Here is a 72,089-nt window from a genome sequence, read left to right on the forward strand (position 1 = left end):
AATATATACCCCACAGCCACATCCCAAATGACCCACCTCCTCCACCACACCCCCTCTGCCTCCAGTGACCACTCAGTTCATCCCATCAGGGAGCAATTCACTGATTGGGTTAAGGCTCTCACAACCCAATCACTTCTCCTCTGAACCTTCTTGCATGGTCTCATACATGAGCTTTTGGGGGATACCTCACCTCCAAACCATAATAGCCTATCTCTCCTCCATCAGATCCCAAGACACAGCACTGTCCAGGCTGAGGGGATGAGGTCTGGTAGACCACTCAAGCCAGCTGGCCAGCGACCACCATGGCAGAGCCTAGAGACAGAACCTGGGACCGCCTTGTGCCTCTTCTTAAGGCCACAGCCTGCTGAGAGGAGTTGCTGGGTCCTGGTGACAGACAAATCTCCCTTTTAGTTCCAATTGAGTTGAGTGATATCTTTGCCTGGCCATCAGTGTCTAAGATGGGTGTCATTTCAGACACTGCCTGGGACACAGAACCCAGTTACAAAGGCTCCCATCTACACATGTGCACACACACCCCTTTCCCACTCCGCCTGCCAAGGCACCAAAAAACCCATATCACAGCACATACTCACGTTTTTGTACTTGTACATGTCGGTAGGTATCAATTCCTGCAGTCCTTGGAATAAACCTTCTATGGCGGGACATTTAGGATACCATGGTGCTGCTATTGCAAACAAATAATGTTGACTAAAAAAAGGCAAGTTACAAAAGGAAATGTACAGGACTTCCTTTGAAAAAGGTAAAAGCATCCAAAGGGATGGTGCACATGTTCAAGGACACACATATATGTAGCATAAGCAAAAACTGTACACAGGATGCTACACCTGCTCTGCATGACACTGATCTTGGAAGGGGAAGGAGAGATGAGTTTTAGCTACATTTGGAAATCTGTATTTTTTTTCGATATATGAAAGAAAGAAATGAAGAAATATGGCAAAATGTGATTTATCTGACTTCTGTGGCTCATGAGTATTTCCTACTACTTCCCATCATTTTCTGTATTTGGAATGTTTCTTTATCCTAAGTCATGTTTTAATGATTTTTCTAAAGTTCAACTAAAACTGAATCTCAGCACGCTGATGACCCAACTATTCTACTCCTAAGTATACATTCAATGGAATGTGTACAGATGTTTACCAAAAGACCATACAAAGAACTCTCACCCCCCTGCTATTTGTGATAGCCCCTGACTGACAAACAACCAACCCAGTGCCCATAAATGGTGCAATAAATAGAGGTGTGCTCATGCAAGGGAGCCTTATATGGTGATGAGAATAATCAAACACTATGGTGCTCAGAAGCAGCAATGGAGCTCACATATGCTGTGCTGAGCACTGGCATCAGACATACTCTCTGGCTCCTATTTTAGCCAGCTTTTTATTGCTGTGACCAAAATACCTACCACAAACAACTTGGAGGAGGAAAGTTTATTTGGGCTCACGGTTTCAGAGGTCTCAGTCCACAATCAGCTGATTCCATTGCTCTGGGCCTGAGGTAAGGCAGGGAACATCATGGTGGAAGGGAGTGGTAGAAGAAAGCTGCTCAGTTCATGGCAGCCCAGAAGAAGAGAGAGAAAGGAAGGGGTCAAGGGACAAGACATCGTCCCCAAGGGCACACTGCCAGTAACCTACTTCTTCCAACTATGTCCTACCTGCCTATAGTTTCCACCACCTCCCAGTAGTCCACTCCAATAATTAATCCACTGATGAGGTTAGAGCCCTCAGGATCCAATCATTTCCTAAAGTCCCACTTCTGAACATTGCTACGTTAGGGACCAAGCTTTCAACACACAAGACTTTGGAGGACATTCCAGATCCAAACCACAACATGTCCTTTTATAGAAAGTTCTAGAACAGGAAAAACTTGGAACACTCTGATGCTACAAGTTAGGATAGTGCTCAATCCAAGGCACGTAGGGCCCAAGGGGTCTCTGGGGTACTGATTATGATTTGTTTCTTGATACAGGTGTAGGCTCGTGGGTGTGCTGAATTTGTAACAATTCATCAAGTGGGCACTTAGGATATGTGCACTTTCACCAGCATGTTATATTTGAAGAAAATCTATACTTTTTCCAAAAGTAAAAATTGAGGCAATTCAACATTATATGGAGGCCATTGTCAGCCATGAATTCTCAGTTTGAATTAATCTATTGATCACCAGTGTTGTAACATAATCCATATTGGACATGAAATCCTGGACCTGGAATAACCTCTAAATTGCTGCAGTCATCAGGAATGGCAGATGGGGGGCTCTGTTAATGGTATTTCACAGGAAGTAGCATTCCCCTCAACGAAATGTCCATTTGTAGCCCAGATCCCATCAGAAAAGGAGTGATCATCCCATCCCAAAGGACTTTAGCTACACCCTTCTCTTGGGCAGTTGGGAAGACCACCATTAGGATCCAAGTGCCCAGGTTAGACAGGAGTTTCTAGGGGAAAAAAATCCACCTGCCAAGCCTTCAAAAGAGCAGACTTCCATAGACACCACCCACCTGCCAAAGCGAGGGTCTCACAGGGCTTCCAGCAGGTACTAAGTAAGGGAGAAACCAGGCAGACGCAGCCTTGAAAGATGATGATGGCCCATGCGCAGCTCACAAGTCCTCCATCTTTCGCCAAGCCCCTGGCAGGCATCACTGATCAATCAAGGCCCTTGGCTCTAAGAGACAGAATGAAGCCTCAGACTCTTCTCAATGCCTCTCTGGGTAACCTGGAAGAAGGAGGTCTAACTGAGAGACCTTACCCTGGGTTACATGGACTGAGCAGTGGATTTGGGGACACGGGATAAGGATTGATTGTGTTTTGAAGAAGAGTTGAAACCAAATATACAACACACTGTTGATCCTCTGGGTTTGATGCATACATTTCTTCTCCTATTAATTGAATAATAAACATAGATGCTTTTTATTTTAGAAGACAGACTGCCCTCTTTCCATGGTCCTGACATAAGTCTCCCCTTTGAACTATTGTCATACTAACGTAGGAGGTGATGGGACTAACGGCGGCAACCAGGTACATTTTTCCCTCCCTGTTGGGGAGAAGCCAGAGAGAAAGATGCTAGAAACTTCTATTTCAAAATTGTGTACTGACTACACCAGAGCAGAACCCTGAGGCTACAGACTCTTTAAAGGTAAAAGTGTTGCCATTTTTTAGGTAGAAACCATTCCAGAAAGAACAGGTTCCCGGTGGACGGGATTGTCACGTTGCATGTGCAGATGCTATTCACATTGTATGTTTTGAAATTGGCTTTCTCTGGACCCGTGTGCCATGGGACCCCGGCCATAAATGACTATGGCGATGGCTGCCCATGACCTGCTCCCTGGAAGGAGGCAGAGGAACCAGGGAAGGGCTATCAATCTTCAGGCTCACCTCAAACTGTTCAACCATGAATAAAAAAGAGCTGTGTCTCCTGGTCAACTATTGTCCCTGTGGGGGACAATTCCCCAGGCAGGAGAAGATACAGACCGCCCCCCCCCCAAGCCCTTTGTACAATTCCACCAGATTCCTCCTGGCTGTGGCAGAAAGGGGAGGTGCTGAGCAGACAGCCATCTATTATTACATCCCCACCCTGGGACAACTGACAGCCACATGCAGCCACTAGCTCACTGCTGTCTTACCCCGTGGCTCAGATCTGACCATTGAAATGTCTTTTTCCCCGTGGCTGAGATGGCAAGCAGAGCCCCTCTCCTAGGGAAAGGTGAAATGCTCACTCGATTGCTGTTAACCTGGCATTTAACCTAACTGGCTCCTGGCTCATGGAGCCCGCAGTTCCCTGTTGTCTCTGCATTATACCAGCTCTTCCGCCCCTGCCCAGCCCTCCATGCACCCTGGGCTCCTTAGAAACCTACCTCTCCTCATCCCCCCCCCCTCCGAGCCTTGCCCCTTGTCACAGCCCAGAACTGGACCTGAAAAAGAAGTCTCAAAGAATTTTGCAAATTCCCATTCCATTTCATTGTCTGATTTTATCCCCAGCTCCTGCAGACATTTGTCCTGGGATTATAAAATGAATTCCAAGTTTAGGACACTCTGTCTGGGCTGTGTCCCAAAAGTGAGCAGGTTGCTGACAGAAAAACAGATAGAGGGGTACTTCTCTCCCCAACCCAGCAAGGGGGCCAGGCATTTTCTGCCCTTGAAGCAGGATCAAACTTCTCAGAATTGAAAATCCTTCAGAATGTTCTGTTGGGGAGGAACATGAGGTTATAGGTGGGTCATGCCAGACCTGTGCAATGGGGCCACACCTGGAGCTGAATGGAGGGCCATTAGGGTCAGGCCAGTATGTTTGGTCTTTGATTATATTTCATTGGGAACCATGGAAAGTTCTTGAAGAAGGGAGTATATAACAGAGTGCTATTTGGGGAAGTAATATCTGAGGATAGGGGACTGGCTTGGGGTTCTGCAATGCCCAAGATAGAGGAAAGGAGGACCTGACCCACAGAAAAACTCTAGAAAGTTCAAAGATGTTAGGGCAAATGTAAACCTGGGCAAGTAAAGAAGCCAAAGCAATAATTTCTCATGAAGCCCACACAAATGAAATTGTCCCTGTGTTAAAAAGGACATAGTGTTAGGGGGGCATCTACCCCAGTCACTTCTTCTCATAGGTGAAAAAACTGAAATTACAAGTCCAGACAAGTAACTTTCCTGAGTTCCAGGTCAGGGGCAATAGTCTGCTAAGTACTTCCACCTTTTCCCTAATAACCCATTGAACCATTTTTTTCTGGGATAATGGAATGGCCTAGAGAGGTTTAGAGACTCCCCCAGGCCAGGGTTGGCAGCCCGTCTCCAAATTCAATCAGGGCCCTGAGCTCTTCTGTGCCCGCCATGCCACCTTTTCCAGAGAGAATGGCTTAATCCTTTAGAAAATGGCAACTACTGGAGAAAAGTGGCCTTGGATTGAGACCAAAGAGGCACAAGACAGAGACAAGCCACCCTAGCACTACCAAGGGCCATTGGGCAATGGCATGGGCCTCTGATGAGAAGAGCCATGTCACCATGAAAATCTATGCTAAGCCACCAGGACACGGAAGACTGGGTTTAGCTGTGAGCCCCTTTGGCAAAAAGAGGGCCCATGGCCTGCAGCCAGGCACCCCCATGAGAGCTGAACCACATTCAGAAAGGAGAGAAATCAGGAAGGGCTCACACCGGGTATCTTGGCAGGTTCCCTAGCAGCAGAACTGACACGGTTGCCTGCATGCCACAGCTTGGGCCATGTGTTAAAGACCTGGTTTCCAGTGGGTGGCAATACTGGGAGGTGGTGGAACTCTGGAAATTAGAGCTTAGTAGAATAAACTTAGATCATTGGGGAAAAGCCCTTGACGGGGATATTGGGACCCCAGACCCTCTTTTTCCTCTTTCTTTTTTTAAAAATATTTTTTAGTTGTAGTTGGACACAATACCTTTATGTTTATTTATTTTGATGTGGTGCTGAGGATCGAACCCAGAGCCTCACAAGTGCTAGGCGAGCACTCTACCGCTGAGCCACAACCCTAGCCCCCTCTTTTTCCTCCTTCTTTGCTTTCTGGCTACTATGAGCTGAGCAGATTTGGTCCACCACATGCTCCTACCATGATACTCTGCCTTACCACAGGCCCAAAAGTAACACAGCCATGTAGCCATCTGACCATGGACTAAAACCTCTCAAACTGTGAGCCAAAAGAAACCTTAGCCAAAATAAACCTCTCTCTCTCTCTCTCTCTCTCTCTCTCTCTCTCTCTCTCTCTCTCTCTCTGCCAGGGATTGAATTCAACCACTGAGTCATATCCCCAGCCTTATTTTAAAATATTTTATTTAGAAACAGGGTCTCTCACTGAGTTGCTTCAGGCCTCACTAAATGACTGAGGCTGGCTCTGAACTTGCGATCCTCCTGTCTCAGCCTCCAGAGCTGCTGGGATGACAGGAGTGTACCACTCTGCCCAGCACCTTTCCTCTTTTTAAGTTGATTTTCTCAGGTATTTTTTACAGCAATGGAAAACTGACCAAAGCACTGCATGAGGGATTTATGGAGGTAGAGGTCTCAGGAGAACCCATAGGAGAGTGGAGGACACCAGAGAGGGCAAGACAACCAGCTAAACAGTGACATAGAGTCCCCTGAAGTCAAGGATGACTGACCGACCAACTGTCCTGATTTTCCCTAAAATGGACAGTCCCCAGAAAACTGGGACAAGTTGGTCACTATATCCCAACCTGACCCCACAGAGAGCTCTGATGCCCACAGCATTGTCCCTACCCTGTGAAGCAAGGTGTCCACGTTTTTGTGCTCCTGGTAGAAAATCATCAGCCACTCCTCCCCTCCAGCCCCCCCCCCTAGGCAGGGTGTGCACTCCTCTCTGAGTAAAATGGCACCTCATGCAGTCCCCTGAGGAGATGGTAGCTGTGTGTGGATACAAGCCAACACCTGGCCCTGCAGACAGAGGGGCACATCGGCCAGATAAAGGGGATTTGGGTGAGGCACCAACAGGGCCTGCCACTTGAAGGGTTAAATGCTATTAACACCTGTGGGAAGCAACAGAATGAGCCAACTTGCCTGCAACCGCCCCAGCAGAAGCCTCCACGCATGCGCCACTCCTGTCAGTAAGGACTGGAGTCTCTCTGCTGCCCAGCAAGGGAGGGGAGGAGGGTGGCGTTCACGGGCTCCTATTGGGGGCAGTTTGCAGGTAAGTCAGCTGATTCCAGAGCCTCCCCGTGCTGAGGGCAGTGTTCAAGGCTTTCACTGAAGCCTCTTGGATGCTACTCAGCAAAAGGCTCTGGGTTAAATTTGGAGTTCTGCTAACTCTCAACAACGCAGAGCACACTAACTCGTATTTATGCACTCCGAGCGCATCCGACATTTAACTGAGCTTCAATGAAAATGAGAACATGCTCACCCACCCATCACCACCAATCATCTGTCACTTTTTCCAAAATGCAAAGGCTCCCTAGGACTCCTTAGTGAGACATCAAGTTTGATGAAAGTTATTAGTTAATACCTTCGAAAGTAAAGTTATTGTGGAATGCATCGAGGTGTGAAATGCAACACATTGCTAAGGTTCATATGAGGTCTCTCTGGGAATTTGTTCAGCAAGCATTTATTGAGCTCCTACTGTACACCAGCTGGCTCAGTGATGAATACTGTGGGTAGAAGATCAATAGCATGAGGTCCCTCTGCTAGGAGAGTTCACAGTCCAGCAGGGGAACTGGATAGGGAAACAAACTCCAATAAAAGTTCTGGGGAACTACTGGGTGCAGTGGTGCATGCCTGTAATCCCAGCAGCTGGGGAGGCTGAGGCAGTAAGATGTGAGTTCAAAGCAGCCTCAACAACTTAGTGAGGCACTAATCAACTCAGTGAGACCCTGTATCTAAATAAAATACAAAATAGGGCTGGGGATGTGGCTCAGTGGTCGAGTGCCCCTGAGTTCAATACCTGGTACCAAAAAAAAACAACAACAACAACAACAACAACAAAAAACCAGTTCCGGGGAACTACAGAATAAAGTGAATCAGCTATACCCCAAGCAGAGTGTTGGGGGAAGGGAGCATCCCTGAGCATCAGATCTTCACAGATGAATACCTTATCAGATTGAACAAAGACACTGCTAGTTGTTCCCCGGTATCTGTTCTTCTCTCCTTTCTCATTTTTGTTTCAATAAAAGGACATCTAAAATAAATCTACATTTCCCAGACTTCTTTGCAGTTAGATATGACAGTGTGACTAAGTTTGCTGACCAATGGGATTAAGGTGTACTCTGTGACTTTCAGAGAATGTCTCTAAATGGAAGAACTAAAAAGTCTTTTACTTCATCCCTGCTTCATTCTTGCCAGAGGCTGGACTGTGGAGGTAATGGCTGGTGCTTGAACAGCCATCCTGGACTCTGAGATAATTATACTGCTAAAGATACTGGAGCAACAAGATGGAAGAAGCCTGGCTCTCTGACAACTTTGTGAAACTGCTTGAACAGCTTTGGGCTGTGAGACTATAACTTCATATACTGAGAAAATAGACTTCTATTGCATTTAAGCCATTGTTATTTTGGATTTTCTGTCATTCGTTGCCAAACCTAATCCTAATGGGTGAAAAATTTACGGCAGAGCAATTTCATTCCAAACTCATAGGCTCTGGCTTTGGCTTGTGTGGGTAATTTTTCTTGTTGCTCTAATTTCCCATTGGGTCCTCAGCATTTTCTTGCTCAGAGCCCTCATGGAGAATGCTAGGGTATGCTGACCAGAACTATTGAATATCAGTCCCTAGGGTTGTCTCACCTAAGGTCATGCTTCTTCCTGCTGCCCCAACCATCAATGGCCAACTCATGTGAGAGCCTTAGGGAGAGGCCTGGCCATCTCAGCCCAACTAATGACCACTTACAGAGTCACTCCTTAGTTCCTCCCCACCCCAGAGCTCAGTCCCAAGGACTTACCCTCATTTTATTGTCCTGCTATTTAAACTCTCATACTCTGCTTCCTATACTTTCCTCCACCCGACCTGCAATGAGGCCTGATTCTTGGCTTGTGGACTCCATTCCTTCTTTCTTCATCTCTTAATAGCAACTTTAATCCAGAGGCTCCAACACCTAAAACATTTCCTGCAATTAGCACCCAATGCAATTAGTACTTAATGTGATCTTTCTGTAATGCTAAGCCTCTGGGCTGAATCCTGAGCTAGGGTTCCCCCTGGCCTCGTCTAAGTGGTCCACAGGGAAGTAACTGGGGTAAACTGAGCCCTGAGTGGACCCCAGGGACCCATCTTTGCTTCAGATATGCTACGTGACTCAGGTCAGCAACTCAACTTCTCTGTGCTTCAAACACTTGAACTAAGAAGTTGAAATCACAATTCTTACTTTAGAGGACATTTTTGTGACTAAACCAGAGGTTGGCAAACTCTTGGCTCATGGGCTAAATGTGGCTCATGGCCTGTTTTTGTAAATCACATTTTATGGGAATGGAACCACACCCAGTGGTTGACACATTGACTCCAGAGGCTTTCATAATGCAATGGCAGGGTTGAGTAGTTGTGACAGAAACCTATGGCCTGTAAAGCCTAAAGTGTTTACTTTGCAGCCTTCTACAGAAAAAGTTTGCTGACCCCAGTTTTTAACAAACTAAGGATTTGTCCTATCTCTTGTCTCAAATGTTAGGACTGGAGTCTGTCCGTTCATTCAATATTTATTGAGCACCTACTAGGTGCAAGGCCCTGTTGTCAACACAGGAGCTGCAGTAACAGAATGAAGCGAACCTGTCCTCTCTCAGAGCCTGTGTTCCAGTGGAGGAAGCAGACAGGAAAGAAGCAGATAAAGTAGGGATCAGGGGAAGAAGCTGGAAATGCTACAGAAAAAATAAAGGCCAACAGGCAAGTGTGGCCTTACGTTCCAGGAACAGGGAGAGGAGGAGACATTCACCTACTTTTGGCCTTTCCCCTGCTCTTCCTCAAATGGGGATAATGTGCCCTAATGTCACTTTCTGGATACCTGACACAGGAGGAATTAAGTGACCCTGGAAGCCCTCTCTGTCACAAATGATCAGCATGATCTCACTGATGGTGGTGGCGGGAAGGACTCCTCTCCTAAAAGGGAGTGACCAGAAGTCCCCCTGGGCCAGCTCTCTACTTACTCAACAGCTCCAGGGACTCCAGAGCCACTTCCAGAGCTCCTGAAATCTCCACCACACTCACATAATGCCTTGGATTGAGGTGGGATGCGCGTCCCTCCTTTTGCACCTGGGGTGACCTTACCTTAGTGACTCTTAAGTAACCCATAGGATGTAGAAGTGACACTCAGGGACATCTAAGGATAGGGCATGTGGCTTTCATCTGGGTCTCAGAACACTCACCCTGGGGAATGCCAGCATCAGGCAAGAAGCCCAGCCACCCCCAGACCACCATGCAGGAGGGTCTGCATGTGGGCATGCCCACCAACAGCCACCTGGGCTCCGGCTGCCCCATGCGTGAGCTCTGGTGGACCCCCAGCCCAGTGAAATTGGCCCTGTGTGCCATCTGACTGCAGCTCAAACAGGAGCTGCTCAACCCAGCCCTTCTCAAATTCCTGGTCCACAAAATGGTGAGCAAGGTAAAGCCTTGAAGTTTAAGGATAAGTTTTTGCATAGCAATATCCATCCAGCCACCATTGATTTCAGAGCACTGCTGCCAAGGCCCCGTAGGCACACAGAACGGGTGGCACCGTGCCCCCCTTCACCTACAAAGAGGCAATTGTCTCCAAAGCAGCCTGGTGCCACCGATCAACCACCCAAGTGTCCCAAGCCCTGAGGGATAGCAGACATGGCTGCATTTCTGATCTTTCTCTGAAGTCGGCTCCTCCATGGGGGAGATGGCATGGCAGGGTGGCTCCCGTACCCCATGGGCTGAGCAGCGTCTCATACAACACACAGAGTGGGGGCCACACAGTCCAACGAGGGAGAGATTTATGCTTCTTACTCTCCATCTGCAAAGCAAAACAAAAATAGCTGAAACGCCGGTTTTCTGCTTTATCGGCTCTGTGAATAAGCATATAAATTTCTGTGACATTTCTGGAGGCTTGCTGAAGGGGAAAAAGCCATCCCCCAGGACGCGGCCAGCAGCGGCGGCATATGGTTCGCTGAGAGCCGAAAAAGGTGACTTTGTGGGTAATTTCAGACTCCAGCCAACACAACCAATCAACCCTCCGCAGGAAAGCAGGACCACGGGCTCCGGAGGAGGCACAGATCCCGCAGCCTCTGCCTGGGGCGAGACCAGGCTCTGAGCCTCTGGCGCTGATCGAGAGCCCCCAGGGGACACGCTCCCCCAGGACAAAGCAGACTGTGTGACCTGTGGAAAGACCTGAGTAACCACAGAGCCCCAAAGGAGGCTGATTTCTTTTCCTCTCCTTCGGGCTAGTCCTTCCTCCAGTGAGAACTTGGACAGAAATCTGGAGAAGACATGTCCAGCCCTGCACGAGGGAGCAGCCCTACCATAGAATCTGCATCAGCCTGGAGGGAGACAGCTGCCGCCCCCCCTCCAGGACGCAGAAAAGATGCAACCTGTTTGCAGTTCAAGGAAGTAGAAAAGGACAGGAAAGTATCGTGCTTAATCCACTCCAAATTCCACAATTAGATGCATTCTTGTGCCTTTAAGCAAACAAGGACTTTGTCCCCTTTTAGCTTTGAATGATGCTTTTCCTTGGAGTACATTAATGTTTTGGTTTCCTATCAGTCACTCACACTTAAGTATAAATGAATGGATTAGAAACTACCCTGGAAGTTAATAGTAAAAGAGAGGGAAAGAAAGTGAGGGACCTGGGCTGAGGGGAGAGAGGAATGGGAAAGGATAGCAGAGGGGTTCGAGCAAGGAATCAAGAAGAGAAATGTGTCCCAAGACAGATTTAGCCTTCTCCAGTTTCATCCGGGATCCTACCCTGCTGTCACAAACCAGGCCACTGAGGACAGAACATGACTGAAAATACTCCAAGAAAGCCATGGTGCTCACAGAAGCATCACGTCAGGTGTGAAGAAGCAGGCTGTCCCCTTGCCCTCTCGCCAGAAGCACCAGCTGGCTGCAGGAGAGCGGGCTCCGTCCTGCTCCTGCCTGACACTCCACTGCAGGGTCTGCACTTGGGCCCCTGAGTATCCTCAGAACAAGGCTAACAAGTTTGCAGAATAAAGTGGAAACGTCTCACCCTGGCAGGGAAAGCCTGTCACAATTTGTCTTCCACCTGCTTTCCCAGCCTCTTCTCCACCGAGGTCCTATCCTCCCTCTGTGCTGTATTATGCACTTGCTTCCTGGTTCCCTCCCACCATCCCCAAGCCGGTCCTGCGTTCCCCCACCTCTCCCTCTGCTCACACACTCTGCTCTTCCTGGATCGCCCTTCCCACCTCCGCTGCCTATTCAACTCCTATCCGTCCTTCAAAACCCAGAGCAAATTGACCTCATCCAAGAGGCTTCCTGAGATCATTCCATAGACTTCCTGCACCCTGTTTGAAGGTGTATTGTCATGCTTTGTCTATTGCCATGCTTCATAGTTGGCATCATAGTTTTGATTTCCCCCCAAGAGCATAGCCTGAGACAAGGGTCTGGGTGCTGGTTGTTTGTGAAATCTCTGGAACCCCAGTGAGGGAATGGAGAGGACGAGACTGAACAGTGAGGGATGTCAATAAGAGGAGATTATCCTTGTAGGCAGCTGGAGCTCAGACCCCCTGAAGGACCCCTGAGAAATCACAAGGCACAGGCCTCGGAATCAGCCCCTGCGGGGAAGGAGGCTGGAACATTTAGCTGACAATCCCATCCTTCCTTGGCCAAGGGCATTCCTGAGGCACTAGCTCCCTGTACCTTCTGGTCGCTCCTGCTTTGGCCCAGGCAAGCTCCCCTGGTGCTCCAAAAAGCCCTCAGGCAGTGGAACTGAGAGACATAGTCCTTGAAATGGGAGGCAGTTAATGTGCTGGAAATCATCCACCCCAGCTGCCCAGGAACTGTGGTGGGCTGCAGGGAAATGGGGCAGGAAACAAACAGCACCTGCTCCTCGTATTAGTGACATACGGTAGTCTCTCCCCTTACCTGCTGTTTCGCTTTCTGCAGTTTCAGTTACCCGAGGTCAGTGGTGGTATGAAAATCTTAAACAGAAAATTACAAAAGTAAATAATTTTTCAGTTTGAAATCATGTGCCATTCTGAGAATTATTTGAACAAGAGAGCTGGGACAGTACAGTAGTCTAAGTAGCCAAGATGGCTACCAAGTGGTTAACGAGTGGGTAGTATATACAGCATGGATACACTGGAGAAAGGGATGATTCATATCTCAGGCAGAATGGAGCAGGATGGAAGGAAATTTCATCATGCTACTCAGGATGGCTTCCTGGGATCGGTAAAGAATGTCAATAATAGCCTAATGCTGTCACAATGTCTACATTGTTTGCCATCATCTCACACCATCCCCAGAAGAGTGAGTGCAGTACAATAAGATATTTCAGAGGGAGACCACATTCACATAACTTTATTACAATATATTGTTATTTTCTGTTTTCTTATGTTGTTAATCCCTTACTGTGCCTAATTGATAAAGTCATGTTTATCACAGGCATAGAAAGAAACTTAGTAAACATGGGGTTGTGTACTATCTGTGATTTCAGCCATCCACTATCTGTGATTTCAGCCATCCACTGGGAATATTGGAAGTTATCTCCCATATTTTTCTCCTCCCCACAATATTCTAAGAGGCTGTGGCCAAGGAATCTGTCTTTCCCTCTTTTTATCCTTACTTAGCACAGATTTGTACATGAGAAACACCTGATGTCAACAAATCAAATGGTGTCCTCACTGTCTTTAGCAAAGGCCTCTACCCAGCACCTTGTGCCCTGAATAGATTTAAACATCCACAGCCCCAGCCTGGCCGCAGCTCCTGTCCCCCAGAGGTAGGCCAGACACTTAGGACTGTATATGAATGACTGGAAAGTCCCACCAGACCTTAGGTGAGTAGAGATGAGGGTTTGATCTACAGCCAAGAAGGCTTTACCTCCTACCAACTCATCTTGGGTCAATGCAGAAAGGAACAAGGAAAAGCAGAATAAGTTACTAAAATGGTGGGAACCAGGCTGTTGGCAAATGGGGAGCAAGTAGTGTAGCAGGGACTTTATTTGGCCATCTGGTCAGGGCAGAGGCCTGCCTTGGGCAGAAGGCCTGCCTTCTTTAGGGCTCTGTCTGGCTCACTCCTCTCTAGCAGTTCTGATGTCCCCACAAAAGCAATGTCCACATCTTAACTCCTGGGACCTATAGATAAGAGCTGATTTTATAAAAGCGTCTTCACAAATGTAGTTAAATGATAGATCTCATTCTGCAATCTGTATACGGGGTAAAAATGGGAGTTCATAACCCACTTGAATCAAATGTATGAAATATGATATGTTAAGAGCTTTGTAATGTTTTGAACAACCAATAAAAAAATAAAAAATAAATAAATAAATAAAGAATTGAATGACAAAAAAATGATAGATCTCAAGACAAGATGGTGCTGGATTATCTGGGTGGGCTGTAAATCCAGCAGCAGGTGTCCCTGTAACAGACCCGCAGAGCAGAGCCACGTGGAGAGAAGAAAAGGCCATGCCCAGATGGAAGCAGAGACCGGGACAATACAGCCACAAGCCAGGGACACCTGGAGCCACCAGAAGCTGGAAGAAGCCCAGAAGGATCCTCCACTAGAACCACCACAGGGAGTGTGACCCTGAAGACACCTTGAATTCAGTCTGCTGGCCTCCAGGACTGAGTCTGTTGATTGTTAAGTCATCAGTTTCTGGTAAATTCTTAGAGGAGCCCCAAGAAATGAATATAAGTGGCTCCTTATTGTTCCTCTGACAAGGTATGCACATTCCCACCTGAGAGCGTCTTGCCTGCAGTCCCCTCCGCATGGAATGTTCTTCCTCTTTTCCTCCTTCCCTCAGGTCACTTTCTTAGCGAGGCCTCATTGACCTGCCCCATGGAAACACTGCAGTCTACACACTTTCTCTGCATTGTCCATATCCCTTCTTTCTTCTCGTGAATGTGTCACTTTCTAACAGACTATAAAATGGGCTTATTTATTTCATTTATTGTCTTCAATCTTTACTAGAAATTAAGCTCCATGAAGTGTCGTTTTGTTTTGTTTTGTTTGACTCTGGTTAGGGTTGTTTCCAAGTCACAGTAGACATCCAATAAATACTCAGTAAATAAAGGAATGATCTGAATGCAGGAAGAACCTTCAGGAAAATAAGACTTCTCATTCCACAGAACTATCTACATAGCTAACTGCTTGGACCAACAATACCTCTCTGGATCCTCAAAATACCTCAGGGAGGTGACGTTATGACTTCATTTCCCAGGGGAGGAAGTTCAAAGAGACAAAATAATTTGCCCAAGGTCATGAAAAGGTACAAGGAAAGATTCAAACCCAAGCCCTTCTGACTCCAAACCCCACCCTCTTTCCAATACACATACAAGTAAGGTGTTATTTCTAGAAAGTTGCCAAGAATAAACATTGTGTGCTGAGCAGAACAAATTAGAAATCATCTAATATGTGTTTAATGCATAATATTGCAAGATTGGCATCTGTATACGTATGTGTGTGAAATTAAAATTGAGAGGGCTTGTTCCTGCTGACTGTGATATTTGCCAAAATCATTATTATTCCCATGTTCTAAGGATCTGTAGTTTCGACATAGTGATTCAACAAACATTCATTCAACAAACATTGAATCACTTGTCATAGAACACACTGCCTTGTTCATTATCCCCTCAGCCCACTCCAAAGGTCACCTGCTCTTTGATGGAGAGTTCTGGAAACTTCGATGGCTTCTTGTGTCCGGCACTTATCTCTCTGTCTTCAGGCTTTCTCTGGCTGCAGAAGTGTGTTCAACCCACACTGCACACAGGCCAGAAGTGCAGGGAGACAGCAGGGAAGGGACCACCCTCAGGCAAGAGTCGGGGCATGAATTAGGCCAGGTACACCCACCCCAGCTTATGGACCTTCTAATGGAGGGCAACTCTGGGGTATGTTCTTCGTTGTTTTCCAGAAAGTTCTCAGCAGGATTGAGCCTCGCTTGCCCACCTGCTCCTTACCACACTGTTTACTGGCTTTCTTTCCTTCCCTGTCTCACTTCTGCCCCCTCTTACTGGGCTTCTGGGATCTCTTTCCAAATAAACGACTTGCACCCACATCCTTGAGAGAACGCAAACTAGGACACTTGCCATGTGTGCGTCGCTAGGCGTTGGAGATTCAGAGCAGGGTAAGCCGTGGCGAGGTTCCCAGAGTCCCAGAATGACGGCCCCAACAATCGAGGAATCTGGAAAGTTGGCTCCCTCAGAAATGCGTCACTCTCTCTGGCAGAACAGATCAGCTCTCCACGCTCTAGGGACGTGCCGGAGGGATGGCATGCCACTAAATGCTTTCTGAAACCACCTTTCAGAAATGTTGACAAGCCAAGCAGGAAAGTCTGGCTCGCCCTGTTGCTGTGATTCATCCTACCTCATTTCTGATCCTGAAAAGGGTTGGATCATTCTTATATCCCACAAATATCTCCGGAGCTGGGTGTTGGGCACTGGGTCAAGAGTCAGACCCGGATTCTACATGGGGGCCATCCTCTGACCTGGTTGCCGAAACATGGACCAAGGTCTGCTGCCACCTAAAAGCATATGGCACAGGCTCCAAAAAGCACATCCATGAGATGTGTCCCCAAAGCATTTTTGGAGTGACAGTAGCCACCTGGCAATTGATAAATCCCTCCCAAGGTGTCTCCCTCAGAGGACCACAGCCATGAACCAGAAGCAGCTGTAGAATACTGGATTTTAATATGAGGTTTCATTATCATAAAATCATATCTTTTTTTTAAAAAAAGTACTGATGTTAAACCAAACAGACAGAAGATGGAGAATAAATTGCCATGTTCCCCAGAAGGCCTCAGCAAAAGCCAAGCCAATAAGCAAGTTGGTAGACTCCCTTCACTCCATTCCCTAGGATGAAACCCTCAACAAGCTGATTATCCAGAAAACCAAAGTGAACCAGAGCCAGCCCTCAATCCAGTGACCTGACTCACCCCAGTCCCTACTAGGATCCTAGTGCTGCCAACATGGGAAACTGGGAGTTCTCTGGGCCCTTCAGTGTGGGTCCTTTGCTTTGGGGATTTCATCTAACCTATCCTGACCTAAAAGCAAGTACCACCAGATGAGTCCTATTACCCCTGAGGAAGACACAGGGCATTTTTGCTTCTCTGTAGGCACATCCTCCAAAGAGTCTTGTGAGACTACAGGACAATGTGACCTTCCTATGCCTATTAGCCTGACACGGTCCGCAGGAAGTGGCCTAGCAGGGTAGACCAGGAGTCTGGCCTGTGCCCAGCAGCCTATCAGGTGTCCTCCCCACCCAGTTGGGTACATTGGATTTCTTCTTTCCAATCCTGAGTTTTTTCCCCCTTTTGTTTAATTCATCAGGAGCCAGTGGCTGGTGAAACGCACTACGGAGATCAAAGGAAGACAGACAGGGCTCCCCAGAAAGCACATCAAACCTCTCTGGGAAGGAGACATTTTCTCAGCCAGGAAATAAAATCTTGTATTTTAGACAGTGATTATCAAGAGGGGCTACTTATTTGGGTCCATGCTACCCAGTGCTAAAAGGAGCCAATTGCACTTTGTGGTTCAGCAGCCTGGGTGGAGGAGCACAAGATTACACATCAAGGCTCTCAGAATGGGACAGCACGTGGCAAACGTGCTTTGATCACAGAAAGGCATTCTGTAGAAAACCAGGGTCATTTTCCAGCCCCTCTCCAGATATTTTCAGTGCTTAACCACTGAGTCCCATCCCCAGCCCTTTTTATATTTTATTTAGAGTCAGGGTCTCACTGAGTTGCTGAGGGCCTCACTAAACTGCTGAGGCTGGCTTCAAACTCATGATCCTCCTGCCTCAGCCTCCCAAGATGCTAGAATTACAGGCGTATGCCACTGTGCCCAGTTTCTGGGCATATCTTGTGACCCCTGATATCATAGATGTAGATGGTGGTCCTCAACACAAATGGTAAGCCAACAGGAAATGGGGAAAGCCATCCAGACACTGTCCCTCCTGATCAAGTTCACAGCACCATCAACGAAGTAACCTCCCCACCCCCGTGCACCTGAATCTGAAGGAGCCTTTAGATCTAAGGACCTGATTTACAGGAATCACAGGTGTCAGAGGACAGTGTTATGAAATGACAAGCATGTGATCAGAAAAAAAAAAAAACAGACTAAAAAGCTCTCTAAGACAAATATCCTGGCTTCCTTCCTCAAATAAATGACAAGAGAGTAAAAAGGAGACAGAGCTATTGAATATGTGCAGCACTTATTAGGATCCCAATGCAAATAATCTATTTTTTCCAAAAAGATTATGACTTTTATTATGCAATAAAAAAACTCAAAATCCACTGGATATTTGATACTATCAAGAAATTATTAAAGTTTTTAAACATTATAATGGTATCTCAGTTCTCTTTTTTTAAAGGCCCTATTAGAGATAGACATCAAAATATTTTCAGGTAAAATGATGTAATACTGAAGTTTGCTGAAAAATTGTCTGGTGAGGGAAAGGGGAGTGGATAAGGGTCTAGATGAAACAGATTGACAATGAGTTGATTATTGTTGCAGTTCGGTGTTGGCTACATAATGATTCATTATACTACTGTTTTCTTCCTTTAGGATATGCTCTGCTGTGGTTGGATAAGGTCTGAGGGTGTCCTTAAGGGTTGCACTTTTGAAAGCTTTTTTCCCAAGGTGGTGATGTGAGAGATGGAGGAACTCTGTCTTCAGAAGTGATTTATGTAGTTCTCATGAGATCCCCGTGAGCTCCCTTGAGAGTAAGTTGTGACTGAATTGGACATAACTCTCTCTCCTCTGTTCATACATGAATATGCGACCAGTGAAACTCCATATCATGTACGACCACAAGAAAGGGAAGTGATACTCCATGTATGTGTGATAGGTCAAAATACACTCTACTGTCATGTATATCTAAACAGAGCGAACAAAATTAAAAAATCATAGAGCCTGGCACGGTGATGTATGCCTATACAGGAAACTGAAACAGGAGGATTGCGAACTCAAAGCCAGCCTCAGCAATTTAGCGAGGCACTAAGCAACTCAGTGAGACCCTGTCTCTAAATAAAATATAAAAAGGGCTGGGGATGTGGCTCAGTGGTTAGGTGCCCCTGAGTTCAATCCCTGGTACAAAAAAAATTTTTTTTAAATAAATAATCTTAGAATTCAAAAAAAGAGTGAGTTAAAGGACAATTATTTAGGCATAAAAAATAATGAAATCACCTCAAATTCAGGAAAATGGATAGAACTGGAGATCATCGTATTCACAAGGTAAGTCAGGCAAGTATCACGTGTTTTCCCTTGTGCATGGAATCTGGGGCAGGGGACAACATGCAAGTAACAGGGAAACTATTAGGAGAAGAAGAAAGGGATCGGGAGGATGGGAGGAAGGGGAAGAAAGGACCATGGAGGTGAAGGATGACCAAAGTATGTTATTTGCATTACAAATATGCCACAATGAAGTCCATGAGTCTATGCAATTGAAATGTACTAATTGAAAATACATATATGCATGATAAAATAGAGGGTAATAAAATAGATGAAGTCAGCCTTCTGGTGTATGAATCCTACTTTCCCAGCCCACTATATGTGGGATCATGGACAAGGTGTTCAGTCTCTCTGTACTTCAGTGTCCTCATTTTCAAAAAGTGGAGACAAATAACTCTTGTTATTGTGATATTAAAAACAATAAAGCGGGCAAAGTGCTTAACCTAAAAAAGAGAAGGGCGGTTGTTACAAAAGAGTAAGGCTGGCCCACGCTCTGGCTTCCCGTCTTGTCATGTGATCTCTCCCTCCTGCACACTCTCCCAACACGGTGGTGCCATTGCCATGAGGTCCAAGCCAAAGATGGTGCCATGCTCTTGAACTTCCAACACTGTGTACTAAATAAATCTTCTCTTTATGCATTACCCATCTTTGGCTGTTTTGTTTTAGCAGCAGAATATGGAATAATACATGCTTGAAATTTCTATAATTAAAAGTTGTTTTAAAGGCATCTGGATCAAGAACTATGTAATGTTTTGTACAACCAACAATAAAAATTAATAAAAAAAAAAGGCATCTGGGAAGAGCTTGCAGCACACTCCAAAGCCCCCAGGCAGAAAGAAGGCTACATAGTCCAGATGCTGAAGGAGGGTGTGTGTAAGGGAATGAAGAGGAGGAGTGGGGCTAAATCATGGAGCCTAAACGTTATCCCATTGGAGGTCTTTGGCAAGGGGTTTCTTTGAGCCTCTGGGTGAACACTGTACAGGGAAACCAACTCTCCTTTTGCAAAGCAGAAAGGGTAAAAGGGAAACCATGATTGGCCAGTCACAGCCCATGTGACTTATACATTTCTGCCGCAGTCTGGCTGGGCACAAATCACGAGCCACTGAAGCAGGAACAAACTTTATTTTCGAACTCCACCAGCAACTCCTCCCAAATGCCACGCGGCTCGTCCAGGAACCAGCCACCGGAAATATCTCCTCCGGAAATCCCTCCTCCTGCACTTCCCCAACCAATGGAAACTCTCAGGGAATCCCCGGGAATCCCCACGAGAACTCCAAAGTAGCGGCCAAGGCAGATAGTAATGCCTCGCCTGTCAACCAATACTGTTGGCAAAATGCCAGGGGCCATACTGACTCGGCTGTGGCTCTCAGCACATTTCCTCTTGAATAGTTGATGAAGAGGATCCACTTGGAAGTTACCAGTCATAAAGCCAAATACATCCTTGGACCAAGAAAGCAGCCTATTGCAAACACTGACCACCAACTGGATAACTTGAAACAATGGAAATTGATTCTCTCGGTTTGGGAGACTAGAAGTCCAAAGTCAAGGTGTTATCAGGTGCATACTCCCTCTGAAGGTTCTTGGGGAGAATCCTTTTTTGCCTATTCCTGGTTTCTGGGGGCTTCTGAAAGTCATTGGCATTCCTTGGCTTGTTACTACATCACCTCAATCTCTGCTTCCATCTTCACATGGCCTTTGTCCCTCTGTGTTTTTCCAAATCTCTATTCATAATGACACCATCATTGCATTTATGTGTCACTTCTATTCCAGCGTGATCTCAACTTGATTCCACTTGCAAAAACCCTATTTCCAAATAAGGTCACATTCATGGGTACCAAGTATCAGGACTTTTCCTGGATAACTTTGGTGGGAGGGACACCTTTGACCTACAGCACCCTGCTCATCAGGTGGTCCCTGGAACTGAGCATCCATTGGTCCATCGGGATCTACCACTGACTCCTCAGGGTCTCCACTCAAAGTCTCAAGGAGTCCTGGGACCCTGATTGAGTCATGTGATCCTCTGGAAGAAATTATGCTGGAACAAGGGAGACTGTCTGGGGATTGGCCAGACCTGTGTCACATGATCATTTCCCCCAAACTAGAGGATGGTGGAGAAGGGGTTCTGCCATTGGAAGACTAGTGCAGGGCCCCCAGGAATAGAAGACAGCCACTACAATCATGAGTGCCATTATGAGAAAGTGCCCAGGAAAGCTTTGCTGTGCTACATTGGGATGGGATGTCGTGGGGATGTTGCCCATCGGGCACTCCCAAGAAATGTCTAGAACACTGAAGAAGAAATTCTTAGGAATTAGCATCAAAGTTGAGTTTAATTTTATTATCTCTGTTATGAGTTGAAGTGTGCACACTGTCCTTCCCACCAAACGATATGTTAAAATCTGAATCTGCCTTCATTTGGAAATGGTGTCTTTGCACATATAATCAAATAAAGATGAAGTCATGCTGGATTGAGAGTACACTCAAATTCAATGGTGTGTGTCCTTCAAAGAGGGAAATTTGGACACAGAGGCTCACGGAGAAAGGCCATTTGAAGACAGAGACAGAGACTAGATGGATGTAGCTACACCCCAAGGAACACCAAGGACTGCTGTAACCACAAGAACCTGTGAGAAAGAAAGGCCTGGACCAATCTCCCTCAGAATCTCCAGGAGGAACCAACTCAGCCAACACCCTGATTTCCAACTTCTGACCTCCAGAACCATGAAAGAATCCATTCCTATGGTTTTACGTTTGGAATGATTTGTTACAGCAGCCCAGGACACTAATACACTCTCCTGTGCCTTTCAAAATATTTCAACAGAAGATTTGCCTCAGCTCCCCTCCTCTTCTACAAGGTCACTGAAGCTTCATATGCATGCACACACATGTATGTTACCAAGGCGCATGTGTATGTGTGCGCGCACACACACACACACACACACACACACACACACACTTGCACATACACAGAACCACCATTTGGTAAATGGAATAACAAATTCGGGTAATAAGCACACATGTAAGCATGGTTTGGCCTTGTATCTGTGCCCCTCTCGCAGCCACATCATGGCTGTGGGCAAACACCAACCTAAGGGGGCTCAGAGTGGGATCTATTGCTTCTTTTTGCTGGGATAAAGGCTGCTTCTCTCTCCCCCAGTGTTGGAAGATGGGGAAGATAGAAGGGAAGGGTGAACTGAGTCCCATCTAAGTAGGACTACCCTCAGGTGACATCCTGAGCTTGCCCAATGCTCAAAGTCACTTGCTGTTTTATGGGAACTTTTGTAGGTTCTTTATGAACCCCTAGAGCATCCCTCATGACAGGATGTCCTGCCTCTCTTGGGCAAACTCTCCTACTGACCAAAGTGGGACCTACCCCTCATGAATATTGGGTAACAGGTCCTTCCACCATCTTGCAAAGCTCTTGCCTTAGTTTGGGATCCCCCTGCAGATGGCAGGACAAGGATTCCAGTGTCTGTTGTTTATTGGGAAGGGAACACTAATAGGAGAGGGGGAGGGAGGCAAGGGAAGTGGGGCCAATGAAGACAGGCTGTGCTCATGGGCAGGTCACTGCTGTGGGCAGTGGAGTTCATCCCACTGGGGACTCAGGAACTGTGGAGAACTCACGTCAGACATCCCACCCGAGGGGGAAGAAGATGGAGGGTTTCCACATCTACTCCCACCTGGTACTGAGTTAGGGCTCCTCCCAAGAGGAATTAGCTCCCTGTGACTTTGGGACTGCCTAGTCAGGACCCAAGCACATCTGTAAATCAAGTGAGTGTCCACACGAAGAAAGCTCCAAAGGTAAGTCCTAAGGGGTTCTGTGGGGGAACCAAGCGCTTAGGCCACAGCCCACTGGGAAAAATCTCTTATGGAGATAAATGTAGACCAGACCAATATTCCTACCATGGTTTAGAGACCAGTGCCTGGGATTCACACACCAATGACATAACAGCCAAAAGGAGGTTAGTCATATTCTCTACAGAAGAACTAAAACACTCTCTCTCTCTCTCTCTCTCTCTCTCTCTCTCTCTCTCTCTCTCTCTCTCTCTCTCCACCCCTCCCTCCTGCTTCTGCTTCAGACAAACAGCCCCAGCCTCTCAGAAACGAAAAGCATGTGTCAGCTCCCAGTTCATGTCCACAGGTAACTGCTGTTGAGAGCCACAGCCGAGTCAGAATGGCCCCTGGCATTTTGCCAGAAGTAATGGTTGAGAGGTGAGCCATTAAGATGATGATGGATTGATTCAATGGTATATTAGACCTTTACTGTCCAGTATAGGGCGGCTCTTGCTGCCTCGGTGCCTGCTACTTTGGAGTTCCCCTTGAGTTCTCACAGTTCCGAGAGTGAGTGAGGGGGCAGCCCGGGGGAGGGAGTTCCGGTTGGTGTGTGGTGTGTTCCTGGAGAAAGCCAAGTGGGTGGTGTTTGGGGGAGTTTGGAAATAAAGTTTGTTGCTGCTTGAATGGCTCGTGATTTGTGCCCAGCCAGACTGCGGCAAACTGCAAAGGGTCAAATGTCACGGGGCTTTCCAAGTGGAGTGTTGACATCATTTCTTCTAAGCCTTCCATGAGTGCCTTCCCCCATTCCCACATACACTTTCACCCACTTTTCTAGGTGGGACCCTGGGGGCTCCCAGCACGAGATCAGTTCTCTCCAAAGAAATCTGCTCACAGAAAAGCCAGTGTCTCCTCTCTTCAACCTTTTATATCCTGCTCCGGATTTAAAGTCCTTTAACTTATTCTTTGATATTTCTTTTGAAAAATGTGCATTTTGGTTTCATGTTAGAATCTCTGAGCTATTGTCATCAGCACCCCAGGTGAAATGTGCAATCTCAGGTCCCATCCTAGAGGCTCAGCTCTGGAGGCCAGAAAGCACTCTTACTGCCACACTAGCCTCTGTGACAGGGGAGGGGTTGTACCTGTCTCCTCACCCAAAACCCACTTCTGACCAGGCACCAAAGCAGCCCCTTGGTGTCCTGAATGGCAGAATGTACTCTTTCAAAGTAGCCAACAAAGCCTCAGACCATGTTCAAGGGATCTGGCCTGGGGCCAACATAAAATGCTAGAGTGGGTTGAATGGTGATCCCCCCCACACCAAAAGATATGTTCACCTGGAACATGAGATGTGGCCTTATTTGGAAAAAGGATCTTTGCAAATTTAGCTAAGGTAAGGATCTCAAGAGGAGATCACCCTGAATTACAATAAGCCCTAAATCCAATGACAAGTGTCCTTATAAGGGAGTAGGGGACCCAGAAAGGAGAAGATAATGTGGAAATGGAGGCAGAGACCGGGGAGATATAGCCACAAGACAAGAAGCCAAGGATCATTGGCAGCCACCAGAAGCTAGGAAAGAGGCATGGAAAAGAATCTCTTTCAGAGCCTCCAGGAGGAACTAACCCTGCCTACACCTTGAATGCAGACTTCCAGCCTCCAGAACTGTGAGACCATCAATTTCCATCGTTTTTAGTTACGCCATTGGTGATATGTGGGTGCAGCAGTCCTAGGAAACCAATAAAAGACCAAGCATGACTGGTCTTCCCTCTAACCCCAATTTTCCCTTTTCCCTTCCTCCTTCTGCTTTCCCCAACTCTGACCTTGACTCTCTTTTCCCCAGGCAGATCAACACAAGCAAACAGCTCCCACCTGTCAGTCACCCTGCCAGTTCCATGGCCAACTCCACTCCAACCAACCTGGTACAGACATAATTATACTCAATGAACATAGCCCCATGTGAACTTGATTCTTGAGTTTCTTCAGGGCACAGCCTCCCGCTCATCAATTTCCTTTTCTCACGCTCAGTCTCTTCTGACTCCAACCTCATAACCTCCCCATATACCCAAAGTTCGTGCAACTTTACTGAGTAGCCAGAGGTCCAGTGTCCATTCAAGCAATGGACAGTGTCATTGGGACCCTGCTGGATGCCAGGCACAGAGCCAGGCATGGGACATAATGGTGAACAATAAACGTTGTTATCTCTCCTCAGGCAGGTCTCAACAGACTGGCCTCCATTCTTCAGGCCCCAGGAGAACCCAGATTGAGGTTGGTAACCTGGTCTCCTTCCCTACCACAAGAAGCCATCAGCCCCAGATCTCCCCATACCCCCATCAGCTCCTCAGATACACATGCTTCAACATGATAAGACCCAACATTACAACCCCGCAAATAACATAAAGTTTTTAGAGCCCCAAGAAAAGAAAATTCTAGAGCCCCAAGAAAAGAAAATCAGAGTCCCAGAAAATGCACAGAACTCCCAGTCTGTTACAAAAGGCCATTCCTGGGTGCTGTTATGGTTGAATTGTGTCTTCCCAAAATTCATATGCTGAAATGGTGACCCTCTGGTACCTCCATATGTGACCATATTTGGAAACAGGGTTGTTGAACATGATCAAGATGAAGTAGGCCCTAATCCGACTGATGTCCTTTTAAAAGAAGGGGACTTTTGAACACAGAGACAGAGATACATAGAGGAAGATGATGTGAAGACTAAGGAAGAAGACAGACATCTACAAGTCAAGGAGAAAGGCCTAGAACAGATCCTTTCCTCACAGACTGGAAGGAACCAACCAGGCCAACACCTTGATTTTGGACAGTGAGACAATATGTTTAAGCCACCCAATGTATGGTGCTTTGTTACTAGCAGACTAACACAGTTGTGAATATGAGGTGTGACAGTTCTATGAGACAATGACATCAAGAGGACAGCATGGTTTTGAACCAGGTATGGTGGTGTACGCCTATGATCCCAGCAACTCAGGAGGCTAAGGCAGGTGAATTGCAAGTTTGAGACCAGCCTCAGCAACTTAGAGACACCCTGCCTCGAAATCAAAATCAAAAAGGTCTGGAGGTGTGGCTCAGTGGTGGAGCACCCCAGAGTTCAATCCCTAGTCCCCAGAAAACAAAAACAAAAAAACAAAGAGGGCAGCTGGCCCAAGGTGACCATCAAAAGGAAAAGTGGTCATGGCAGCAGACAGGGAGCCCTGATATGGAGCATCAGTCCCTCTTGTCACCTTTACCATAAGCAAGGCATGGCTTACGGGTCAAGCATAGCTCATTTCAAATGTGGGCTTCTTTGCTTTCCAGATATGGAACTCAATCCGGATTCTGGGCTTCCTCCTGTGAAAAATGGCAACTCAATCCACTTCATAGTACTGACAGGATGAAATGGAGTTGGCCTGGGGCCTAGTCCACCTGAGATCCTCCCTGTGGGCCAGCTCCAATTCTTTTCCCCCAGAAGCTGACACTGAATTTGAATCTAAATGCAAGTGGTTTATTGGGGAAGGGTTCCCAGGAATCTTCAGCAGGAAAGTACTCAAGTAACACAAAGCAGGAAAGAAGGCAAAAGGGGATACATTATTTAGTCAGCTATCACGGCAGTGACAAGAGTTGAATCCCATGGGAGACTCAGAAATGTTGTAAAACCATTGCCTCCAAGTTATCCTGTCTGAGGGATGAGGGAGCTAGGGTATTTACCCACCCACACCGGTCAAGCGTCAGTTGAGGGCTGCTCTTGTTGATTCCTGAATGTATGAGTTTCCTACTGCTGCTGTAACAAATTCCTACAAACACCATGGATTAAAGTCACACACTTTTATTATCTTTTAGAGGTCAGAAGTCCAAAATGGATTAGCAGGACTGCATTCCCTCTGGGGGCTCTAGGGAAGAATCTATTTCCCTGCCTTTTCTAGCTTCCAGAGTCTCCCACATTTCTTGGCTCATGGCCCACGTGTTAGTCAGCTTTCTATCACTATAACGAAATAGCTGAGATAATTAACTGAAAAAGAGAAAAAGTTTATTTTGGCTCACAGTTTTAGAGGTTCCTGCCCAAGAGCAGGCAAGTCCCTTACTTTGAGGCTCTAGTGGGTGTGCCAGATGGCAATGGCAGGGAGCATGTGGCAAAGCAAACCGTTCACCTCATGGCCAGAAAGCAGAAAGGAAAGAGGAAGAGGAAGAGACCTGGGTCCCATGACCCCCTTTGATGGGACACCTGTCATGACCTAAGGACCTTCCTCTAGGCCCCCCCTCCTAAAGGTTCCCCTGTACCTCCCAGTAGCACCACCCTGGTACCAAGCCTTTAATAATGGACCTTTGGACAACACTTATCCAAGCCTCAGTACCCCATATCACTCTGATCTATAATGTTGTTGTCACATCTCTTTCTTTGCTTCTATTATCATATGACATTCTCCAACTCTGGCCCTCCTTGTATAAACCTACCTTGACAATTGCCCCATCTCAAGATCCTTATTTTCACCCTATCTGCAAAGTCTATTTTACCTTCAAATACCATGATCACAGGTCCTGGGAACCAAGACATGAACAACCTTGGGGACTATTATACAACCAGTACACTGGACCATTCTGGCCTGCCCCACACAAGCAGAGCTACCCTCTGGAGTGGGGGAAGCTCTTAGGCATACAGACAGAAATTCAGAAAAGGGGCTGGACTGGATAGGGGCGGGGGTCTAAGGCTGAGCAGCAGAACAGTTGTCAGCAGAGCAGAAAAGCAAAGATGGACAGAGAAAGTCACTGAGTTGGCAGAGGCACAGCAGGTGGCCATAGTGGTCTCAGAATTCTCAGACCAAGGGCCTGGAAGAGGAATCCTGTCCTTAAAAAAATCAAAGGAGCCAAAGTAATACATTCACACATTGCATTCTCATGAGAACTATTTCATAATGGGGAAAGGCCATGCCATTGCTCCCATTTGATAGCTAAAGAAACTGAGGCTCGTGACTTGCTCCAGATTGCACAGTGGAGGAGCAAAGACCGGATCTTGCATCTCCTGACTTAATACCAAGTGCTGCTCTCACTGCCCCTCACCTAGCTGCAGCACAGCTTGGAACAATCTGGAATGAGCCAGGCCTGTGGCCATACCTGAGAGGATGCCAGCCCCTCCGTCATATAATCTTCTACCTCTGAGCCTCTGAGTGCCTGGCTGAGCTGCTGGAATTGAGAGAGACCCAGCAGGACTGTTGATAAATTCGATTGCTTTACCAGAAGTTTAAAAATGTAGCCGCTCTGGTTGAGCATTGTTTATAATCTGTCTCTGGTAATTCACCTCCTACGTGTGTACACGCAAGAGCAGTTGCCAAATCCTGTTGATGATCCCTCCCCAATCTCTCTCTCCCCCATCTGTCGCCTCTCCTTCCTTCTGACTTTCCTAGCTCAGAGCTCTATCGCCTCCCACCTGGACCATAGCAAAAGCCTCCTGGTGATGTCCCTGTGTCCCCTGCACTAAGTCATCTGACGTCTTGCCTCCTAATGAACTCCAGCTAAGATCAGTACAGAAGAGATGGGTGGCACGTCCCTATTCCACCAGACTTTTCTAGTTTGGTGTGCCCTGGCAGACTTTGATTGCCAGTGTCTGTATTTCTGTTCCTGAGGGTTTTTTCTCAAGACCACAAGTTGGAAGGGCCAAGGAAACAGTACCTCCAGAAAACAGCCCTCAAGCAATGATGGAAGGGGAGTTGGTAGATGAATGCCCCAGCTCCCTGCTGTTCCGTTGGGATAACTCTGAGCTGTGTGGCCTACATTGTCTCCCAGAGTTCCCCATGGGATTGAGCTCCAGGTGCCCACAGTGTGGCTGACTTGATAACACCCTTTATACCTACCCTCCCTGACCCGTCTCACTTCTCTGCTCCCCTGCCATTTCCCATCTTTCTCTCAGGGTCTGTTTCTGGGAAGCCCTAGCTCAGACTACGGGGTTACTCATCTATACAACAACTAGCCAGAGACTGTCTCTCGGTGCCCTCCTTGAACTGTTATCCAAGGCTCTCCAAGGCTGGCCCCAGTCTGTGCTTCCACTTGAACTTCCATCATGGAAGAGGTACAGAAGTCAAAGAGCATGGCTGAGCATGGCTGAGTTACTTCCTGGTTGTGCATTCCCGTGCCTTCCACACAGTAGTCTAAGGGAAACATTCCAGATCCAAACTAAAACATGTTTCCCATACCCTATAAAATCAATTCCAAGTTACCAATAAGGCAAGAAGAGAAGGTGTTGATGATTTTTGAAGCTGGGGATAGGTCCATGGAGGCTTATTTAGTTTATTTTGTATACACATGACAGTGTCCATAATAAAAAGCTGAGAAATAAAATCAATTCATGTGTGTGATAGACATTGTTGGTGTCCTGCCCATTTGCCCTCATTCTTATGGCATCCACATACCACTCTGTCTGGGGGCATTCCCTAGTGTCAGAGCAGGCTCAGTTCTTATGCAGAGCAGGTCAAGAGTGCCAGGGAACCAACACTCCCCACAGCAGCTTAGATGCATGGAGTATGTGGATGAACACTGTGGCTACCTCGCCCTGGAGTGCAATAACTCTGAGGATGTTCTTCACCATCTCCCAGCAGCGCCCAGTTGGACCAAACCCCAGATGCTCTTTAGCAGACTTGTACTGGCTTCCTCCTCTTCCCTCTCTGAGTCCCCCTCTCCCCTACTGGTATTGCAGTGATCCCCTCTCTAATAAAGTACTTATTACCAAATCCTGCTCGCCAAGTGTCTTTGTGGAGGAGCCAATGTAGGACAATACGTCACCACCACCACGAAAGTATTGCTTCTTCCCATGCTTGGAAATGAGGTCTTCCTCCTCTGTGTCTGTGGGGCACATTATGTGCACTCTGGAAGATTTAAGGGAGCTCCTTCTTAAAAATGTTTGGAAGGATGGCAAGATGGAGCATGGTAAAGAAGTTAACAGAGCAGAGTTTCAAGGCCTAGAGGCCAGGGTGAATGAAAATTAAGTGTGTCATTAATTCTGAATGACCCAAGCCTCCTATTTCCCTCCTAAGAGTCTTTTTACAGAAATAACCATGTTAGTACCTCATACTAATTGGATCAGGGTGGGCTCCTGCTTCTAGAAGCTTCCTTTTCACAGAGTCTGTAAGTGGAGAGCTTCAAAGGGTAGCAGGTGACATGGGAGACCAATTCCAAGCTCCCATATAGGCCCTAGTGAAGATGACACCTCTGTTGGGAGCATTTGGCTCCTAGGGCCTGAAACCTAAGCTCCATTACCTTGGGATCCTCATTAAAGATCCTGGGGGCCATGTGCATTTTGAAAGGGTGGGCAGTATGAGCAGGAATCTTTGACCATGAGCAGCTCAGTGGCTGTCATCATGGCCCTACCTCTAGTTTCTAGTCTACACAACTCCAAGGGACTCATAAGGCTCTTAAGAAAGACAGGAGTCTCCAAGAAACCATTGGCCCAGGCAAGAGGGACTTCCAAGCCAGCACAATAAAATCAGTGAAATTTCTTGCCTTCTGGAGTTATGGAAACAGACACTTTTGTGTCATTGGTGGGGTTGACTTCCAAACATAGGTTGAAAATGGCCATGCAGCTGTGTTATTCTCTCTTAGGACATTTGTTTTGGGAGCTGTGGGTCTCCATGTGGAACATGCTACTACCCAGTGAAGCTTCCATCTTTGATTTCATCAGGAAAACCCAAAAAGAAATACTTCGAGGAGTATAGGGAGTGTTGACCAAAGGATGTGAAACTTCAGTTAGACAGGAGGAATAAGTTCAAGAGATGTATCGCACACTGTGGTGACTACAGTTAATGACAATATATTATATATTTGGAATTACTAAGAGAGCAGAGTTTAAGTGTGCTCACCACACACAAAAAAATGATAAATATGTGAGGCAATGCACATGCTAAATAGCTTGACTTTGTCATTCTACAAATGCTGTGGTTTAAATGAGTGCCTTAAAGTTGACATATTGGAAACTTGGCCCTCAATGTCACAGTGTTGAGAGGCAAGACCTTTAAGAGGTTATTAGGTCAGGAGGGCCGAGCATTTGTGAATGGATTACTGTTGTTATCATGGGAGTGGATTCATTAGAATGAAAGTAGATTAGTTACGAAGGCAAGTTCAACTCCCTCTTGGTCTCTTACATTGTCTTGCCCTTCTGTCTCCCACCATGAGATGATGCAGCAAGAAGGTCTTTTCCAGATACTGGTCCCTCAAATTCAGACTGCCCAGCTTCCAGAACTGTAAGAAATAAATATCTTTTCTTTATAAATAACTCAGTCTCAGGTATTCTGTTATAGCAACACAAAATTGACTCAGACAATAATGTATACATGTATCAAAATATATGCCATAAATGTAAATAATTTTCACTTGTCAATAATAATATAAATGCTTTTTAAAAAACAAAAAAATGAAATATAGAGAGATGCTCAAGGATTCCCAGTTTTTCTAGCCCCCAGTTATCTGTGCCAATATCCAGCAAGATCCACCAAAAACATGAATGAGTAGGCCTTCAGATAATTAAGTCCTTAGCCTTTGAGCTAACCCTACTGACACTGAGTGGAACAAAAAAGATCTGTTTTCACCGAGCCATGCCCAAATTGCATATTTTTGAACAAAAAATAAATGTTGTCTTAGCTACTAGATTCTGTGGTGACTTATAACATAGTAATAAGTAACCAGAACAATCATGCCACCTCTGAAAATTGTATGGTTGTTAAATTCTCAAAGCCCTCTCCAACCATGGCACAGACAACATTATGTGCTCACCAATCTCTATTTTATTTACTCTTTGGGCACACAGGATGACTACATTTCCCAGCAGTCAGCTGGGGCCAATAACTAGGTTCTAAACAGTAAAAAGTGGCACACTGAGATCTGATCTCTAAAACTTTCTACCCAATCCTATATGCTCTCTCCTGTCCCTCAAATGTCCTAAGATGGAAAGGACCAGTGGAGAATTTCAAGATGGAAGAAGCAAAAGATGGAGTAGCGTAGGCTCCTGAGTCACTTCCTAGAAAACAGAATGCCAATATCTGCAGTCATTGTTCTAGCAACTAGCCTTCCCTGAGTAATGTATACTTATCTTATTTTCACCTCCAAAGAACCTTTCATGTTGTATCTTATGCCTATATTCATAATTATTAATGTTCCTGTCTTGGCTTCTATACTAGTCTATAAAACCCCTTGGGGCAAATTATATGCTTGAGTACCTGTGTATCCTCCACATACTTGACACGGTTCCCTGACTGTTCTGCAGGCTCAGTCATTATCAATACCACTTGCTGACATTTATTGAATAAATACTATAAATTCCACATTTTGATATCTTTACTCTATGCCATAACACCACAAGATAGTTATTATTAGTACTGTCAACTTAAGAAATTGAGGATCAGGAAGGTTAAGCAATTTTCTCAAGGCTGTTCAGCCGGTGCTGTCTAGTTCCAATGCCCATGCATTTCCTCACCATCTTCTCTGCCTGAGTATGGCACAGGTTGGCACACACCCTTTCCAACGTTCAGGACCCATGAAGACAAAACTCAACCACATGAAAGTGGTTACATGCCCCTTTTCAGAAGAGGGCTTTGTGCTCACCCAAATAGCAGCACCCCAGGCTTCATGGCTTTCACAGTGGCCAAGCTTGGGATACAGGTCTCTCTAGTCCCAGGGGCCCCAGTCATACTGAGGTACAACAGGAAGCCTTCCCAGCATGTCTCATGTGGCTGGGTGGCTCCAGCTGCTTCTTGCACCCTTCGACCAGCCACCCAGGCACGTTGGGGCTGGTGAGAACATCCACCAAGGCACACAGTGTGGTCATTCATCCTGCCCACTTTTCCCAAGGCCAGCTCTGCATTCTGCTGCAATGATAATATAAACCCACCAAGAGAGAAAGAAAACTTGAGATCGTGCATGCACGTGTGCATGCTCACGTGCACGTGTGCATGAAGGGACTTGCTTGGAAACGCCAACCCCTCACCAAAGATGTTCCCAGCCCTCATTTGTACACACAGTCTTCAAACATCAAAGTGTTTGTTAAGCGTAAATATTTTTATTCGCTCCCCTCCTTCGCCTCCCTCTCCTCTTCCATCCACGATCTGAGCTCAGTGGATGCCAGGAGACCCCTCTGACTCAGAGCCAGTAAGGATGGGTTTTGGAAAAGGGCACTTCCAGGTCCCAGCGGGCAGTCAGCAGCTGAGCCTGACAGCCGCCTGGGACTTGGCTCCCAGCAGCAGGCTCCTAGCTTGGCGCCTGTTTCCATAGAAACGGGCGGGCCAGGATTGGCAGCCGTGGGAGCGTTCCCCACGCTGGCTGCTATTGAAGTGTTCCTGGGTGTACCTCCCCTCCCCTGCCACGCCTTGCCCAGGCCTGTCCTGGAAAAGTGCCCAAATAGAGGGGAGCTGGAAGGCTTCCCCCAGCGCTCTAAATTCAGAGGTACCAAGAACCTGAGATGACACCTTGCTGAGAGCAGTTGTTAGCCTCCAGTCCCCTGCCATCCTTCATTGGGTACACGATGCTGTGCCCAGGGTAGATTTCCCACAGCACCCACCCTCCTGGCAGAGACCCAAGAGCCCATCCAGAGAGCCCAGGTGGGGTTATGCTCAGAAGAGGCACCAAGCCACAAGGGGCAGCCACTCGTTCTCATCCGGTAAAGCCCTGTTATTAAGTACCTCTCAGCTCCACGGTTTCCTGGACCCTGCAGGTCAAATTGTGCTCTGCCTCTTCATTTCCCGCCACCCCTGCGCTGCGCATCTCTCATTAAACACAAGCCTGCAAACAGAGCCGCTTTCCGGGTCTCCAAAGCGGGTGCGATGCGGGCTCTGGCAGAGAAAATTAAGAATGAGCACACAGGTTGCTGCCTTGGAGGGGACGCCTCTAGGGAGATGCGGGTCCAGGTTCTGGCTGTCACCACAGTCTGAACCCAGGTCTCCCACTGTTGTTCTTCTGGACAATGTCGGGCTTATTTGTAGCCTCTTTAGCCTTCCCTACATAGGGGGCTTCATCCAAGCTCTGCAAAGTTCAAAGGATGCTCTGGGAGAAGCCAGGGGTTTGCTGGCGGGGCTGAGGAGGCTGGAAACTCCTGCTCCTAGCTAGAGGTGACATGCCACCAGCAGGAACGAAACAGCTCTTAAAGCGGAGGACACTCAGAACTATTGATCAAGGATGCACAGACTACATCTATAATTAGACCCAGAAAGATGCTGGCACATCAGAAAGAGAGAGAGAAAGACATGACCGTGGCTTTGTCAAGCCAGAAATGCATCAGGGTTTCAAAAACAAACAAACAAAAACCCCCCACCCCTGCAAAGGCCCCGTGCTGTTAATTCCTCTCTCTAAAAAGTCCCCTGTGAGTCACATACTTCAACCCTACATGGAGCAGCCAAATGTTATAAAGACCCTGCTCAGAAGGCAACAACAGCTGACTATGGAGAGTGATCACAGCTAGACCTCCCAGCTCCGTGATGCCCATGACCTCCCAGAACCGAGCAGCTCAGCAACTGGTGCCCTGAAACCCAGGCAGCAGTTACCTTTGGAAAGTTGTTTGCCTTTTGCATTATTAAAAGTGGCAGGAGAGGCTTGATTTCTGGGCGTTTTGTGGCATTCATTCTTTCTTTGGTATAATGAATCTGATTGGGGAACTGCTGTTCAAATTTGGAGGGGGAGAGTCCATTAGAAAGAAATACCGTTGGTTGGGGCCATGGATTGCTTGTGGCGATCTGCCCTTCCTAAGTGCTGCTTTTTTTTGAAAACTCATTCCTGCGGTAGGAAAATAAAGCAGATTTCAGACACTTAAGAGATCATTTTCAGAATGGTCTAGATGCACGCTGGTGTGCTGGTACATTTGCCTCTCATTGTTTTTTAATCACTATTTTGTCAAGTTTAATTGCTGCCACGCTAACAACCCAAACGGGAGTGAAACAAAATAGGAGATATCTATCATTGGTGAGAGCGTTTTGATGGAATCCATATCCATTTACATCTTCCCCACCGAATAACAAAAACGGAAAATAGAAAAAGCTTTCTCCATTGCTGGTAGAAAGATCCCCTGCATTGCTCTGGGTGGGGACATTGCCAGGGTACCAGGCAAACAGAGTGGCCTGTCACACATCAGCTTAGTCGCTTAAAAACTGGGACCTGGAGTTTTCTTGCCTAGATTTTTCCATTCAGGAATATCGTGAATTCTTGCAAGTTCTACAAAAGTGAAAGTTTTGAATGCATAGACATCTTGCCTTCATTCTATACGTGATGCCAGGGTCTGCTCTCTATTCTCCTTTGGAGTCTGGTGACAGCCACAGAGAGACATCACTCAGAGCCCCTTCAGGAAAGAACTCGCTGCCAGCTGCTGTGGGCGTGGCTAGCTGACACCCTCCAGCTGTTGGCTTCAGCTGAGCTGGCCCCAGTTCTTGAGCTGAAGCCACTCATGTTCCTCTAGGGGTGGCCCACTGCCAAGAGCCGAGCAAGGGCCGGCCATTTATGCCCAACATGGGGTTCCTCTGATCTGCGCGTTGGCTTGGAGCTCCCACTGGGTTGGTAGTGACTTTTCAGGTGCAATTCCACCTGATGCCCCCACTTCTGTCCCACCCCCTCCCCTTCTCCTTTCACAGGTGTTACTCCTGGGTTATTATTTTGTGCCCAATTTCATTCAGTCCTTTCTAAAAGCCACTGAAAGCCTAAATCATCTCTCACAATCATTAACTCCATCTCAGCCTCTGCTTCCTGGAGAACCAACCTGAGATTGATCTTTTTCCCACAAAATGGCTTTTTAGATCTCAACTTCCGGCTGCCTCCCTGAGCTACTAGATGAAAATATACTGGTGATCTGCTGAATACCGGGAACACTTAGGGATTTTTGCAACCAAGAGAAAATGCCAGGCAGCTGTTAGGAATGATAGGGGTGTGACTCAGTGAGTTTTTGAAGACAGCTGGTTCAAAGTCGGGTTTCCAGAAAGGCCCGTATAGGACCCGCACCTGGCAACTTGAAGAAGTGTAAACAAAATATCTGCTGTCCTGTCACAGAAGTAAAAGCTCAGCTCTGGGACCAGGAACATGGAATTAGGACTTATGTTTCAACAGGACTGGGGCTTGTTGTCACTGAAAAGGTTACCGATCCCTTGGCTCTCCAAGTAGAATGGCCAACACCTCCTTAAAAGTAAAGACATGCAGCTGGGCACAGTGGTGCACACCTGTAATCCCAGTGGCTCAGGAGGCTGAGGTAGGAGGGTTGCTAATTCAAAGCCAGCCTCAGCAAAAGCGAGGCACTGAGCAACTCAGTGAGACCCTGTCTCTAAATAAAATACAAAATAGGGCTGAGGATGTGGCTCTGTGGTCGAGGGCCCCTGAGTTCAATCCCCAGTACCAAAATAAAAGGTCAAGATTGGGGCTGGGGTTGTGGCTTAGTGGTAGAGTGCTCACCTAGCACGTGCGAGGCCCTGGGTTCGATCCTCAGCACCACATAAAAAATAAATAAATAAATAAATAAAGGTATTGTGTCCAACTACAACTAAAAAATAAATATTAAAAAAAAAAAGTCAAGACATGCATGTCTTGCTTACCCTTCCAGGGTCTAGATCTGTGCCTGGTACATGGTTATCATTCAATAAATTCTTGATGGATGAATGAATGAATGAATTTCATATACATCATTTCATTACTCTCATATTAACGCTCCCACATGGCCTTGAGAATGAAGTACAAACACCTTCGTGCGGTGGACAAGAACTGTCGCCACCTGGCTTCCATGGACCCTGCCCTCCAGCTAAAACTCATAGAATTAGCAAAGTGGCCCAGCCCGCAGTCTGGCTAACTCAGCAGTGGCTGTGTCCCCAGTAATTTTTGGCAGGTCAATGCCTAGTCATGCTTAAAAGACTTCCTGTGTCTTTGCTTTCTGTCCCTTGCCCTGACTCCCAAAGGTAATGAGGGGCCTATAAATCCCAGGTCCCCCAGACAAAAGACAGTATATACGATTCTTTCCTATGTCCCCTTCCAGGAAGGCTTTGGCTTAGGGATCCTCATTAGCACTGTGTCTTGTGCCATGTAGTTATAATACCTCTCATTTGAACTCAGAATTCACTCTGTTCTGGACACCATCCTAAACCCTCAGTATATGTTAACTAATTGAGGCCTTATACCATTTCCATGAGGTAAGCATTATTTTTACTTTCACTTTGCAGGCAGAGAAGCTGAAGCACAGAGAGGTCAAGTAACTTGCCCAAGGTTACACAGCTAGTAAGTACTATACCTAAGCAGTCTGATGACAAAGTGTATGCTGCTCCCCAGTTTATCATTCCCCTGCCTGTGTGACTGGTGACTGCATTGAGGCCTGACTGGTGGAAGGGATCAGCCCAAGCCGAAGCAGGTGGAAGCTAGTGCTTGCCACTGTGGCCTCTGGCAAGCCCAGTCTTAACCCCCTTCACCCCGCTGGCCCCAGGCTGGTCATTTCCACCTGGCACCTATCTACCAAGAAACCTAAGCCACCTGGCTATTTATTAGGATGTTCTCTTACCTCTAAGAGGCCAAAGATGAAAACCATGGACAGAACTGAGGGAGATTGGTCAAAGAAATGATCTGCACGATCCTGGCCTCATGACCTTGTGTTTCTCCAATGCACAAGGAAGGACAGAGAGGCGCACACCCAGTGTCAGGCAGAGGGCCAGGCAAGGCCTCGCCTCATGATGCCCCCGTGATGGAGAGGTGAGCATCTTCTTCCTCCTGCAGATTGCACTGGGTAAGTGGCAGGGCCAGGGTATGAGCCCAGGCAGTGTGACTCCAGGGCACAGGTGTCTAACCACTGTGTGGACAGTAGCAGCACCGATGGCCTCCCTGCTATCCCCGGTCCGGCCAAAGCTGACCCCTCCTCCCTCATCAGCTCCTGTCTGCCTTCACTCGGCTCCCCGCTTCCTTTCCTTTGCCTGGTCTTCCCAGCCCTTTCCCAGCCACCTTCCCCAACTCGGCCTTCCATGCATTTGAGTGTCCTCTTCTGACTTTGGGGTCCCACTTGGAGGCTACGCTGAGCAGCCCACTGCCAAGCAGCTTCCCTTCCCCTAACTGACAGCCGACTAGTTCTGCAGCCGATGCTGAGTATTGATTTCGGTGACAACCCAGCGGGCAGACACACACACGCCGGCCCCTGCCTTGGGAAGTCTAACCTTTGCTCCCAGCAGGAAGAACAAATAACACGTATCAGCTCTTCTGCCTTTGCGGGGACAGGCGGGGGACACGTTCCTCTCAAGGTTTCACGGTGATCTTTTTGGTCGATGTTTCCGATTTCATTCATTCTTCCAGAACAGGTGACCAAGCCCCACTAGGTGTGGGCCAGGTGCCCTGGAGGCACTCAGAGAATTCAAGTCCTGATCAAATGTGCTGGTACAACCCAGCATCAGGGTGGCAGAGACCAACGCCTAGGAACGCAACAGGAAGACAACGCAAAGGTGTGTGAACAGCTACTTCAACAAGGGGAACAGCCCTACTGACACCCCACCCCATGTCCCCTGGGAGCACCCCTAGTTTACTTGCAGCCACACAGTAGACAATCTGTGCGCTACTGGTTTCCCACCTCCACTGCCTGCCTGCTGGGCTCTGCTGTCCCTAGGCTTCTTCTAGAATCAGGGGCAGGCCAGGCTTCATAATTTGTGGAGCTCAGTGTAAAACGCAAACTCAGGGCCTCTTGCTCCAAAAGCAGGGCACTTGCTCCCTCTGTCCCGCGCACTCTCTTGCCTACCTGTCCCAGGATTTGTATTCACTGGTTGTTATTCTCAGGACAAGTGCAGACCCTCCTTGGAGCCCTGCCCCACAGCTTGGCACCCACCCAAGTCTCTTGTGCCTCCGCCAGGTTCCTGCCAGGGGCGATCAGTGGTGGCGACAGGGTGGAGGCAATGGGGCAAGCGGCCAAGAGCCCCTCCCAGGGAGGCTGGGAGACTCCAAGCTCTGAGAGCCTGCTGCGACGTCCCGTTAGGGCTTCACTTACCAAACACAATTTCAAAGATAAAATCATTATGAATTGCAAGATGGCAACCTACGGGCATTAAACCCCAGGGGAGTTTTCTCACTCACACGTAAGCTTTACCCTCAAAGTATGAGGCAATTCATGGCTCTGGGGGCAATCCGCAACCCATGGGGGCAGGAGTTAGTGGATAAATGCCAATCTGCCCTTCTAGGGCATATTCTACACATGGGAGCCAGAGGGGGTTGAGCCCGGCTGCCCATATCAGCAACCTGTTCATGAATCCATGTTCTCTCCCTCCCTCTGCCCATTCACCATGGCCCTTGATACAAAGGCTTCTTTAAGAGGTAACTCAAACTAAGCCCCGCAACAGTTTGGAGGGTACATTGGTTTCCCAAGGTTGTCAGAACAATGGACACAAACGGGGTGGCTTCAAAGCAGAGAAATGGATTCTCTCACGGTTCTGGAGGTCAGAAGTGCCAAATCACGGTGTTGGCAGGGCCGTGCTGCCTCCAAGGACTGCAAAGGAGGGTCCTTCCTAGCTCTTCCAGCTTCAGGCAGCTCCCAGCATTTCTTGGTTTATGGCCTTATCTTTCAGCCTCTACTTCCTTCATATGGCTATCTTCTCCCTGTGTCTATTTTACCCTTTTTTTCTTCTTTTTGTACCGGGGATTGAACCCAGGGGCACTTAACCACTGAGCCACATCCCCAGCCTTTTTTATTTTTTATTTTGAGAAGGATCTCACTAAGTTGCTTAGGGCCTTGCTAAGTTTCTGAGGCTGACTTCAAACTTGTGATCCTCCTTTCTCAGCCTCCTGAGCCACTGGAATTACAGACATGTGCCACCACACCTATTCTACTTTTATAGGTCACCAGTCATATGGATTAAAGGCCCACGCTACTCCAGTATGACCTCCTCTTAACAACTTGCACTGACAACTTCCCTATTTCCAAATAATCTCACATTCTGAGGTAGAGAGGCTAGGGCTTCAACATATCTTATGGGAGAACACGACTCAATGTCATAAAAGGAAGTCAACAAAAAAAGTTATCATTGGAGAAGAGAATTTGACCTATGTCTCAACAATTCCCCTCAAACTATTTTGGAGGTAAATATTTTGGGAATCGTGTTCAAGTACAAATTCTGCTTTGGGGTGTCCAGGTGGACCTAGCCAGTCTTCTTTTTTAACTTGCTCTCTCATGATGTTTAATAGAAAGGTCTAAGATAGAAAATGGCTAGAGACACATGTATTCATCTTCCATGACTCAGTCTTAATGAACCATGTGGCACTTATGGCCCTGTTTGGTGGAGGTTTGGGGCAGGCCACCTCATAGGTACTAGCCAGTCTGTGACTTGGCTACCTTTGGGAAGCACCCAACCATCCTTGGTCCTATCAACACATGAATGGGTGGCAGATACCTGTTGCACTGGCCTGGCGATATCTCATTAGAATTTCTCAGGCCTCTATTTCAGCATGACAAGAATTCTAAGCTTTGGTCTTGAAAATAGTATAAACAATTTATATCAAAAGGATGTGAAAACTGAAATATGCTGTTTAAATATTGAGATGCAGACATCTCAGTGACTTAAAGGGCATTAGGTAGTGGATAGTAAATCAAATCAGCCCAGATCTATTCAAGGTTCAAACCACCAATTCAAGAAGGGTTTTGCTCCAACTCCCAGGACTTTGCAGGCTAAGTAACTCACCGGACACTAGCAGACCTAGTCCTGCTCTGTTGCAAAAAGATTTCAGATGTACTCGATGTATTTGCACTCAGTTTTAAGAATTCTAGTTTACTACGTATATTAGCCAGCTAATTCTATAGCAATGCCCAATAACAAACATCCCCAAACTCGATACAAATGGTCCCTGTTGTGACAACAGTTCAACCTAATGATATTTTGACATTACAATGGTGTGAAAGTGATACACATTCACTAGAAACAGTGCTTCAAATTTTAAGTTTTGATCCTTCCTGGGCTGTTGAGATGCTGAAACACACAAAGAACAATAACTGGCCCTCTATAGTATACAAGCATTTGGCAGGGGATGGGATGATACCAGGGATTGAACTCAGGGGCACTCAACCACTGAGCCACATCCCCAGCCCTATTTTGTATTTTATTTATAGACAAGGTCTCACTGAGTTGCTCAGGGCCTCACTAAGTTGCTGAGGCTGGCTTTGAACTCGTGATCCTCCTGCCTCAGCCTCCCAAGATGCCAGGATTACAGGCATGCGCCACTGCGCCCAACAGACCTCTGTTTCTTTATCTGTAAAGTGGGAATAATAACACTGTACACATACACAGGTTGTTGTTCATATTTGATGCAACATGCTTTGCAAAGAGGTCAACCTTGCTTCTGACACTTGACCTTCACTCAATACATGGAAATTAGTGTTCATCCACAGTCCCTTATCCAGACCACAGGGACGCCTAGGTTCCAGAGTTATGCGTTTTTCAGATTTGATGGCCATCATACAGTGCATTGACCACCCACTACAAGAAACCCTGACAGAGTCCAGGGCAGCACCTTACAATCAACCTCGTGACATGTGTGCAGCAAAAACACACCAACAGTCACCTTAACTGAGGTTACACACAGCCTCACTCAGCCCCCCCATCAGTTCAGACCAGAGGAGCATGGGGCCGAACCCTGGTTTGGGGGGACTGGGGAGTCTTCGTGCGGCAGGTGAGTGGCTTCATTAGCAGGTTTGATGCCTTCTGTGAGTGAGGGGCAGGATCAAGAGGGGAGGGGCAGGTGGTGGAGCAGAAGGCCTCAGAAGGGAGGTGAGCGGAAAACCAGCCAGCAGGCAGAGGCTGGTGGGAAAGCAGGCAGGCTGCTCCTGCATTTCTAGTAGTGTCATTTTGCTCCCCAGAGGCCTTGAAAATATTCCTTCCCAGACCCCCTCTATCAGTCACTGAATAGCTGAATAAATGGATGCAAGGCAATGAATAAATAAACAAACAGAGCGGGGCAGCGGAGCAGCTGCGTTCTGCACCCAAAGAGAGACAGCCGCCTTTTTCCACAGGGCATTCCAGAAGGTGCACAGGAGGACCCCTCGGGCGTGCAGGGGCAGGAGGCGTTGGTCAAGGTGAACATTCACCTGGTCTCCAGATGTGGGGCTGGAGGGGGGGACAGAGCTGGGGGGACCACTCACCCAAGGCAATTGACCTTGGTGGGGAGGGTGAGCGTTCTGGCCTTTCAGCCTGGAGTTTTATAAGCCCCAGGAACCAAATAATTCTATTATCCTGGGTTTGTTCCCAGGTCCCTGAGAGCAGCCTCTGGTGGATCATTAGTAGGGACACGTGCGCGCGTGCACGCGCATGTTGCCCCTCATGTACCAGCAGAGACATGCAGAGAAAAGAAAGCAATTGTTTTCTGGGAACCCAAAGGGAGCTGAGCTGGGGGAGAGGGAGGAGCGTGTCCTCCTCCCCCATGTCTTTTCTTATTTTGCATTTCTCATTACATCCTCATGTCACGGGGCTGCTGGCTGATTTATAATTTATTGGTTTAGTGTCTCGCGGCAGGGAAAGGATGCTACGCTATATTTTTCAGGGACACTCAATTCAACTTTGGTGAAGCAGCCAGGGCCACAGCTGTGCGGGGCACAGAAGAAAGATGTGCACGAGGAGGAGGCCAGAGAGCCCCACACTGATGAGTGTGTCCCCACTAAATGCCAGGCTCCCGTCACAGACGCCGGCCTGCACGGGGGTTTTGTTTAAGTGGAGGTTTCTAATTGGATTTTGGAAATCCAATCTCAATCAGCCATGTAAACATGCATCTCCAATTCCGGGCACTGGGCTCCGTGGACTTGGTAGAGTCGCGCTTTGGTGGTTTCCCATGGCAGACTCTGCGACTGGGAATCACACAAAAGTAATTTTATTAAGTTCTGCCAGGAAAAAGCGATAGAGCACTGTATTCATTTGCTGTGACAAAGTACCATGCACTGGAAGGCGGGGGAGGGGGGGCTGACACAGCAGAAATGGATTGTCTCATGGTCGTGGTGGTTGGAAGTCCAAGTTCAAAGGTGTCAGCAGGGTTGGTTCCATCTGAGGGCTGTGGCAGGAATCGGTCGCTGCCTCTCCCCCAGCTCTTGGTGGCTTACTGGCCATCTTCAGGGTGATCCAGCTCATAGAAGCATAACCCTGGTCTCTGCTTTCACACCCATGTCACCTTGTACCTGAATGCATGTCTGAATTCAAATTCCCCTTAGGGGCCACCCAAATGGCATCATTTTAACTTGATTACTTTTTCAGAGACCCTGTTAGCAAAGGACACATTCAGAGGTACTACGGGTTAGAACCTCATCACTGAATTTAGGGTGTACATGATTCTGCTAATAACAGGTACTAAGGAATTATACAAGGGATTCCTGAGATAGCAGACACAGGTCACCTTCAGAGATGTCCCAACTGGGGTAAAAGGAAGCTGAAGTATTGGTTAATGGAAGCCCCCAGACGGACATCAATTCTCAGACACTCCCAGCCATCCCCACCAGTAGGTAGCAGGGGTGCTGGCTCTTGGGAATGGAGAAGGTTCTCGTGTGGGAAACACTCCCAGCATGTGCCATAAACCCCGAGTTCCTGTTTCAACTCAGAGGTGACTATGCCTTTGATAACTTATCTACCTACTGCAAGTGAGGGACACAGGCCCATTTCAGAGCCTGGAGGGCAGAATAAAATAGGACAGTGAAAGCACAGGTTTCCAGAAAAATCTAGGTGATATTGACATTGAAAAGCCAATTGTTATTTTTGCTAGGTTTTTGTTGTTGGTGGATTTTAAGCAGGACAACGGGGGTGGGTGGGGACCATGTTGAGACACACGAGAGAACTGTCGTTCTTGTGTAAAGCAGGGAAAGGGAAATACACTTTGGGGGAAGTGGTAATGATCGACTCTTGGGGTTAGAATCACAGTCTTTGATTGAATAACATGGCAGGGTTCTGATTCAATAGTAATCCGATTTGGGTGACACACCAATAATAAATTCTCCAGCAAACTGAAAAATTCTGTAGGGTAATGGAAAGCATTCGAACCCCATGGTTTTCATTGAATTAAATATGAAAATGTATCATACAATCGATATTGCAATATTTGATTCAATCAGCATTTCAGGATGGGAACCGTTTTCTTCCATTTGTTTTTATGCTGTCGCAAAATATTTCAATTTGCTTCAGAATTTATTATTGACAAATCACCCTAACAGCCATTGGGGGTTGGGGAAGGGAGCTGAGAGAGGCTGGGCCTGGAGAAATTGCCAGGTACTGAGGAAGACTGGGGTGGAAATCCATAAAGGGGTTGATTGTCCACAGCAAGGGGTGGAGTAAGGACATTTGTCACTGCAAGAGAGGAGCTGAGATGGGTGGCCCTATCTTTCCCCCATAGAGGCTACTCTCAGAGGCATGTTGGCAGTGATGTCTACTCTGATAAACGAGCAAAATGGGTATCTCCATCTCCTCCTCTCTTTGACCCAAGCTCCCACAAAGAAAGGGCTTTCATCTGGACTCCAAGAATGCTATCTCTGTAACCCTGAAATAAGTGTCCTGGAACCATGTTACAAATACCAGCATGGAGTCACAGAAGCTTGGGGCTGAATCTGGAGACTTCTACTAACTAGCTGTGTGGCCCTGGGAAAGTGACTTGAGTGCTCTGAGCATCTCTTTCCTTATTTGCAGAATAGTGATAAATTCTACCTACTTCGCTGAGCTGTGTAATTAGTAAATGAATGCATATTAAATTAATGTGTGTGTCAGGCTCCATACATCATCAGTCACTAGTAAATGGAAATTATTATTACTACTATTATTATATCAATTATCTCTTGCTATGTAGTTAACTTACAGTCTTAATGACTATAAGCAATAATGATTCTTCCAGTTAGTTCCTCTGGTCCAAGCTGGGCTTCAAAGATCTTGGCTAGGATCACACAGGCATTTGTGACCAGTTAGAGGCTTACCTGGAGACTGAGTAGTCCTAAGTGGCCCTGCTCACATGTCCAGAGGTTGGCTAGCTGTTGGCAATGGTGGTAACAGGACCATGTGTTCAGCACCCAGCAAACAAGTACAAGATGTGACATGGCAGTAGCTTCCAGGAGGAGGGTCAACCCTGAAATTCAAGACTGGGCTTGTGTCACATTTGCTAATAATGTTTCTCACTGGCCAGAGCAAGACTTGAGAAGAGCTCAGATTCAAGGGGTATGGCAAAGTTTCACCTCCCCAGACACACATGCACGATGTGAGGACATAGATTCAAGGAGAAGAAGACAAATGGCCAAAATTATAATTATTATCAAAATCATTTCTCTGAAGGAGTTTCTTATCTCAGGAAAAGACACAAAACACCTTTCTCACCAGCCTGACGCTTCTTGAGGGCAGGAGATCTTTGCATCTTTTATACTCAGAAAGGTAGGAGGTAAAAATGCTTTCAGAATGAATTATACAAGTATAATTATATAACTTTGTAAAAGGGATTACTTGTAGAAATACATTCCTACTGGTGAGTGAAGTTATCAAAGTGCAGGTTTATGAGAGTATTTGCATTTCTAAGCTAATGGCAGGAGGGGAATTTGGCTTAACACAAATAGAAGTTCTGGGGGGAATTTGAGTAATCATCAGTGGGAAGCTATTTTCAACAAGAATCTCTCTCCCATGGTCCTCAAATTGCACCATTAGACAACTTTCAACTCCACTTATTATAAGTGCAGCTTCCTTGACTGTGTCTCCCTGGGGAAGGGGGTAGCTGATGACACTTGCTCCATTTCCCAGGTCATCATTAGTCACCCCTGGGGTTCTGGACTTCACCATTTCACCAGCTTTAAGTGAACCTGGAAAGAAGGTAAAAAAGTTTGCACGAGTTCATTGGAATTCAGAAAGGAGACGAAACCAAGGTCAAAGTGGAGCTGATGTTTACTGAGAAACTACTATGTGCTGGGAACTGTTTTGGAGCTTCTATCCTAATAGCCGATTCAAAGAGATCAAAGCCAGAGAAAGCCAGAGGCAGGGGCTGACCCTAAGGAAAACTGCAAAGTGTTCAAAGTCCTAAGTGCCAGGTTAGGTGACGTGAGGTCTGTTCCAACTCAGCTCCTCACAATCCCCCAGCTCTTCCTGTAGGCACTGGGGACAGCTGCAAGGTGGATGGCAGGACAACATAGGCATTGGTCTCCAGGGAAACAAACCCTGTTTATGCAAAGCAGACGTGGGTCCCATGCCCAGGACTTTCTAAGCCTATGTACCAGTCAATGTTCTAAGCATGTGCATGCATAATTCATTTAATTCTTATGCCACCACTTTATCAGGGAATTTTTGCTGCATACCACATCATGGGGAAGACTCAGTGGCATGAAACAATCAACATTCAGTTCTCAAATATCTGCAGGCTTTAGCTGATCTGGGCCAGCTGGGCTGAGCGGCTCTGCTGTACTTGCCTGGGCTTGTTCATGAATCTGGGTGTTGGCAGGGGTGCGTTGATCTAGGCTGATTGCAGCAGGAGTGACCCGATTCTGCTCCACGTGTCTCACAGTCCAGCAGGCATGTCTTAGTGGCTGTTGCAGAGCCACAAGAGAGCAAGCCCCGCTGCACAAGGCCACTTTGAGCCTTCTGGATTGTATCAAAACTGCCAGCATCCCATTGGCCAAAGTGAGTCACGTGGCTAAGCCTTGACTCAAGGGGTAGGATAAAACACTGCCCATAATCACAGGGTGACTCTTCAAAGTTACAAGGCAAAGGACATGAATTCAGGGAAGACTAAAGAACTGAGATCAATCGTGGAATCTATGACAAAGAAGTAGGTATTATCATGAAGCTCCTTTTATAAAGAAAACGAAGCAGAGAAAATTGAAGGTGTGCCGGGCACAGGAGTTCACACCTGTCATCCCAGCGGCTGGGGAGGCTGAGGCAGGAGGATCGCGAGTTCAAAGCCAGCCTCAGCAACTTAGGCACTTAGCAACTCAGTGAGACCCTGTCTCAAAATAAAACATAAAAAGGGCTGGGGATGTGGCTCAGTGGTTAAGTGCCTCTGGGTTCAATCCCTGATACTGGAAAAACAAAAAAAAGAAAAAGAAAAGAAAGAAAGAAAGAAAGAAAAGTAAAAGAAAAAAAGAAAGTTGAAGGTGCTTGGCCAAGGTAGCACAGCTAGTAATTGATGTATCCACAACTTGACCTCAGGCCATCTGCTCTCGCCCACTCCTCTTTACCATTTCACTTCTTAACTCTGGCTTAATCCAGAGATAAATCTAAGAGGATGGGATATATGGACTGTGTCACCTTCAGGAAATCCTCCATAAATATATATTTTTTTTTTCTTCCAGCCTTGGCAGGCATTAAGCCACAGTGCATTCAAGGTTAGAGACCTAGTCAAATACTCAGAGTTCACGAATTAAGTGTTACCATTTGGATGTGGGGCCACATGCTTTAACAATTAGCCTCGCTGGGATTTGACATTTGGGGTAGCTGGAGAGCCTGGTAAGGACATGGGCCGAAGCGGGAGGGGGTGGGGCTGTAAGGTTACATCATCAGCCCAGCCAAAGTTGAATTCAGAAACTACTTTGGTTCTTTTTAAAGCAGAAGAGAAAAGACTACTCTAGAATTTCCTCACACACAGTTGTGTATCTTAACCTTTTATCAGGGCGGGCCACAGACCCTTTGAGAATTGATGAAAGTTAAAGATCAGCCCTTCAGAAAAATGTACACATGCCAGAATTCTCCATAAAATACATGTGTTGAGAAACACCTGTGTGGCCCCGTCCAGCATCTGTGATGAGATGGAGCAGGAATCATTTTCGGCTGGATGGTTTTGAAAGCAGATGTCCAGCTCTGGAGGTTTCAGTGAAGAGCTCTCGGGCTGCTTAACCTTGAACCACACAACTTCCCCTGGCAACTCAGGGTAAAGTAGGCCCCTGGCTAGATTCCACATCAAGAGGTGATGCACAAGAAGACACCTCTGCTTCCTATTCTTGCTTCATCCGGGCTACTCCAATAGTATACCCAGAAGCTTCTGATTCCTGTCACTCCTGTCCCACGGCTAGCAAGAGCACACCAGGCACGACAGCATCAGTTTTCCCAGGTAGCTGCAGATGCAGAATTCTTCATCTCTGGCCTGAGCCTAGCAGGGAAAGTTTGGGGACTTTTCTGTAGAGAAAGGCAGTAGGGTGTAGTACATGAGCATAAAGACTATCAAATCAAACTTTTCCTCCTCCCCCTCCTCCTTCTATTCCTCTTCCTCCCCCTTCCCTTCCCCATTCTTCTCCTTCCCCTCCTCCTCTCCCCCAACCCTTCCTTCATTCTCCCTCTCTGGGCTCTGTTTGTCCCTAAGTCTGTTTTCATGTTGGTCCCACCTTCCTCTGCCACACGTAGGTTCTTACCACAAGGGGAAAAATGGCCGCCAGCAGGCCAAGCACTCAGCCTTTCAACTGGCTATCAGAAAACAAGAGAAACCCACTCTCACTCTCCACAAACATTTATTTTTCAAATATCCTGAAGGCCTCCTGACTGGCCTGGCTAGGGTCATGTGATCCCCCTGAAACAGTTATGTTGGAATAGAGGATTGGCCAGGCCTGGTCACATGACCATCCCTACCCAGACCAAAGAGGATGGTGAAGGAGGGGCTCTGCAATTGGAAGGCTGGTACAGAGCCCCAGGAACAGCAGACAGCCACTGCGACCATGAATGCCATTATGAGAAAGTGCCCTCTAAAGCTTATTGCTGTGCTGCATTGAGACGGGACATTGTAGGGACATTGTGTATCACAGTGCAATGTTTCTCAAACATTAACATGCTTCAGAATCATGGTGGGGGCTTCTTTAAACACAGATCACTGGGCCACACCCCCAGAGTACAAATACAAGAGTATACATTTCTACCCAGTTCCCAGGTGATGATGGTGATAGTGAAATCACCTAGTGCCCCCTCTCTAGAAACTCCCACAGAGAAAGTTCTACCTGGTCTCACTATTGTACCATGTTGAGTGTTGGTTCTGCCAATGTTTCTTTTTTTATTTATTTATTTTTATTATTGTTTTTTGCATTACAATTCTTAATACACCTTTATACCACAATTTATCATTTCTCTGTATACAAGATATGCTGTTTCTTTTGATTTGGAGCTTAGAAATCATGCCTCCCTCTATGGGCTGACTGCTGGAAAGCCCAGAACTAACCACGTGACCCAGTTCTGCCATGTCTATGGGGCCAACAGAGCCTCAAGTTCGTTCATCCACTAACCTTAACTTCAGCTTCATTTTATATTTTCCTGCTTCAGTGTTGCCTTCCGTCTAAACACGATTTGGTTGAAAGTGACTGAAGTCAACTTGAACTAAATATATTAAGTGGGAAAGGTGGGGTGTTGATGAGAAGGGATGCTAGAGAATCCTATGAAAGAGGGATTATTTGGCCCATGAATAGCTAGGGCAAGCGGCCACACCTCTCAATTTGGCTTCTCTTTTATGTGCTCTCTGTTGCCCTCTCTCACTAGAGCCCAGATTTCCCCACAGGATGGAGAACATGGTTGATAATCCTGATCTCTTAAAGCCTCTGTCACCTCAGCTGAGAATGTTTGCTCCTATCCCAGTTTAAAACTCCCAAAGAATAGGTGTGATTGGGGAAGTGCCTTGGCCTCAGGCCAAATGGCTGTGGTGAGGGTGGGATTCCATTGTACAAGATGGATGCCCTGTAGTACGTATTGTTTGGGGTTTGGGGGGTTATAGTTTTCAGGGACACCCAAAGCTTCAGATTAAGTCCAAGGCAGTTCACTGTAGAATTTCCTCTTGCTGTTGGGGCCTTTTTCTGTTCTATTCAAGCCTTCAACTATTTGGATGAAGTCCACCCATTTTAGGGAGAGCAATATGCTTTATCCAATCTGCCAATTTAAATATTAACCTCATCCAAAAATACCCTGATAGAAATATCTAGAATAATGTTTGACCAAATATCTGGGCACCCCGGGGTCCAGTCAAGTTGACACATAAAATTAACCATCACAGATATCTCTTTTAATTGGCATTAAATTACGTTTTATCTCATGTCTGAATCCCTGGCATCTAGGTAAGAGCTCAGTAAATTGAGTGAATGAATGATCGATGATCTTTTCAATGCCCTGAGATGGAGGGCTTTGCCATTTTAAGGAACTTGAGGTTAGGACTTCCATAATGGAAGATGGGGAATTAGACTCTAATTCTCTCAACTTGAAGATTCTGATTTTAATTTATTGGGTTTCCATAATGTCCTCAGTAGACAGTTTTGGTGGTTTAAAGTTTCTTTCCTTCTCAAATGACTAGAACTATGATGGAGACACATATTTTTGTTACAGACCCAAGAATTTAGTTTGATTGAGCTCTGCTCCTCAGAATTCCTGGCTCATGGGGATCCTGTCCAGATGGTCTGAGAGGATTGTCACTAATCTCCCACAAGAGGCAGACCACACCTTTCATGACTAGAGTTGCCATGTGACAGGTTGTCCATCTTGTAGAATGTCCCAGAAAATTTGTCAAACCAAAAGCAGGAACTTCCCACTCCCAGGCCTCCCTCCTGCATTTGGCCAGGGCAAAAGGGGTAGGGGTACCCATTTTTAGAAATGAGTTTCCAAATGATTCTTTCCAGTTGAAAGTCTCTTGCCACAAAAGTTCCTGGCTAGCCACATTTGAAGGTAGTCCCTATACCAGAACCATGATAGAAGACACTTGCAGAGATTTGTTGCTCAAATCCTAAACTGAGATATTCAAATGTGTAGTGATTTTAAGCTGAAGTTGAAGAAGGCAACCAGGAAGTCAATAATTCTCTGGTTTACTGCACTGAGACTCAGTTGTCTCATCCATCAAATGGAAATGATGAGCACAATCTAGTGTTGCTGTGATTGTTCAATAATATCATTAATTTGCTTTCAACCAGCATTTACCCAGCACCCTCTGCATGCCAAACATTGTACACAGCCATGGCCCCTGTCTTCACAGACTTAAAAATGAGCTGAGCATCACGGACTTATATTTGAAGTACTAGGTCAAGAGCAGTGGCCATTTGTGTGACATGAGAGGTAGCAAGGGCCCCCCAAAAGATGTAACAATGATGGTCACAAACTGGAATTCAGAAGGATATTTTTAACCCCCATTGGATATAGTCTGCAGCCACCATGACATCACCTTGAGAAGATAGGGTGAGGTTTTTAGGAGACAGTACAGTAGATACAATGAATGGGTGACTCATCTAGATGACTTGATGACCCCAAACCCTGTATGTATACTCATAGACTGACTGCCCAACAAGCACAGCAGATGCAACCAGATTAAAATTAATCAAGCAAAAGAAATATAAAACCCTGAGATGGTTTATAAAGGAGATTTTAAGTTCCAGAAAAACTTAAAACTTGTCCTAGGTGTCCATGCAAACACCCCAACAACAGAACTGGGACATAGTTGTCACTCAATAAGTATACATTTCCAGCTATTAATTTGAGGAGAAGCAAGATGGCACTAAATTAAAAATCTTGACTTCTGAATCCCAATTCCAGATTTGCAACTTACCAGCTCCATGGCATACCTTCATTGGCACGCCCAATAAGTATTTATTGAACACCTACTTGTGCCAGATAGCTTTCTAGGCCTAGGGATATGGCTGTGGGGGAAAAAAATTGACAAACGTCCCTGACTTCCTGGAGTTACATTCCAGCCAGGAGAAACAGAAAATAAGCAGATAAAAGATATAATGTGTCAGAAATTAGAAAGTGTCATGAAGAAAAACAAAGCAGAGAAAAGGGATAGGGGCTGGGGAGAAGGTTACTATTGGACATTGACTTAACCTTTGTAAGCCTCAACTTCCCCATCTGTGAAATGGGTTGTGACCTCCACCATATTGGATTCCCTTGATGATTACACTAGACAATGTAGATGAAGTGATTAATAGCACTTGGACCCTAACAGGGACATGGTGAATATGGCCTCCCTGACCATCCCTTCACTACTAATGCCAAGAAAAACTACTGGCCAATATTCCAAAGAAACATCTTCCTTGTGGCATTTCAGAATCTCCCTGGTCTTTTTCATCTGTATCTACATTGCACGCATAATCTTGAGATTAGAAGAGTTTGGGCAATTGTTGTAGCCTATACACAGGCACCCAAGGTTGTAGGAAATGCAGAGACTTAGGAACCAAGTACAATTCAAATCCTGACTCTGCCTCTAGCAGTTGTCAGACCTTAAGCCTTGGTTTCGTTGCTGTGCTAGGAGACTTCTGTTGCTGTGACAAAATACCTGAGAAAATCACCCTAAAGGAGCAAAGATTTGTTTTTGCTCATCGCTTCAGAAGTTTCAGCTCATGGTCGTCTGGCTCTAATGCGATGCACCAGTGGTCAGGCAGAGCATCGGGGTGGAAGGGCCCAGCTGCTCAGCCCATGGTAGCTAAAAGCAGAGAGAAACAAAGAGAGAGGGGAGGGGACTAGGGACAAGATACACCTTTCAAAGACACACCTCCAGGGACCCATGCTCTTCACGTAGGTCCTGGTACAGTTTCTACCCCCTCCCAATAGTCCATTAAGCTATGAATCCCCTGATGGCCTGATCCACTCACTGATGACGTCAGAACCCTTATGATCCAATTACCCCTCAAAAACCCTACCTCTGAGCACTGTTGTTTTGGAAACCAAGCCTTCAAAACACAAGCCTTCAGAAGAACATTCCAGATCCAAACCATATCTGTTGTTAGATTGGAAATGATGGTACCTACGCTGGAGGGTTGGGGACAGGGTGAATGAAATGGCATAGAGCAGCACTGAGCACTCCTTGCATGTCATAGGTGCTGGGCCAATCACAATCCTCTTTTCCTATGGGCACCAGAAAAATGAATTGTCCTTTCCCGAAGGCCAGCTGGTGACAGCATCAGCATCTGCGTTAGCATGTGGCACCTGTTCATGCTCCACCTGGTATCAGCAGGCTTCACCCCAGGAGGTTTGCATAGACAGACTATGAGTTGGGACACTTGCAGAAGTGCCCACAGGTGAAAAGAACCATAAGGGGAGGTCGAGGCACCTAGAACCTGGGACTAGCCAGGAGCCATCACCACTCCTAGGAAGAAGGGGAGAGTAGTAGTTTATGGGAGCCAAGGGAGTCATGGGACCTTGGAAAGGGGCTCTCGCAGAAGCTGTGGCAAGGGAGGGGCACTGCCTTTCCCATAGCAGGAGAGGTGAGCTTGGAGAGAACAAAGAAACATCCAGACCTCTCCCCCACCTCCTACCACTCACGCCCAGTTGGCTGAATCCAACTGCAGGTTGACTCTCCTGTTAGCTGATCCAACTCAAACCCTGATTGGCCAAGCCCATCTGAAAGCTAACTACCAAGGGAGCCTGTTGAGAGCCACAGTTTAGTCGGAATGACGCCTGGCATTTTGTTAGAGGGAATGGTTGAAAGGTGACCCTGCTCCGGGATTAGGGCGGCTGGGGGATTAGGGCGGCTGGGGGATTAGGGCAGATCCTGCTGCCTCGGGCCCCTGCTACTTTGGAGTTCCCGCAGGAGTTGAGTCGAGTTCTCACAGGGGTTCCGCGCACGGAGCCCTCTGGAGGGTGTGTATTCCCGCGAAGTGTATGTAGAGTGCTGGTGAGAGTTCAGGAATAAAGAGTTGCTGTTTGAACCTACAAGGCTTTGTGTCGGCTCGGTTATTTTGTGCCCAGCCAGACTGCGGCAGGAGCCCAGAGAGCTTAGTCTCCAAGATACAGAGAAATGATGGAAAACAGTTGAAAGTGGGTTGGGGACAGCAAACACGCGTCTTGTTTTAATTGGCTTTCTCACCCTGCAACCAAAGACCTCATAAGAAGGTCTGGGCTATGGCTCAGTGGCCGAACACTTGCCTAGCATGTGTGAGGCACTGGGGTCCATCTTCAGCCCCACAAGAAGAAAAAAAAAATACACAAGAACAGCAAATAGGGAAAAGTTCATTTTGGCTCATGGAGGAAGAAAACAGCTCAGAATAGGAAAGACAGTAGAATGAATCAGACAGAACTTTCGTATGGACATATATGAATACATAACCAGTAAAACGCCACATCGTGTACAACCACAAGAATGGATCTTAATTAGAATATGTTATCCTCCACCTATGTATAATATGTCAAAATACACTCTACTGTCATGTATATCTTAAAAGAACAAGTAAAAAAAATGTTTTAAATAAAGAAAGCAGCTCAAGACATGCCACCAGGAAGCAGAGAGAGAGTTCTGCTTACCAGGGACAAAGTATAATCCCTAAAGGCACGCCCCCAGTCACCCACCTCCTCCAGCCACACCCTTCCTGCAGACAGTTACCATAGAGTGGATTCATCTGCTGATTAGGTTACATGTCACAGTCTAATCATTTCACCTCTGAAAATCCTTGCATTGTCTCCCACATGAGCTTTTGGGGGACACCTCATATGTAAACCCTAATAACCTGTGCCAAGATATTTGCCCTGGGGATACTTCTGGAATTCGGCTGTTCTTTGCTTTTCCAAACTCCTGGGCTTAAGCAATCCTCCTGCCTCAGCCTCCCAGGTAGCTGGGACCACAGGTGCATGCCCCTGTCCCCTGCTAGCTGCCCCTATTGAACAGTGCTGCTCACACTTCCACATGCCTCAGAAACCCCTGGAGGGCTTATTAAACACAGATGGCTGGCCAGTTCCCAAAGTGGCTGATTCCATAGGTCTAAGGCAGAGCCTGAAAATGGGCATTTCTAACAAGCTACCAGGTCATGACAAGGCTGCAGTCTGGGGACCATGCGGTGAGAATCTCTGTGGTATAACGTGGTATTTCTGGACAGCAGATTCCCTTCCTCTTTATTCAGCATTTAACCGTGTCCACTATGACCCCGGGGCAGCTTCACTGCCAGCAGCTCTCAGAGGACTCCAGGACAACCACCAGCAGCTACCCTCCCCTGCCAGCCACACTGTCCCCACCTTATCTTCATGCCCTGCCTTCCCGTGCCCTGTCCTTGCTCTCTGCAGGCCTGCCCCTCGGTTCGATCCTTGTTAAGACACCAACACACACACACACACACACACACACACACACGGGTGTACGCGTACACACACGCGCATGCGCACTCCGATCAGCTGCACCTGGATGCCTGGCCCATTTCCTAGGGGAAGATGAGTCAACCATTCCTTGGGGCCCTGTGACATCCTGTGCTCAGGCCAGGAGGTCACAATTCCTGGTCATGCGACATTGCCTCTCTGCAGGCAGCCCTGCCACTCGGTGGCTTTCGCTGACATCTTTGTTTTAGGGGAAATGAACACAGAACGCTGCTGGGTCCCTGCCAAACTCGGGCTAGTTGTGCCCCCTCCTTGGTCCCCTAATGGGCTGAGACCTATCAGAGAGCTGTTTCCATCCTCTTCATCTGACCCGTCCCTCTCCTCGGCCTCCTGCTTTGAGGATGTCATTCTGACAGCAGCGCCTGTCTTCCTCTCTTCTGTCTTCACTAAACAGCCTCTGGGATAATCTGTGAGAACTCCCGTAGTATTTCAGTCGTGGGAAAGACCTCCCGTGAGCACACATTATTTGGGGCCCTTCTTTTGAGTGCCCCCTCACCCACCCATCCATTTTCATGCAGTTTTACTCTGGCTCTCGCTCCCATCATCCTATTCCCACTCCCCAGCCCCAGTCACAAGACAGAAAGGAACTAAGTGCTGACCAATCAGCTCAGCCTGTTTCCCCAGGACACAAGGCTTGACTAGAGTTGGGTCTGAGTGCCAAGGAGGGCAATCGGATTGATTTTCCAAATGGGTGTGCAGACGTGGGAACAGCAACCTGATGGAGCTCCCCTTCCAAATGTATGCAGCTCTTGGGTAACTTGAGGTTGACCATAAAAATATGCGTGCCTTGGAGAAATCGGCAAATGCTGCAAATCATGAGAAAGAGAAGCCCCGTTTCCCAGAGGTTGCTAAACTGGGAGGTGGTGAAGGCAACAATGTCTTGTACTGCATGGAGAGAGTTGTGTGCAGCATCAGAGAATGAAGGCAGATGCAGGGAAATGAAGTCAACAATAGTAGAAGAGAAAGAGAAATAGCTGTTTAGATAGTGTGCTTCCCTGGATCCAGCCATGCCTGAACTCCAAACCATCCCAGCAGCCAACCTGCTTGGTCTCTGTATGCCCTGACCCAGAACTAGACATACATACATCCACATACACTACATATGCACCACACACATACACACATACATTCCACATAAACATACCTCAGGCACACTGTGCATAAATATGTATCACACACGCTACACACACGCCATGTAAACACACCTCACATGCACACCACGTACATAGACCACAGTGACTCCTGTACACACAGACACATACATATGCATATACACATACATATATAAATACGCACAAGATCACATATGCATACGCTTACCCAAACACATATATATGTGCAAATCTGGACACGTATTTACACACACATGCCCATATGTCTACAGCTCCTGGTCAAACTCCCCGTTCATAAAGCAATCTCAAGGGCTTCCTCCATCACAGCCCTTCCTTCCTCCCTAGCCCACTGCCATCTCCCCTCTCCCCTTCACTGCCCCCAGCCACCAGGAGCTAGGCCACTCTCCCCACCCCTCCTCCCACCACAGGCTTGTTTTCTTTTCCTGAGTGATTTTAGGTTCCCATCTGTCATCTTAGGTAATTAATCCCGAGACAGAAGGCCAAATAAGCCTACCCCACGAAGCCAACCCATTAACTAATTGCAAAAGGTGCCTGCATCATATCATATTAATCCACCGAAGCGGCCCCATGGCCCACACCTCGCTTCCTGAGTTGTTCTGATAAAAACGACAAGCCACCTGCTACTGGCCTGAATGGCACTGCCGTGATGGATGATTCGTGTCCTGAGAGGGTGGGGGTGGGCCACGGAGACTCATGTGTCAGGCCGAGGAGAGGGTATGAGAAGTGGACAGCCACTGGGGTCATTTTCCCTTCCTGCTGAACAGGATCTGAGACTTCCTGTGTCCCCAGACACCCTCGCCAAGCCTGGCCTTCCTACACGACTACCCCAGGATGACAGGGCCTTTGAAAACCAGGACACCTTTCAGCTGCTGGACACTGAGTCAGCAAGTTCAAGGAGACAGGCTTTCCACGGACCACCCACAGTCTGCAGGCAAAAGCCTTCCTGACAGGGGACCTTGGAAAGCAGGTGGTCTGCAGGAGCTTCCCCTCCCCCACCCCACCAGGAGCTCAGAGGCCACACCAGCCCTGCGCAGGGACTGGCTGATGGCCTATTTCTCAGCGGGATTGCGGGCCAGCCTGTGTGCAGGCGCGCGCGCATCCTGCTTCTCCACTTCTCCGGGACCAGAATAAATTGCCTGATTGACAAACCTCTGCTGTAGTTCACGTGCGCTGGGCCTGTGGGTCGGCTGTGGCTACAGTTGCAATCAGGTGACCTAATCCATTTATCATATTTATTCCGAACTCTAGTTTCCATATGTGGAGTTCGGGCCTCCTGGATCTGCTATGCAAATTAGACATGAGGATTTGCAAATGAGCAGAGGCCTGGCACTTTTCTTAAAAAAATTGCCATTAAGAATGTGGCCACCCTGGCACTGGCTAGAAGGCAGGAAGCTAGAAGTGAAGAAATGGAATGTGATATGAAGTCCCTTCTCACACCTCTGTTCTCCCAGCCTTCCCAACACACATGGACTCTTGTCCCTCACTTGGTGGAGGGTAATGGGCACCAGAATTGGTGGGGAGACAAAGGTTGCTGAGAGACCCGCAAAGAGCTGAACAAGGCCAGAGAGTGGGGGTTCAGCCGCAGAGTTGGTAGTAGCCACACCCTGGTCCCCGAACTCTCGCAGCCCACTGCCTTGAGCAACAAGAAACAGAGGTTCTCTAATGGATTTTTATCTTTTGGAGAGTAGGGAAACCATGAATGGTGATTTCCAAGGCTGGGATGGAGAGGGGGTTCTTTAGAATAAGCAAGCACCTGTGGCCCCCAGTCATGGAATAATCGAGAATCAAACAAGCTGAGTGTGGTGATGCACACCTATAATCCCCGCAGCTTGGGAGGCTGAGGCAGGAGATTGCAAGTTCAAGGCTAGCCTCAGCAACTAAGTGAGGCCCTAAGCAACTTAGTGAAACCCTGTGTCAAAATAAAAATAAATAAAAAGGACTGGGGATGTGGCTCAATGGTTAAGCAGCCTTGGGTTCAATCCCTGGAATCAAAAGAAAAAAAAGAAAAAAAAAATCAAACAGACCCAGAACAAGACTTCTATGACCAGCTCTGAACCTAGGCTGAAAGAGTAAGCTCTACTTTATTATCCACAACCACACAACCTTATTCCTCCCCTATTCTCACCTCAAAAACCTCTTCAGGCAGATGAGTTTGTTCAGAATGACATCAACCTGGGTGTCACTTGATCTTCAGCTGTGACTCATATCTCAGAAGTCCACATGTGGATGAAGAGAAGCCAGAACATCAGAATTCCAATCTTCCTCAAGAACTCCCAGTGGGACATCTCCTGTGTGGTGCCAGGAACAGCCCACAAGGCATCCTGGAGAGCCAGTTGCCTCTGGTAGGTGGATGGATGCCAGAGGAAGCCATCCAAGCTTCTGGAAGGCTGCTGTGTTGTTTTCTGGAGGGGTATTCTAGAAAGAAACCTCATTTCAGTTCAAAGTTCTGCAAATTAATTTGAAGCCAATGTCTTACTTTTTTTTTTTAATACACTGGAGAAAAGAACATGTAATCCCAGCTTTTCCAAGGCAGAGCAGGAGACTTCAATAACAAAGTTGTATTTTACTTGGCGATCAGGGAAAGCTGCCCTTTTATTCCAAGTGTCCTTGTTTATTGTTCTGTTTCTAAGAATATGCAGAAGAGGCATCTCCAGGGCAGCAGCACTCTTTCAGCAGGAATTTCAAAAATGGCATTCAAAACATTTTGCCAATACTGGGACAAATGTGGGCCAGTCCCCAACACGCAAACCACGCTGCCTGACATCCGCCATGGTATGCTAAGTTGTCCCTGACGAATGAGACAATATTTGCAGAGGTTTTAATAAAACTAAATAGAAGACCCTAAAGAAGATCGTGCCAGATTTAACCCCACCGTGCCTGGCTCACATTAAGGACCCACACCAGCTCTCCACGCAAGCCCGAATCCCCTTTGAGTCTTGTCGTAATGTGATTCATTAAGGCAAGCTGCCGTTGGTGACCAGACAATGTTTTTAATTACTGTGTTCCGTTCTCTTCTGTATGGGCTCGTTGTTATCCTTCCAGCAGATACTTACAAATATGACTTCTTTGGGGGTTCCCTGTGATCTACACAAGGACTGCAACTATTAATGAGAGCCAGGCAGACCCCCAGCCAAGGGGGCCGCTGATTACCAAGCCAAGAAACATCCAGACTCAGAAACTAATGAGCTGGCAGAGAGACCAAAACAGATTAAGAATGCGGAGTGCAGCGCTAGAGAGAGAAGCCACCAGGACAACCTTAGGAGGGGGACGGAGAGGGGACAGAGGATCTAATTCTATCAGAGCATTCACAGTTGCTAACAGAGAAGGCAGCTGTGGGTGTGGGAGCAGGGACACGGTTTATATGGAGGTCTTAGAGATCTGGCCGCAGCCCATCGGGAGAAGAATGTGCTGACCATCAAATAATAGATTCGTTCCCTGGAAGCTTTCTGTCCTTAGGAAGCCAAAGTTTGAAATCCCGCTCTCACTCCCACCATTACTCTCCCTGCTTGGGATGATACCATCCACCTACCTGCACACCTCTGCAAATCAGCCTCCCTACCATCCAAGGCCAAGGTGAAGAACCCCATCCCCTACCATGACCAATAGTAGTTTTATATGTCAAACATCAATTCCCTTCCTTCCATGTCCCATGCATTGGGCCAGGCACTGGGGAGATGATTCTATGGTGGTTACCTGCTGTCCTTAAAAAAGAGCTGTGGCTGGGTGCAATGGCGCACACCTGTAATCCCAGCAGCTTGGGAGCCTGAGGCAGGAAGATCGCAAGTTCAAAGCCAGCCTCAGCAGCTGAGCAAGACCCTAAGCAACTCAGGGAGACCCTGTCTTTAAATTTGAAAAAAATACAAAATAGAACTGGGGATGTGGCTCAATGGTTGAGTGCCCCTGGGTTCAATCTGCAGTACCAAAGGAAGAAGAAAAGGAGGAGGAGGAGGAGGAGGAAGAAGTGGAGAAGGAGCTGGAGCCGGGCGTGGTGGCACACATCTGTAATCCCAGAGGTTCAGGAGGCTGAGGTAGGAGGATCATGAGTTCAAAGCCAGCCTCAGCAACTTAGCAAGGCCCTAAGCAACTGAGTGAGACCCTATCTCTAAATAAAATACAAAAAGCGCTGGGAATGGGGCTCAGTGGTAAAGCACCCAGTACCAAAAAAGAACTGGGAAGACCGACGCAGGAAGAAATTCTCTGAGGAGGTGGCGACCTCAGTGGCTAGTGATACCTGTCCGTGCAAGATCATCTTGATCTGAGCTTTTATTGAGGAATCATTTCAGATATATGCCTTGGGGCAAACAGGGACAACCACTTGCCAGAACTGGTTCCTCTTTCTGGGTACGTAGTTAAACCTTCAGGTTTGGGGCTTTTGTTTTGATTTGTTTGGGGTACCAGGCATGGAACCCAGGAGTGCTTAACCACTTTTTTGTATTTCATTTTGAGACAGGACCTCACTAAGTGGCTTAGGGCCTCGCTAAATTGCTGAGGCTGGCTTTGAACTGTCGATCCTCCTGCCTCAGCCTCCTAAACTGCTGGGATTATAGGCATGTGCCACTGCACCCAGCCCACTTTGGTCGTGATGTGAGACTCTTTCATCAACTACATGTGAGGAAAAGGGATGAAGGAGTTAAGAGTGAGGATGCCTTCTCTATTCTCTCTCTCTCTCTCTCTCTCCTTCTCCCTCTCCCTCTCCCTCTCCCTCTTTCTCTCTCTCTCTCTCTCTCTCTCTCTCTCTCTCTCTCTCTCTCTCTCTCTCTCTCTCTCTCCTTCTCCCTCTCCCTCTCTCCAGTTCTCTTTCTCTCTTCTGTTTCCTGTCTACTAGCTGGGTGATGCACCAGGGTGACGTTGAAAGCAGATTTTGAATATGGTAGAATCAAAACATAATAGGAGCCTGAGGTGCTAGATCACTGTCCCTAAAAGCAGAGCCTGGGGGATGGGAGTCTTAAGCAAGAGATTTGGTGACAGAATGTTCCCAGGAAAAACCTGCAGAAGAGAGAAACAGGATGAGTCAAGGGAAGGATCTCCGCAAGTAGGTCGTTGGGGTTGATCCCACAGGGAGACCTGGCGAGGACTCTGTGGAATAACTCCGGGAAGTTCTATGTCACTGAGGCCAGTGAGCCAGGCATTTGCGCCCCTGTGGTGCCCAACCATTGATTGTGGAGTGTCCTTTCAGGCATTTCTGGGTGAAGTGGCTTTCTGTAGACTGAGGGGAAACATCTGGATAATGGTGCAGCTGTGAGCAATTAGCAGCCAACACAGAGCAGCTGCGGGATGGGCAGGCAAGCCTGATAAAGGGGAGCTGAGAAAGGAGGCAGCAGCATCCACAGTGGGCCCCAGAATCACTGTGTGGATCCGAGCCTCTGCTGAACTCGTCTGTGATATGAACAGGAAGGAATCCCTGATTGTGTTAAGCCACTATGATTTTGGATTTGTTTGTTAGAGCAGCTAGTGTCTAATTGTACACCTGATCTTTTAAACCAGAAGTTCCTGAACTTTTTCTGTAGAGGATCACATTGTAAATGTTTTCAGCTTCCCCAGCCATATGGTCTCTGTCACCATAATTGGCCAGCTTTGCCTTGTGGACCATAATTTGCAATCCCTATCCTAAACTATACCCCACAGGAGTGCAGATGATATCTTAGACTTCTTTTTGTTTCATCTAAGACTTAGGACTACACAACCCATTAAACCCCAGTTGATTGATTTGAAAATTTTCAAAAGTAGGGTTTGGGTTTTGGTCATTGCTTAATTTGATTTCCACTGAGGGCTGACTTTCTGGGTCTGGTGGAGACTGTTCTGGATTCCATGTGATCTCCTTATAAGATCTTCTTGGAGATGTCTGGCTGCAGTTTCCCATGCCTCAGGAGCTCCTTACAATGGACCTTCTATTTCCAATGGGTCTCACTACTGAGAATGGAGGTTGACCAGAAAGCTCAGCAAGGTGCAGCATGGATGGTGGAGAGCCTGACATGCAAAAGAATCAGGAGCATCGCACCCCAAGGTCTCGGGGCTGATTGAAGGGTTTACTGTGCTGATATGCTCCCTGCTACAGCCCCATCTTAATGCTCCCACATGCAGCTTTAATGGCAAATGGATAAATATGGCAGCCATAGCCTGCAAAGGGCATGACCACCAGAGGCTCAGATCCATGTGCAATGACAGCCAAGTTTTTATTGCTTCACCAAGAATACTGCCTAGACCAGCAAAGGTGCTAACTTCAAGAGGGATCTAGAATGGACATTCGGGACAGAGGAATAGTGAATATCAGTTATGGCCACACATTCAACTATCCCTTCTGTTCTAAGTTTCCTAGGAAATCCAGGGAAGAGAGCCCCATGTCAAGGCCAGCACACCCATCCCCCAGTGGCTGGAGTATCATCTCCGACCACTCACAGCTGCCCACCTCACTGGGCACCACCCTCACTGACACAAAATGGCCCTACCCAAGTTTATGATCCCTTCCCAGGTCACATCTCTCAGCCACTCCTAGCTAATACAGGGACACAAGGTCCTGACCCCCTCACCTCAATTTGAGGCAACTTTGAAGGGCCATGTTTTAGTCAGAGTTTTTTGCTGCCTTGACCAAAAGATCAGACAAGAACAATTTTAGGGGGAGAAAAGTTTATTTGGGGTCTCATGGTTCCAGAGGTCTCAGTCCATGGATCGCTGGCTCCATTACTCGGGGCTCAGAGTGAGGCAGAACATCATGGTGGAAGAATGTGGCAGAGGAAAGTGTCTCATGTGATGATCAGGAAGCAGAGAGAGACTCCACTGACCTGGTACAAATATATACTTGAAAGCCACGCCCCCAATGCCCACCTCCTCTACCACACCCCACCCACCTTCAGTGACCACTCAGTTCATCCCTATCAGGGATCCATTCACTGATTGAGTTAAGGCTCTCACAACTCAATCATTTCTCCTCTGAACCTTCTTGCATTGTCTCACATGTGAGCTTTTGGGGGACACCTTATATCTAAACCATAAAAGGCCATCTCAGCTTCAGAGCTCCCCATATCTGCGAGGCCTAATTGTATCTACTTTACAGGTGAGTTCCCAGCCTGCCACCCTCACCCCCTTGTAAGGTTAGATGTAAGGACATCTCCAGAGCATCATTCTCTGCCAATAAACCTGCACACAGAAATTGACAAGCCAATCTTAATACTGTATGAAGATATAAAGGAACCAGAATAGCCAAAACAACTTGGAAAGAACATTGTTAGAGGACTCGTACTTCCTGGTTTAAAACTTACTACAAAGCTCAGTAATCAAAGTTGTAGGCATATGGGTCAATGGAGTAGAACTGAAAGTCCAGAAAGAATCCCTTACATTTACGGTCAGTCATTTTTAAACAAAGGTGCCAAGGCTATGCAATGGGAAGGAGATGAGACTACTGGTTTGTCACATGAAAGAAAATGAATTTAGATCCTTACTTCTCACTACACACAAAAAATTAATGCAAGGGCTGGGGTTGTGGCTTGGTGGCAGAGCACTTGCCTAGCATGTGTGAGGCACTGGGTTTGATCCTTAGTACCACATTAAAAAATAAATAAATAAACATACACTGTCCATCTACAACTACAGAAAAAAAAATTTAAATGTCCAATTAGCAGATGAAAAGATGTTCAACATCATTTAATTATCAGGGAATAAATCAAAACCACAAGATAGCACTTTGCAGCCAGTATGATTGCTACAATCAAAAAGTGAGACAGTAACAAGGTTTGGTGAAGATGTGGAGAACGTGGCAGCCTCATGCTTTACCCATGGGGTATGTGAAATGGGGAGACCACTTGAGAAAACAATTTGGCAGTATTTTTAAAAGTTAAACATAAATTTACCAGAAATTCCATTGCTAGGTATATTCCCAGGAGAAAGGATAACACATGTCCCCACAAAGACTCATACCTGAACGTCCTTAGAAGCATTATTCACAATGAGCCCTAAATCGAAACAACCCAAATATTCATCAGCAGATGAGTGGAGGGGTAAAAAGTGATCTATCCATACATTAGAATGTTATTCAACAATTTAAAAAATCAGGAAGTACTGATACATGTCTATGATGTAGACAAAACAAAAAAAAAAAAATGGTGCCTAGTGAGGAAGTCAAAGACCACATTCTGTATAATTCCATTTAAATAAAACACCCGGGAAAGGCAAATGTGCAGAGACAGAAGGTAGATTAAGGGCTGTCAGGGCTTGGGGGTAGCAGTGGGCAATGGTTGCTCAAGGGCAGCAGGGATCTTCCTGAGATGATGGAATGTTCTGAGGTTGGATTGTAGTGACGTTTGCGCAAATCAGTAAATTTACTAAAAGTCTTTCCAACTTAAAACAGATGAATTTGATAGGATGTAACTCATATTTCAATAAAGGTGCTTTAATAAAAACCCTTCTGCATACATATCTCCATCTCAAAGTCTATTTCCAGGGAACCCAATCTAAGACAACATATATTGCATTTTAACCAAAATTAATTTTTATCACTAGCCAAATTGGAGAAAATCTCAGTTTCAGGATGAAGAGCCCAAATGTATGCCCAAGCACACAGAACTCCCCTGCACCTTCCAAGTTCTCTCCCTTTATGTCACAGCCACCATCACTGTCACCCTTCTCTGACACCAATTTTAGGACCTAATGTTGCCATTCCTTTCCACCAAGAAAATAATTCAACCGCTTTGATTCGGTCCTTTGACACCGACCAAAGTCTTACTCATCCATCATCCCAGGACCTAGTACAACACTTGTACCGTGGTCTTGGCTTTTTAGGTGTTTGTTGAATGAATGAATGACCTTGCTGGTTTATGCAATGATCATGCAGCCCAGACAGTGGCTCAAAGAGGCAGCAGCAAAGGAGTTAAAAGGCAGGAAATGAACTCGGCTTTGAGATAAAGCCCCATTAATTACCATCTTACCAGTGGCTTTTGAATTCCACAAAGAAAATAATGTCCACACGAAGCAGAATAGCAGGGTCCCCTTCTACTATTTCTCATCATTTTTAATTATGATTTCCTCTTCTTAATAGATGTTTCTGTTCCATGCTATCTGTCATCATTCCTGGGGTCTGAAAAGTCCAGATTCCTTGAGGTGCAGACGGGGGTGGTATAAATTACCTGCACTTGGTGGGAAGCAAGAGGCAATGGGTTGACAGGGAATGAGCCCCTGAGACGGACTAGGCAACAGAGAAGGAAAGGGGAAAAAAAAAGACGAGTTGATAAACAAGGACTCTGAGTTCATCCCCACAAGGCTCACTGCTCATTGCTCAACGTTGCGAGACGCTGACTTCTTAGAGGTTTGCAGTAACAGCTCGCTCGAGCTGGAAATTGCTGTGAATGTGCGTGCTACCCGAGGCTGAGCTGGTAAAAAGAGTCCTCTGGCATTCTTGCCTTGCTGACAGGTCTGGGACACCGTGCGTTCCTCTGGGGCAGCAGAGTCTGAGCCCCCAGCAAGTCTGCCCACAAGCTCTTGACCACTGGACCAATCATCGATGAGCTGTCCCATCTCAGTGCCTCTCTCCCCCATCTCTCACTTGCTTCATCTAGGTCCCAGCCACAATTCCAGACCCTGATCCTACCGGCAGTACCATCGTCTTACTCGCTCAATTCCCCATATGTTGAGCTGAGTTCTGATACCAATAAAATAAAAAATTTAGCCAAACCTCAAAGGAGTGCCACCCCCTAGAACTTTCTAACACAATGACAGTACTCTGTACCCGCACATCCAACAGAGTAGGTGCTGTTAAGTACTTGCAATGTGGCGGGTGCATTGAGAAATGGAATTTGAACTTGTCTTTCATTTTAACTCGTTTTCATTTAAATTGCAATCTGCTCACATGATCAGCAACTCCTACATAGGACAGGATTGGCCCCAGAGATATGAAAGAGCAGGACCCCTTGCCATGAGGGGAAAGTAGTTGTAGGAGGCCAAAGCTGCTGCTAGAAACGGAAGAGGCCAGGTCACAATGGAGCTCAAGCATGTGTCTGTCTGGCTGTCTTGCCCTGCCTGCCACACAAAAACAGTCAAGTCGCCCACCCCGTGAAGCAATCAGTACCATCTCTTTCCTTTCACTGTTCTCAAGTCCAAGAGTCACAAGCTCAATCACCCACAGCTGGTAGAAAAGCCTGCACATGCCCTCTCTGGGCACCTGGGCACTGTGTCCCACTGGGCAGGGGGAGCCCCGTGGAAACGGACCAGCCATTTCTTGGCATCAATTGTTTTATTGCTATCTTGAAATGCAGGCCCAGAATTGCCCGATCTTCAAATATTTCAAGAACAGCCAGAAACCACGACTTATTTTGTGAGATCTTTCTGTATTTGAATGTCGGATGAATTTTTTTAATGCTGTGCAGGGCAAGGAAAGCCGGTCTTAGGGGTAGAATTTAGTCCTTGAACTATGAGTATGTGGCCAATACTCCCTTCTTGATTCCCACCCCCTTTTGGGGAGGGATGCCAGGGATTGAACCCAGGGGCACTTAACCACTGAGCCACATCCCCAGACCTTTTTATGTTTTATTTTGAGACAGGGTCTCACTGAGTTGCTTAAGGCCTCTCTAAGCTGCTGAGGCTGGCCTAAAACTTGTGATCCTCCTGTCTCTGCCTCCCAAGCCACTGGGATCACAGACATGTACCACCACACCCAGCTTCTCTACCTCTTTGGCAGCAACTATCATTCTACACCACACACACCTGTGTTTATTATGCCCATCTCCCCCAATAGGCTCCCCATGCCTCAAGGACACTCACCAAAGTCTTACTCATCCATCATCCCAGGACCTAATACAACACTTGTACCATGATCTTTGCTTTTTAGGTGTTTGTTGAATGAATGAATGACTTTGCTGGTTTATGCAATGATCTTGCAGCCTAGGCAGTGGCTCAAAGAGGCAGCAGCAGAGGAGTTAAAAGGCAGGAAATGAACTCGGCTTTGGGATAAAGCCCCATTAATTACCATCTTACCAGAAATCCTCTTTCCTGCAAATCTGCGGGCTGTAAATGAAGATCTGAATTGTTGTTTTGAGCCCAACTTTCCCCAGACCACAGATTTGCAAACACTTCTCTTCCCGGTAGTTTGAGGCCACACAACAGTCTCATGCTATGAAATCTTTCTGAAAAATGGGCTGAGACCACTGCATCTCTTGTGAAAATTACCAGACTTGCAGACGATCGGTGTGGGGCTTAGCACAATGCCTCTGCCCCTGTCACATGCAGCCCTGTCGTGCCCAGCCATGAAGAGAAAGAGAATCTCTGATTTTGGGTGATCTCCCCTGAACTGCAGAGCAGGGGCAGGAGACAGGGCCCCGAGTCAGCAGGTGGCTTCTGCAAGTCGAAAATCCAAGTCCACGGTCCCCTTGTTCGTTCTGCTCCACATTTCTGTAACGGTTTAGGGAAAGTCATTTAAAGTCTGCGCTCCAGTTCTTCAAGCATTGACTGCGAATAAATGTGCTACACGGCACAGCAGCTTCCTAAAGCCAGGTGGATCTTCGTGCAGCGATTTCACACTCGTGGCAGGAAGAGAGAGATCTGAGCCAAGAAAAGCCACAGTAGACCTTCTAAGGGTTGGGGGTGGGGTACACACAATAGGCGCAGAATCATGTACCCAGGCCAGCCATCCTGGTAAGAAGCACAGGACCATGTTCCTGTAATTTTTCCTTGGGGACCATTTGGGAGAGATGTTGAGTGCCTGAAATTCATCCTCGTCCAAACAAGAGGCAAAGGCACAGAGAGGCCCCCACCACTGGCTGTACAGACAGACAGAGGAGGAAACCAAGGCTCAGGATTCTTATGCACTTTGTCAAGGGCACTCCTGGACTCCTGAGCCCAGTCCAACACTCCGTCTTATCTCTCATCACCGGTCCCCTCGCTAATCCATATATCTAAGCGCACCACTGTGTCCTCTCTGAGTCACTGATGACAAAGGCCATTTTTCACCGAGGATATAATCTGCTAAAATCTCCTCCTGTATTCCACAGTACGGGCGCCCATATTTCACAGAGCTGGTTAATCACAAATATCAACTGAAAGAAGCAGGAACACAGACAGGGAAGGGAAGGCACCCTCCAACTTTCCACGTGGGACCCATTTTGCTTGCTCTGATCGTCCAACAATAAAAACATCCCAAAGGCTTCCAACGTCTAGCACAACTCTTTTAAATACCTGGATACAAAATAATATTCTTTTTAAACCCATAGACAATTTATTTAGGGAAGATAATTGATGAGTTATTTATATTAGTCCCCAGTGTCCAGTGCCACCATCATTGAGATGAAATGCTCGGGACAGAGTGAAATCCCTTAATTACTCTCGCATGTGTCGCGTGTTGCAGGGAAAGAGAACATAATGCAAAGTGCTTATATATTTCAGCGGCATAATAGCTTGATGAAGATTTCCAAATTTTTCAAAATGTCATTTCTTTCCAAAAGATGGATTATTTCTGTTGGGGTTTAGTCTACCTAATTATTCCTGCCTTGATTACTTAACTACTCCAGATATTTCATCTCTCCATGCTCTTATGCTCTGCATGTTAGAAGAACTGGGATGGCTGATTAGTAACAAAGTAGACCATCCTGTTTCTAGGTAGACAGGGTGGGAGCACAGATACCATGGAGCATTAGCAACCTCTCAGATAAAGTGACCAGTCTCCCTGTAGCCTCTGTCCCCTTGCAGTGGCCAGGACTTGCTCGAGGCACGTGCAGCCAGAAGGTGATCGATCGCATCTTCTAGACCAGTACCCACCCCACCCCCATCCCAGGAGTTTGAGCGTGTTCAATCCTCTTGGCTCTCCAGCTCCCTGCCCTGTATGTTACTAAAGACTGCCCGAGTCTGGTTCTGCATTTCCCCATAGGAGTGCTTCTCAAACTACACCCTGGAGCGCTTGCCAAAACAGAGTGCCAGGGACCCACCCCCACGCCTGAGTTAAGAGGTCCACTGGGACCATAGACTGTCCATGTCTAAGTCATTGCCGGGGGGGGGGTACCCATGCTGCTGGTCCTTGGGCCACCCTTGGAGGACACTCCTCTATGATTATTTCTTTTTTAATTTCTTTTTAAAATAATTTACAAATTTAGTGCTGTAGTAAGTTTCTGTTTTAGGCTGGAAATTGGGACCTCAGGCATTTATTTATTTAATTTTGTAAATGTCTGTCCAGGGTCCAGTTCTGGGTTCAATGAGCAAAGTAACTATTTGGGTAAAAGGCAAGGACCTCACAGTGGAGAAGGAAGGAGAGGAGAGAGAAGAGGAGGGAGGAGGACGGGGTAGGAAGCAAAGAAAATAGATGTACATGGTTGGAAAGGACAGATTCTAGAATGTCTCCAAAAGGTGCATTTAAAGCTATGCTCTGTACAGCCTGGGAGTGGGGCATGTCCAATAGCTGAACTGAAAGAATTGTGGCTTTTTTCCCCGTTTCCCTATTGCCTGGGGATAGCAGGGGTCAGTTACCCTACCAACCTCGAGTCAGTCTTCACTAACTCGGGGGGCAATGGGCAAGGGCAAGCCAGGAGCCCAGTGCCTGCCCGGGGCGCACCTGTCATGCCGAGGAAGGGAGGCCCGCGCCCTTTGGCTGATCCCACTGCCTGGAAAGCAGCCAGACTGCACTGCCTTTGAAAGCCTGTTCCTTGGAGCAATCCTGGCTCACTAGGTTTAATTGTTTCGTGTCTCTCTCTCTCTCTCTCTCTCTCTCTCTCTCTCTCTCTCTCTCTCTCTCCCTCTCTCAGCCGCTCAGGACTCAGGGAGAGCAGGTTCCGATTTCTCGATGATAAAGAAGCATTTGTTGGTAGCAGATGAATTGCGGAGGGGCTGGGGCTGGCAGGATACACACCTGTGATGCTGGGCTCCTGCTGGAATCTGTTGAGGCATCAAACGCCATCAAACGTGGCCACAGTTTTTCCCTGGTGCTAAGGGAGACAGGGGGACGGGGAGGGCATGCGGACAGGCAGCCCTCTGTCCCCTACAAGTTTGAAAACCTCTGCGATCTTGCTACTCTAAATGTGGTCCCTGGACCAGCAGCCTTACCTGGGAGCTTGGTAGAAATGCCAACCTCCGAGTCTGCACTTTAATGACTCCTAGGGAAATTCCCTATTTAAGTGAAAGTTCAAAAACTAGGACACCAGGGTCCCTGGCACAGAAAAGGTTAAGAGCGTGGATCTCAGAGGAGGAAAGGGAGGGGAGAGGGACTAAAGAAGCAGCCTGCTTTAGCTGGGGTGGAGGACAGGGGAATTAACATGTGGAATGAATTAGGGGGAAGGTATTTGGAACCAGGAGTCACACAAGCTGGGACACAGCTCAAGGGGAGGGATGGAAAGAGAAGAGCTGGCTTAGGCGGGTGCCGCCCCTCGCTCCCAGGGAAGGCGGGATGTTGGGCTGCCCGTGACCTTTTCCTCCTTCTGCTTGGTGCCCTCTGAGCCCCAGCCCTGGTCTTTTAGCACAAAGGATAGAAGAGAGGACAGTGGTGGCCAGAGCTGAGGCCTCCAGGTAAGAAGCACCTGGGAATTTTTTAATAAGCAGGCTGACATGTGGTGAATAAAACGTTCAGGCACGAAGAGAAAGAACTAGTGCTCATAAAAAGAGCCCCCCGACATCCTGCATGGTAACCAAGAGGACACTCCTGGCCAGGAGCCCCCCGGGGGGACACGGTGGCTTGAATGGCAACAGGCCTCTCTCCAGGGCCCAGATCAGCATGTGTCAGTACCCACGAACCAGCGCTCTCTATTTTCTGCACTAATGGAGGGGATCGGAGGCACTGAGTGTGTTAAAGAGCAGGTAATCCACAAAGAAATGACTTGGATTTGGTGAGAGCGCTTTCGGAGACCTCCATGTGACCCCCTCTTGCCCTTACTTACTGTCCTCCCTGCCGGAATCAGGTGGCGAGGGAGGGAGTCTAGAGTTAAATCTCATAAAATCCAAAGCAGGTGATGGAAGATTCCCCCCTCTCAGGAAATTTTTCTTTTAGACCCACCCCGGGCTCTTTCTGAGATAGCCCCACACAACATTTCTATGTATAGAGCAGATGGACCAATGGAAGACACACACCTATTTAATTCCTGGTTGCCCCAAGCTGGTGGTGTTATTAAACGACTAGTTAATTAATCTACTTGGATTCCAATGTTGTGTGTCCCAATCTGTTAAAAGAGAATAAGTCTGCCAAAATAATGTGTATATAGGACGTCTGTAATCCCAACAGCTCAGGAGGCTGAGGCAGGAGGATCGTTAGTTCAAAGCCAGCCTCAGCAACTTGGTGAGGCGCTAAGCAACTCAGTGAGACCCTGTAGCAGACAGGGTATAAATAAATATAAATAAAATATAAAATATAAAAAGGGCTGGGGATGGGGTTCAGTGGTTAATTGCCCCTGAGTTCGATCTCTGGTACTACTACTAATAATAATAATAATGTGTACATAGGTATGTATGCATATGCTTCTGCATCTTCTTCCATAAAAGTTTTGAGGTGGTTTGCAGAAATCATAGTAGATTCAATTAAAATATTAAAATAAAAATGTGAAAGTCACCAGGTGCAGTGGCACGTGCCTTTAATCCTAACTACTTTGGAGGCTGAGGCAAGAGGATCACAAGTCTGAGGCCAGCCTCAGTCTCAAGATAAAAATTCAAAAGGGTTGGGATGTAGCTCAGTGGTAAAAAACACCCCTAGGTTCAATTTCCAGTATTGGGGAATAAAAAGCAAAAGTCAAGTTCAGTTATAATATAAATTAAAATTACCTGTCAGAACTGGTAGAAATGGTAACATTTAATAGGAAAAAAAATATCAAGATCTGCTCTCAATCTAGAAAGCAGAAGGATGGGAGAAATGTGGATTAGCAACATCTATCAGGGAAAGGAAATTATACTGGCCAGTGAACTCATGGTGAGTGGAGTGGGAGACAGTGGCTGGAGAAAGGGAGAAGACTCCTGCGCTAGGTGAGAGTCACACATGTAACACATTCACAAGACAGCAGCCCTGACAACGAATGATTGTGATACTTAGAAGTGGACCATGTGCCCCTGTGTCAAGTACCAGAGGGACAAAGTCACAGAAGATGGGATCCTGGTCTTCAAAAACTCGCAAGTGAATCAGATTAAGAAAACCACAGGAAGAAAGAAACCTTCCACAGACTCTGAAATCTGAGAAGAAATTATGAAATGTTTTGGGCTGAGTAACACCCAGAATTCAACACTCAAGACAGCTGCGGAAATGAGTACCTCTATCCTAATGGGGAACTCAAAGCAGTGAGTCACATGCTACATATATCTAAAAACCTGACTTCAGTGGCTTAAACAAATAAGATGCATTATGCTCATACAACAAGAAGGGAGAAAGTAGACAAATATCAGTCCAAGAACATTAGCACCTCCATCTCTGTGATTCTCTTGGCCCTTCCCTCATGGTTACAAGATGGCTGCTACTGCTCTTGTCTTTATGTCTGCATTCTAGCTGGAAGAAGA

Source organism: Callospermophilus lateralis, chromosome X (assembly GCF_048772815.1).
Source record: "Callospermophilus lateralis isolate mCalLat2 chromosome X, mCalLat2.hap1, whole genome shotgun sequence".
Classification (NCBI taxonomy): domain Eukaryota; kingdom Metazoa; phylum Chordata; class Mammalia; order Rodentia; family Sciuridae; genus Callospermophilus; species Callospermophilus lateralis.